The 72,089-nt window shown below is 38.8% G+C and overlaps 1 protein-coding gene and 1 pseudogene across 1 annotated transcript; one reads left to right on the top strand and one right to left on the bottom strand.

Annotated features, from left to right (window-relative positions):
- The first annotated feature begins 6,847 nt into the window (after positions 1 to 6,847).
- Positions 6,848 to 19,133, top strand: LOC149174596 (uncharacterized; annotated as a pseudogene).
- A 15,297-nt stretch (positions 19,134 to 34,430) lies between these two features.
- On the bottom strand, positions 34,431 to 40,685 carry LOC149174597 (small ribosomal subunit protein eS6). Its single transcript, XM_089419357.1, has 7 exons — positions 40,535 to 40,685; positions 40,374 to 40,438; positions 35,803 to 35,860; positions 35,574 to 35,682; positions 35,348 to 35,464; positions 35,096 to 35,251; positions 34,431 to 34,928 (listed from the first exon to the last, which is right to left on the bottom strand). The coding sequence occupies exons 1-7, from the start codon at positions 40,538 to 40,540 to the stop codon at positions 34,690 to 34,692; spliced, it is 750 nt and encodes a 249-aa protein (XP_089275483.1). The 5' UTR covers positions 40,541 to 40,685; the 3' UTR covers positions 34,431 to 34,689.
- Positions 40,686 to 72,089: the final 31,404 nt, after the last annotated feature.

Below are 72,089 nucleotides of genomic sequence, written 5' to 3' on the forward strand. Positions count from 1 at the left end.
CTTTTCCTATCTTGTGCTTCCTTTAAACTTTGTTGAATCTATCTTACCTATTCCTCCATCTTTGAAACAATCCTATTGTGACTATTACTATGTCTTCCATCCTTTCGTCGACTCAATGGTGTCCTACATGGCCTCCCATATAGAGCTTGATAAGGAGGCATCCTAATTGAATTGTGGTAATTGTTATTACAGGAAACTCTACCAATGGTAAGTATCTTTCCCATCGAGTCTAATTATCCATGACATAGATTATAGGCATATATTCTATAACCTGATTTACTCTTTCAGTCTTTCCATCTATTTACAGACGATATGCAATGCTAAGGCTTAACTAAGTCCCCAACACTAATTGTAAACTTGTCCAAAATGTATATGTAAAGCAAGAGTCCCTATCAAAATTATCTTTGTGGGTAACCCATGTAGCTAGATAACTTCACCTATAAATACGCAAGCCAAAATGGGAGCAGTCTCTTAGACAAAGTAGTTAGCCACCTAGAGATACCAATACATGGCCAAAATAGAATATGTTAAGGTTGTTTCTCCAAGAAGAGAGCAACTCATCCTTCAAGAGTAATCCATAAAAAAAATATTTGCAATTAATGGTCATGACCACCTTTACAAGTGGAGTGACTTCAAAGAATATGCCAAGGTAATTAGAGTCTTGTAGACAAACAACGTAACTCCTTCAAATGGAAATAGTATAAATATGTTAGGGAATTATCTCCCGGGATCAACCAAATTGGCCATAAATAGTAATCCCATAGAAACATGTGCCACAGTTGTCCATAAAGTTGTTATAACCTCCTCAAAGAGGTGGGTCATCCTCAACCAATGTGCCAAAGTGGTTAAATGCACATGTACCAACACCTCTCCTCCAAGGAATATGATAAACAGTTCACCCTAAGAGATTGTGTAATGAGGCTAGGACACTCTCCAATATAGTAATAAAGGATCTTCCAAACCAAGAGAAACTATATGATACAATGTGAAAATAACATACCAAGTGACCAAAACCATGGGTGTCAATGTAGAAGACCACCCAAGCAAGGTCTGAATGCCTCCAAATGCATGAGAAGATGCCAAATAAGGGGAGTGATTTCCTCTATCAAGAAAATAACTACTCACAACATGCCACATCATAGCCAAACTATAAATATCCATTGGCATTCTTCTAACAAACCACAACCACTTTTCCATGTCATCAAGACATCCACCAAAAGGGACATCAATTATGCAACAAAGGGTGGGTGTACTACTTCAAGGTTCACCAATCAAAATCATGAAACAATAATCCAAGTGAAACCCTATGAACACATGCAAACATGCCCAACAACTAATTCACTATGTCAAGGAGCAATAATTAACCAACAATATTTAAGGAAACTCTTAGTTGATGGATATCCCTCATCATAAATGTGCTAAGCGTAAATCAAATGTTTGAGCAATGTTATGCAAGGCCCTCAATCACATTTCAAACACCATATGTGCTAGATGCAAGCCTCCAAACAAGAAATGATGATGCCAACCAAGGACATAATGTGCATTATCTAACATGGGATATCAATAATAAATCATAGTAACAAACCCCCATGGTTATGTGATTTCGAGGGCAACGACACTAGGTAAGTGCGTATAAGAACAACTTTCCTTAAGACACCTCAACACTCACCAGAGGTGATCAATAATGTCATGAGGGAAGTGTCAAGGAGAATGTAAGCACAAACCATGACTTCCCTCAATAAAAGCATTAAGATCCATCAGATAATCCTACAATTGCAAGCTTAGTATAAAGAAGATGTTAATTGATAGTCACTTATATAAGCGCCTTTGGTAACAAGATATGCAAAAAAAAAAACATCAATACTCCATGTGCAACATGCTTGGTTAGGGTTAACAAACACCATCTAACACTCAACCTTGATTTAAAAATGAATAACTCTTTATTCAATATTGTGAAAAAAATGATATGGATTAGACTAATAAAGCAACTAATGTAATAACATGATCCCACAAGGCTAGGGAGATGAATTCCATTCACAAAGCTTTATATCTTTTTATATATAAATCCTTCATCAAGTGTGACTTATGGAACTCATGAATTTTTATTTATTTTTATATGTTCTAACATTGAAAGGGCTAGCTCAATTGATAGTTGCCAATGTTGGTAGTCGTTTGGTTACTTTTTTGCCAACAAATGATTAGTTTGACTCCCCTTGAGTGAGGCACACTAATTTACACCTATGGGTTTACAAGGGAAATTCCATGTAAGGGGCATGTATAATGGAGGGAAAGTTGGTTACGGATATTTTCATGTAAAACGTTAAACAATTCCCTCTCATGATTCTAGGGTTAGGGAGTTTTGAGGAGTCAATGAGTTAATGAGAATTTGAGTGGCTCTCTCTCACTAATACCATGCATAGGGGTTTTTGGGGACAGTGAACAGAGAGTTGAAGGTAGTGCAGCCTCCTTGCTGCCATGGCAGGGAAAACCTGTAGAATATGTAAATTCATGTTCATGTTTAATGGAATCCGGATTCTCATGTCCAGTTTGTGCTATGGATCTGTGTTTTTATGTGGATTTTATTTACAAATGTGGTGTTTCTCATGTATGAAGTATGTTTTATCTCTAGTTTCCATTTAGATGCAGCAACACATATTCCTATTTGCAGTAGTTTCTTTTAGCCGTATGGTTATTTCACTGTGAGTATGTTGCCAGGTACTGTGTTGAGGTTTACAATCTTGAATTTTATTTTTCTTTTGTTGGCCCTCCTGGCCAGAGGTGCCAACAAATTGCACCAGCAGGAAGCTTGGTTCCCCTCTCCAGCCCAGTGGCAGCAGCTGTGGAGAGAAGCCCAGGCGGTTGAACTTGTGGTCGAAAGGGAGTTTTGGGCCTGGCCAACCTGTAACTTCATGAGGAGCTCAAAATCTGTTGATTTCTGGCAAGAAACTTTCTGGGATCTATCAGTTTGGTGGCTCCTCATTAGTTTGGCCTGTGTTTTCGGAGGCCCTTCACGGTTGTAGGGCGCTCCGATTCCCTTTTTGTGCTCTAGCAAGCCCTCTATATGCGTTGTTAGCAACAATGAGAGCGGAGGTCGTTGGCTAGAGGAGTTCAAAATGCACCCTAACATGAGCATAGCTACGATGTTGACAAATGTGAGATAAAGCCTTTGAGGGAAGTACAAGTTGAAGAAGGTCGTGCCATTGCTAAGTCGAGAAGTTGTTGCTTCAATTTTTGATGGCTTTGTCGTATGCTTGCAAAGATGGAGCAAATGCTTATGGTCCTACCATCCACTCCAGAATGAGACCGGGACCTGGTCAAGGCAGGCGGAGGAAGAGTGCACAAAACAAGGTGGAGTTAAAATCTTCATGGCACATCGTCAGCCACGTAGTGGGAAGGCGATGCATGTAGCATGTTGTGGCTGCATCAAGGAGGATCTTGATAGATGCCACATATCAAAGTTAGTGGAGTGAACACCGTGGAGTGAGCATGATGGAGTGAAGGTCATGGGGATACCTGTGGCATCTACATCAAGGAAAAGTCTGGAGCGGTGTATGGTGACGGCGTTGTGGGAAAATGGGTGCAAGACAGTGCTTCCCAGGTGAATGTAAAGCAATAGAGATTGTGGCATGTCAATCGGTTCCTCCACTACACAGCAACTAAGTCTTGACGTTATATGAATTAATATGGTTGTAAGAACTGGGTTTAAGTTGTATATTTATGTATGGAATGGGCTTCTTTCGATGTATGTTAAATGCGGATGTATCGAAGATGCATGCAAAGTGGTTGACAAAATGTCTCGAAAAGACATCGTCTCCTGAAATACCATGATTACAGGTTATGCCCAGAATCGAGAGTGTGATCAGGCATTGAGGCTTTTCTGTCAAATGCAGGTAGCAGGAGTACCATACAATTCAGTTATAGTTGCGAGTGTTCTTCCTGTCTGTGCTTCTATAGCAGCTGTGAAACGGGATAAGGAACATTGTTGTGTAATTAGGAATGCATTTGAGTCAGATGTATATGTGGGTAGTGCCCTCTTTGACATGTATGCTAAATGTGAAAGTTTAGAGCATGTATTCCAAATCTTTGACAGAATGTCTAGGAGAAATGTGGTCTCATGGAATGCAATGATTTTTGGGTGTGCTCAAAATGGGCATGCAAAGGACACCTTAATTGTTTTTCCAAATGTAATTAGCAGGGGTGGAACCCAACTCGAGCACCATTGTAAGCATCCGATCTGCATGTCCCAACCTCACAGCTTTGCAACAAGGCAAGGAGATCTACCATTACCTAATAAAAGAGGATTCAAATTGGATGTGTTTGTGGGGGGTTCCCTTATAGATATGTATGCAAAGTCCAAGTGCCTAGAGTCTGCTTGCCAACTTTTGATAAATTGGCTGAAAAAGATGTTGTGTCATGGAATGCACTAGTGGCTAGCTATACCGAGAGAAAACATGTTGCTGAGGCTTTGAAACTCTTTTGTGAATTGCAACTGGAAGGGGTGGTACCTGACTTAGTCACCATTGTAATTGCTCTATCAGCGTGTGCCAAATTAGCTGTTGTACAACTAGGTAAACATATCCATGATTATATCATCAGAAATAGATTGGATTTTTCTATATTTATAATGAATTCCCTTATAGACATGTACACCAAAAGTGGGAGTATAGAGCTTGTAGGTCGTGTTTTTGACAAAATGCCTTAAAGAGATTTGGTTTCTTGGAATGCAATGATTGTGGGATATGGAAAATATGGCTATGGTAAGGAATCTCTTGCGCATTTCTATCAGATGCAACAGGCTAAAATTAAGCCAGACAATGTCACATTCACCAGTGTTTTGAATGCATGCAGTCATGTCAACCTAGTGGATGAAGGGTGGAAATATTTCCATTGCATGACTCAAGATTAACAAATCACACCCGTGATGGAGTACTGCTCATGCGTTGTTAACCTTCTTGGGTGTGTAGGTCACCTAGGCGATGCGTATTACTTCATTCAAATGATGTCACTAGAACCTAGTGTTGATGTGTGGGGTGCTTTGCTAGGTGCCTGTAGAAATTATTGCAATATAGAGCTAGGAGAATATGTGGCAGAACATCTTTTTGAGTTAGAGCCTAAAAATGTTAGTAACTATGCTCTCTCATCAAATAGGTATGTTGAGGCAAGTAGACGGGATGATGTAGCAAAGGTCAGAACAATGATGAAAGGCAGGGGCTTGATAAAAAGGACGAGATGTAGCTGGATTGAAGTCAATACTAGGAACCATGTGTTCTTTGGAGGACACTGATCACACCCACAGTCAGAAAATATCTGCCATGTTGAGAATCTCCATGTAGATGAAGAATTCAGGGTATGTTTCTAACGCTTTGCGATATTAAATGGGAAGAGGTTAAGGTCTATATTCGATTGCACATGAGCTTACAAACACATGCCCTATAGAAAATGTTTAAATCACCTACGTGAAGGGTGACATCCACCGTGCCACCACACTCATCTAATTGTTGGGTGAGAATTTTTGTGATGGATGCTCACAATTTTCAACATTTCAGGGCTACATTATGTCATTGTGGGGATAGTTTGTGAAGCTTCTTGAACAAACAACATAACAAAATACCAGAGTACTGGTGCAGCTTAATGCAAGGAAACAAAGATGACATTGGTTCTGCAAGGTAATTATGACCTGAGTTTGGAAAGGCATGTTTCACACATGGTGTTGTATGCATTTTGTTTTCATGTGTAATAGTTATTTCATATTTGACAAGAAGACTAAGGACCATTTTGCATAGGATGATTAACACAAGTACAAAGGATCATTCACATTGCAATCTATTAGAGCTTCTATTAAAGGATAAATTTGGACAAACTGCCATTATGCACAGACTGATCAATTAGCATAAGTACAAAAGATGTTTCACACTGTAGTCTGTTAAGAGTTTCTTTTAAATGATAAATTTGGACAAACTGCAGTAAATATTGTATTCGCTTCAAGTATTGTGTGTGATATTTTAAGAATCCTATGCAAACATACCTTATGAAATATATTTTATTATTGATTCTTTATGCAACTTCAAACTTGTGAGTAAAATCTTCTAAATACTGCACAATGTGATTTGACATCTATATGACTGTTTTTAGGTCGAAAGGAATTTTTGGAGTTTGATGGGTTATTAATAATATGGGTACATGAAATGCTTGAATATATTTTAGTGCATGAGTAATTCTGACTTTCATATCTTTCTGAATGGTTATTCAATAATCTATGCATGCAAGACTGTATTCTTATCCAATATGCCTATTCTACTTATTATTTTGTTGGAGAAGGGGGGTGTCTGCAAAATTATGGTCTTGCAACTTCAGCTTACAACTTGCAAATGCTTTGACAACTGAAGGGGATTTTCAAGGTGCAATACGTGCTTTAGAGACTAGACAGCAACATGCTAGTGAAATGAAGTATCCTGAACTTGAGATGGTCTTTGCAACATCGATATTGCACATTCATCTTATGCAGTGGGAAGATGCAAGTGCTCTAGAGAGAGTTGTGAACAAATGTGATGCCATTTGGAATTCAATTCCTGAGGATCAAAGACAATGTTGTCGTGGTCTGCACCTTTATAATGAATTGTTGCACACATTTTATCTTCTACGAATATGTGATTACAAGGAGGCTTCAAACCTTGTGAATATCTTAGATGTTGTCTTGGAAGATGATATGTAGCAAACAAAACAAGTTCAGAAGTTGAGTGCAGAACTTAACAAAGTAGAGAGCAGGTTATTGCAACCTGGTCTACAGCAACACAAAAACTCACAAAATTGTCCGAGAAAAGAAAATCCTCTTAATGGAGAGTGGTTACCAAAGAGTGTAGTATATGTCTTGGTTGACCTTATGGCAGTTATATGTGGTCAGCCTAAGGGGTTATTTAAAGATTGTGCAAACCGGATCTTACCAAAAATTGTCTCGCTGTATTGTTGGAAATGCGTCAACCGGGGTTCTCATGTTACAGCCACGACTTCACTCTGAATCCTCGTCTGTTCCAATTGTGAATTCCTCATCAATGGCTTCGTATTTTGAGCCAGTTCCCATGGAAAATGATAGCACAAATGCCAACGATTGGAAATCCAAGGTTACCCCTCAATTGCAGCGTTGGTCGAGGGTTTAGAGTATCTGCTCTGGTAGGCGGTTGGACTGCCCAGTCCAAGACAAGGTAGAAACATCATCTTCAAAGTCCACTACTACAACCACTAATAATAATTTCACCAGTAATGGCGTGCCCTCTATTCCTAATAGAATTTATGACTATGAAGGGAGCAACGACGAAGATGAAAGATACTCGCCCTATGGAAAGGCGATTTACATGGTCTCTGATGGCACTGGATGGACAACAGAGCACTCTGTCCATGCTGCATTGGGTCAATTTGAGACTTGTTTAGTTGACAAAGGTTGTGGTGTAAATACCCATTTATTCTCGGGGATTGATGAGGTTGATCGTCTTATGGAGATCATCAGACAAGCAGCAAAGGAGGGAGCGCTTCTACTATACACATTGGTAGATCTGAACATGGCAGGGGTGGCAAAGAATGCTTTCCAGTTGTGGGGAGTGCCTTATACTGATATTCTTGGGCTGACCACTGAAGCCATTGCAGCCCACCTAGGAGTTGCACCCTCAGGAGTTCCTCGAGGTAGTCCAGCCCGAAGCACACCCCTCTCAAAATGTTATTTCAAAAGAATTGAGGCAATAGAATTCACAATTAAACAGGACAATGGAGCCCTGCCTCACAATCTTCATAAATCAGACTTGGTATTAGTTGGTGTCTCACGTACAAGCAAGACTCCACTTTCAATTTACTTATCTCAAAAGGGGTACAAGGTTGCAAATGTGCCACTTGTTCTTGGAGTTGATCCTCCAAAAGAATTATTTGAAATTGATCAAGAAAAAATCTATGGTCTGATCATCAGTCCTGCCATTTTGCAATCAATACGGTTGGTGAGGGACAAAACTCTGGGTTTACACTATTCCAAGAGCAACTACTCAGAAATGGATCATATTCGTCGGGAACTAGATTATGGCAACAAGCTCTTTACCCAGAATCCACGATGGCTTGTTATTGTGGTTGGGGTAAGGTGCAGGTCCTAAGCACTTGGAAAAGTAGATACCCCCTACTCATGGCCACTTAGATGAAGGAGAGCCATTATTAGGCCTCAGGTTTTAAAACTTGGCTCTGATACCATATCTCAGGATCGCACCTAGGGTCCTCTAACTAAAAACTAAATTTATCTAATTTTAAATACAATAAGAAGGGAAATAATTTATTTATATCTAATCATTTATTTCATGACAATATACCATTAAAATTTATTTAACACAAATTAAATGAATAAGAATTTCATTGCAACCATTTACATAAGTAATCAATAAATGGAAGAATACATGTTCCAATAGTTTAGTTGAGATGCTCCCAAGGTCCTGACTCTGTTGGGATGCTCCTCTTGACTAGCCGACTAGATTTTCCTCCCGGCCAACTCTCCGAACCCAAGTCCAACCAGATGTAGTGTGTCCAAGTTTAACAAACACTCTTCAGATCCAAGTTTGTATTCCCTCATTTATCTCTCCATTCTCTCCCTTCTCTTTCTCCACATTCCTCCCCCAAAACACAATCCTCCAAAACAAATCAAGACCAAGGATCCCCCCTCTCCTCTCATCATCCTTCCCCTTTTATGTCTCTTCCTCCCATCCACCTCAACCACCTATCATTAATGTCATGACTACCCCCTCATCCTTTCATTTAGTATCCTTGACTTTTCTTACCATATCTTGTTCAAAGTAGATTTGAGAAGACATTTTGGGGATAAGATATGGATATTTAATTTGGAAATTAATTGGAGAAGACCATATCTTCTCCCAAGTAGATTTTGAGAAGACACCTTGGGATATGGATATTTAATTTGGAATAAATGGAAGGAGACCATATCCTATCCAAAATTAAATTTGAGAAGACAAGTTGGGAATTGAATAATAACAATAATAAAATTTATATCAGTAAATAAAATTACAGTTTCACAAATGTAGGTATATACCAATATTTCCTGATAATTATAAGTCAATATTTTCAGGTAATTAAACACTAATAAAATTTGCATGATAAGATTAAGTAGGGCATTACATTGACAGATACTGCAACATATTGTTTACCAGTTGCTACTAGACAGACGCTCCAACACCCTATGCAGGCTCTAACCTTCCCTAGCACCACCCTCCTGCCCTGAAGTGTTCTCAGGCTCCAACCTGAAGGTGACTCCAATCACTTGCATTGCACCACCCTGCCACCCTAATCAGCAAACGAACCATGTTTCACAATTTCCAGACAAGATCCCCCTTATGCTCTAAATCAATATAAAGAAATCATAATGAAGATTTTGCTTCTCTACTTTGTATGTATAACACTATCAAATCATGGCGGCCTCACTGCACAAAAATGTCCAATCTAACCATTGCATTGTCGTACTTCAAACATTGTTCACCAAACCTCCCTTTTCTTAATTCCAAACCAAACCACTGCTCAATTTGTACATCAAACTGAGAATTTTCTTCTACATCAGTTGTAAACCCTTGTTGTACCAAAACCATAATAAATACACTACTCTACAATAAGAAATCAATCTGATCTTTGTATCAGTTAGTCCTATACTCATGCAAATTGCACATCAAACCGTAACTGCCAATATACAGTCATTGTTGTTGCCATTGTACTACACTTCTCATGAATGAATATGTATTTAAAGGCTCATGAAGCAGTTTGTCTAAACCATTGTGCCAAGTTTCTAACTCTCTTGCGAGTATAGGGCACTAATGTGCGATGATGGCTCAATCCAAGATGCCTTAGATCATCCCTATGACCTTCTTGCAATTGTATCAAACTCGCCTAAGGAGGGATACTAGCATGCATCTTATTATCGTTGCTCAGATATAGATATAAAGCACCTTCTAGGTTGTTGCAATAAAATGAACCTCTCACTACTATTATTTTTAATCTAAAACTTATGCCATCAAGCTCACTCATTTGTGATACAATGTTGTCCCTATCTTACTACTTAGTCATGCATAGGATTCAAAGCATCATTCATCAAATCAAATCACTGAAACATGTATTCATCATGGTTATACAAAAGAGGCATGTCAATGTCCTTTACAATATCATTGTGTCAAGTCTATAGGTTAGGTCTATAGGTTAAGTCTATATGTCACTATTGTGTGGAACTTATGTGATGCAGGTATAAAAGTGTCTTAAGAACCTGGGTTGCATATGTCTCAATGATTGTTTCAAATATGAAGTACTACGAAAAAACCCTACTCAATTATGTCTTATGAGTCTTTGTTTATTGTACCAAAACACAACAAAATTTGAAATCAATGATTGGCTTAGTGCACTTAATATTTGAAATTGTTCACTGATACAATAAGATTACTGCCATTGTCCTATGGTGAGAATTAATATCATATATTGACAAGGGGACGTCAGACTTCGTTGATGTTTTGTGATACTATACAGGATGCCAAAAGAAATACTTGCAATTAAAATGACTTAAGTTAATCCCTAATCAATAGTCCAAAAAAAATTAACCCTAATCCAAGGAAAGACAGCACCAATCCGATGTCTCAATTTTGTGCCCTAGATCAAGGCCGAAAGTCTACAAGACAAAGGCCTATACTAATGCATACATATCCCATTTCAACCCACAAAAATTCAAAAATTACAATGCAACACCCTCATGTTTACACACTATACAGGTCAAAAAACTTAGGTAACCACATACCGAAGATAACAGGTAATGATAAGGCCTTGAACCATATGTCGAGTTATGAATTGAATTGTATAATGAGTGCTAAAAGTCTTCAACAAAAGTTTGTACCTGCAATGAGAATGTGTCTATACAAATCCCTATTACCAAAAAGAAACAACAATAGAATCTCTCTCTACCAGAATTTCGCTAGTCCTCTTGCAACAGTATAGAACCTCCAAACAATAACAAAGACAACATAGGAATGACCACAAGTCCAAAGAGATCTAAAATAAGAGTCTTTAGGTAGTCTAAATGCAAGAAGAAGGTCTACCCAACGAGATCACCCAATCCAAAAACAAAAACAAAATAACCAAATCCAAACCTAAAAACACAATGAAGTACTTATTTGTTATGTCTTCATTGTTTTCCTCAGGGAGTCCACAAATTTTAGAGGTAGTTCATCAGATGATAATTGTTTTGGATCATATATTTGGAGAAATAATTTAGGCTTCCTTTTATAGAGTGTAGAGGAGCTTCAAAAGTGAACGTTGGAGGAGACTAAGGATCCTAAACATATTTTAATAATGTTGACTTATTCAATTTACCACCATTGTTTGGTTATCTTAAGCCCTAGTCAAAGGAGGTTGTTGCCTTATGGGTGAGGCCTTTTATTCTTAAATGAATGTAGGATGTGTCTCATAGGTTTAAAATACTTGTGATACCTTCCTTAAGCAAATTTCTCCATAAAATACACTAAAGGATGCTCACGCTTGATGTCTAATGCGCAACAACCACTAAAAGTATGCCATGTCACCATCCCTTGGGATTTTATCCAGACACTGGGGTTTTCATCTTCAAACTTGAATATCTCTCAAACCAAGAGGCATCTCGTGGTGTACCACATACCATCGTAAACATATCTATGAGGATAATCCATTAGGAATGATCTCCAAACTTATTAATTTTCCACTTCAAAAACCTCTGACAAGTTCAGGGCAATGTCCATTAACAAGGGAACCCATACCTAGAGCTTAGGGTTTCCAACCATCCAACAGTGGAGCTTCCAAATTGATGTAATCCAAACAAATAAAATAGCGTTCAACAATCATTTGACATCAATCCCAGGTGTTTTAGTCAAATTCAAACGCCAAGGTTAACATCAATGACAACACCATTCAAAAAAGTCATCATTTTGAGGAACCCTTTGAAGGCAATTTTGAAGATCATTTAAAATTGTATTGTAGCAACACTTGAAGCACATGTGAAGACCCTTTTGGATAAATCCTATAGCAACACTCTTGAAGTTAGTCTGATGAATTTTGAAGCAGACTTTAAGCAGGTGTTGAAGGGTAGTATGGAGCAAATCAGAAGGCAGTTTGAAGCAAGTGTCTGTTGCAAACCTGAGGCAACTTTAAAGGTAAATTTGGAAGACATCTTGGAGAAATTTTTAATGCAATCTTGAAGCACATTTTGAGGATCCTCGAAGATATCTGTTGAAGCAATTTTGGAGACCCCTTGTTGTAGACTTGGAGCTGGTCTTGAGAATCTGTTGATCTTAAAGACTCTTTGGATACATCCTTGAAGTATTATTTGAACCTTGTTGAACACATCCTTCAAGACTTTTTAAAGAAGTGTTTGAAAGTCTTAAAGAAACATTGAAGTCACATTGAAGTGAATTGAGAGGATTGGGGTCCTCAGACAGGGTTAGAGCCTTGTGAAAAAACAAGTTGGAACCTAGATTGATATTTGAGGATTGGAGTCATCACGTAGACCAAGTTGGAGCTTGGATTTGTAGTGAGTATTGGAGTCCTCACCTAAGGTTGGAGCCTTGGAGAAGTTGAATAATTTATTGTACTAGTTGGAGCATGGTTGTTTGTAAGAGGATTGGAGTCTTCATCATTCTTATTAATAAATTTATTTTCTTATTGTACATCTTGTATTCTAATTTAATTAATGATTTTAATTGGCATAATATAACAATTGTAAAGAAATATTGATTCACTCCCCCCAATATTTCTAACAATTGTTATCAGAATCAGTACCTTCTAGTACAGCCTAACAATTGGAAGGTAGATCTTACGAACACAAATGGAGAATTCAATAAGGAAAAGCTCCAAAACTTTTGAGAATATCTCCTCCCCATTCATTAAAACAAATGTAAATCGGGTTGGAAAAACACAATTATTCAATGGAACGAATTATGTACTATGGAGCAAAAGAATGGAGTTCTATTTGATGGCCCCAGGATATGAGGTATGGGAATTAATTGTTAATGGAGACACAACTACCAAGGACTCAGAAGAATACAATACAAAAGCAATGGAAGCAATCTTGAGCAGTCTATCAAATTGTGTAAAAAGAAAAGTAGGTCAATGCTCTTCAGTGAAATGTAGAAATCACTCGAAACTTGCAGTTGCTAATGAATTCACACTGAAAACAATAGACAGAAGGGGCCCACAATATTCAATAGCATAACTGACATTGATCCTCCTGATCTCCTCTTGCATGATATCCGATCACAGTCGTTCCTAATCCGGCAGTTTCTCCCTTCCGTTCACAAAGTCCTGGTAGTTATTCCAGCTCTTTGGAAGGCAAAGGAGAGCGAGGCTCACCATATCATCATTGGCAATAGTTATTCCCACACTTCCAAGCTCATCCCTGCAAGTGGTGAGCTTGTTCGTTGTTCTCCATCTTGATTCTTCGAAGCTTATCCTTGAGCGCCAATTTCCTCTAGTCGCTAATGTTATGGTAGAGGTCCTTCAATGTCTTCCACATTGAATATGGAGTATCCTTCCCATGGAGACTCGAGACAATATGGTCTCGAAATCCCTCAAGGATGATCCGTCTCGCCCTCGCCACACACTTCTTTCACTCAGCCAACTCTTGTGCATTAGTTGAACCTAGCTTTGGGATTTCTTGATCAATGAAATCCTTCAAGTCATTGTCTTCTAATACAGCCTCCATGCGATATTTCCATGCTATGTAATTCGAGTTGCCTTCCAAGGCATACTCAAGTCTCAAGCCATAGAACGCCATTGGCCAGGTTTAAAGTATGATAGGAATTCAATTTTCACCTGCAACCCTGAACTTCAAACTTCGAATTCTCTTCTCTATATACTGTTCACAGCTTCGATAAACTTGGCTCCGATACCATGTAGAATTTCCTGCAAATTCTCTACAAATCTACCTCTGAGATCTATGTAGGATATTTGACTATAGATTAACTCGATAATGCAATATACCAAAGAAAAATACTATATTCTACTTCTACTATCAAACTTGTGGAAGCTTAAAGATCGAGCTGAAACAAAGTTGAACACATATAACCATAAGAAGAAGAATCAATACACATGAAACACAGAAAATACTCAGGGGAAAGCCTCAGCTAAAAACCCCACTATCTGTATTATCATACAAGGTGGAAATACATCAGAATTATACAAAGCCTTAGTTCTCACAGCTAGCCATCTCTTAGTACAATCCTCACAAATGCTCACAGACAAAATAGACTTCTCATAAACCTTCTCCTCTGCCCTCCAAGCTCCTATTTCCTTGCGCAGTTTCTCCTGGGTGATCCCTCTGTTACCAAATGGAACACTAATCACTCACACTGATCTCACACCCTGTAAAATTGCGCAATCCTCAAGAAATGATCTTCCTTCTGCATGCATGAGTTTTGTTTATAGGAAAACACATGCAACTGATAGTACATTGTCCATGTCTTTAATCTCAACTGGTTCTTTCTCAAAATAGACATGCATGAATTACTAATGAGAGAATCTTCAGTTATCTAGAGTACACTAGTTGAGTGCATGCATGCATCAACTGACTGATAACTCACAATTAGTTCCTCAAACAGTTTAGAACTAATTTAACTGGACTTAACTCAGTCAACTGAGCTGACTAATTACAACTCAAATATAACTTAATCTTATCTCCTTAATTAAGGGATAATTGTTGCATGACTTCAGAAAGACTTCTAACTTTAATTTCTCCAACTAATTAATTCATAATGAATTAATTAATTATTTCCAAGCAGCTGGTGAGACTAAATTCAAATTTAATTCACAATTTTAATTCAAGGACAAATTAAAATTGGATTATTCTTGTTGCCACATTTCAACACCAATTTGGGAGCTTGTCTCTACCATTAACTGAATCTTGATAGCTATGTCAGGACTTTGGAAGACCAAGGAGTGCTAAGCTCACAAGCTCAGATGGTGGCACAGTCTCTCCTACTCCTCCAAGTTCATCTCTGACCTGAGTGAATCTAGATAGGTACTGAACAATGGTTTCATTTTTCTGCATCTGAATGTTCCTAAGCTTATCTTTCAATGTCAATTTCCTGGCATCATTGTTGCTTTTGAATAACTCTGTGAGGGTTTTCCACATTGCATAAGCGGTTTGCTTGAAATGCAAACTCGAAACCAAATGGTCTCTGACTCCCTCCAGGATAATCCTCCTGCCTTTTGCAATATCTTTCTTCCACTGAGCCAATTGTTGTGCATCTGATGTTGCTAGTTTTGGAATATCAGTTTGTGTGTGCTCCAATACTCCATTTTCATTTAGCACAACTTCCATTATGTCTTTCCAACTATGAAATTTGAAGTGACCTCTAATGCATATTCAAGCCTCAAACCATTCAAATACATTGTTCTTGCACTAGAGAAATCCATGCACCACAAATTCCTCTTCAATTCACTCTAACATGGCTAACACGGTCTGAAGGGTATTATGGCAGCGTGCTAACACTTTTCCCAAAAAAGTAGGGTCACATTAGTGCTCAAACTATCCTGAGACACATTCAGTTCGCATGCATGTCACTGTGCATAAGTGTAATGCAAGTAACGCGGCTCACCACTGAGCTCATGTGCGTTACAATGCCCTGACTATCACTTGCAAGGTGCGTTATAGCTTTAATCTAGTGAAAATATATATATATATATATATATATATATATATATATATCTTTCTCTCTCAAGACTATTGCTAGTCCACTCTCCCTCAGTTCTATGTAACCAAGGCTTTGATATCAAGTAAAAATAAATTGAAATTTGTAGTTTCTGATAAATTCACACTGAAAACAATAGACACAGATTTCTTATACTCTATCTATGGAAATGAAAACATACAATAGAAACACATGCAATCATTCAATCACAATGAACACAGTATTTTTACTAGGGAACCCAAATGGGAAAAACCCCTCCTCTATTTGTATTATATCAGATGAGAAACAAGGATCTATTACAATGATAGCTTTTGTTGTAGCTTACTCTATCATTTTAGTTTTTAATATTACTCAAAATCCAAAAAAATGAAATATCATGTATAAGTTTTGAAAAAAAAAAGGAAATTTTACAAAATTTGGAATATTATTTAAATTGCACTATCGGCGGCATTTAAGGCATTATGAAAGTGGGCCCGCTTCATCTTCTACAGCCTGAGCGTTTATGTGAAGCACGATCAAATATCGACAAAGGAGGCAGGTAAAGTACTATGCGGGAGAACAAAGAGCGCAGGTTATAATTCACGGCTCAACCCCTGTAGTTGACCCTAACGTCAGCACGGTTGACGGAGATCGACGGCCCGTGATCATTGCGGGGGTTTGACTTTGATCAACATCCTGTACACCCCCTACCCCCGCAGCGGGCCACCCATCATCGTTTCACTCCACCTCACGTCCTCCACGCCATCCTCCGCTCCCATTCATTTCTATCCAGCTCACCCTCCGTACCCCATCACCTCATCTCTGCCACTCCATTAATTTGTTCCATGATTCTCTTTTTCCCTCTGTTTTACTTACCATTTATAAAAGAAAAAATGAAACCCCGTCATATTAGTCACTTGTTTTTGGTACGAGCAGCGCCAGCATATCAGCTCTCACCTCTAGTTCAGCATTCCAAGTCAGCAACATTCATTCACAGACATCATGGCCAAACAAGTAAGTTCATCTTCTGTCATCCATACCCCTCTAATGGACGTCGAGCATGATATTTCTAACACTTTCTGCACAATTAAGCATCTTCCTATGTATCAAGAAGTTATTCTAAACTATAAGAAGTCCCCTATATTCATGGCAATGGTCAGGGCAGGTGTTTTAGCAGCTTTTGTCCGAAAAACCCACTTGTTTCTAGAATTCATTCAGTGGTTAGCTTCTTCCATGTACCCTAAACAGTGTTTTGTGATGAATCAGTTAGGGGAAAGTGTTTTCCAGGTAACCTCTCAGTTAATTCACCAGGTTTTTAATTACCCTGTCTCTGGAACTTATGTCACTTTTACTGAAGAGTCTTTGGTCTCATATTATGACAACCTATCATCCCAAGAGTCCTCTTATGCTTTATCCTTCTTAGCTCCCAAACCTGGACAGTTCTCCCTAGATGAAAAATTGTTTTCTTTAGATATCTTTGCAGCAGATATAAGACCAATTTTGCAAGTGATTTCTAAAATTCTGGGAAGGGAAGACTCCAGACAAGTTGATAAAGTAGTTTTGGGATTTTTCACTATGATGATGAAGCCAAAAGTGATATTAGATATTCCAGCATTTTGGGTGGACACCATTAATACTCAATTCATGACTCTGTCACTTACTGGTTCATTTAAATTTCCTTCAGTTGTCACTTATTTGTTCTTGTACCAGAATGTTGAGCATTTCGTTGATTTGGGGCTAAACATAGTAGACATAAATAAAAAGAAATAGTCAGTGGTGTTCAGGATAGATCTGGTGAGGGGAGATCCAAAAGATAGCGGCCTGCTTGAGTTTACTTCTTTATTTCTTCCATTGGATTACAAGATTTTGAATGAGACCTTGCCACCAAAATTTCTTCCCAAACCTCAAGAATTTCTTCAATTGAGCAAAGATGTAAGATGTGGAGACTGTTTTATATTTGAAGAGCATGCAAAACTTAGGATTTATGGGGCCTCAGTCAAACCATATAGACTACCAAAATTTGTGCCAATGCGACTCTTTGCTCTTGAGTTTATTAGACAAAGCTTAAATGTGGATCAAATTCATTTTGTCCCAATGAACAAGGGTTATCTCTTTAAGCTGCCCATAATAGTGGGACCTTTCATTGTAAACACAAGACAGGCTGCCCAAGAGGTTGAGAAATTATTGGGTGATATGTGTCTTTTGTAGGTTGTTGAGTGGGCTTATGACCCTCATCAGATCATTTCTAAAAGAAGGATAGAGAATGGATATTCGGCTTTTGTACATGAAAATAGGCCAAAGGTTGAGAAAATGGAAAATGGAGGTCCACAGAACACCAAAGGAGCAGAGATTGAAACCCCAAGTATTTCAGAAAAGGGTTCAAAACGGGCCAGAGAGGAAATTGTTGATCTTGATGAAGAAGAGCCAGAAACAACAAAGAGGACTAAATTATTGGATGCAATGTCTTCAGCACAACCTGGTTTAGTAATCCAATTAGGAGAAACAGAGGGTGCACTAGCTTCTCCATCCTCTAGTGAGCTTGTTCATGAGCAAGTTCCTCTCATTCAGAGCATGTTTGCTCAGATAGCTGAAAGAAACCAAAAAATAAAGTTGAACATGAAGGCTCAGGCTAAGTCTCGAATCATTTCCGAGCAAACCAAGTTATTGTCTGCTATGGATTTAGAAAACGGACAACTTAAAATTGCACTCTCTCATCCCACAGAGATGTCAGTTGGATCCTCTAGTAACTTTAGAACTTTGAATTTGACAGTTGATACTCAAAAACTCCCCATGCTTGACAAAATCAATTTGCACATGCAAACTGGGAAATTGATTGTCAATGATTTACATAAAACAAATGCAGCTGCTATTAAAGCAGAGAAAATGTTACACAAAGTGATCAAGCAATTGAAGTTGGAAAAAGCTAATTCCAGAGCTCTAAATGCTCAGGTGGATGAATTAAAGAAGATTATTGTGAAAATAGGAGTCAATCCTGATGATCAACCTGCAATACAGAAATTATTGCAATCTTCTAAATCTGAGATTGGAATCTTGAGAAAGAAGTTGAATCTCCCTACATGTGAGCACCCTATTGTCGCAGGGATAACTAAAGTTGAAAATGAAAAGGAGAATCTTTTACATGATATATTGCAGAACACTGAAGAGGTTTCTGTGCTTAAGGAATCATTGGCCAAGCTACAGAAACAAGTAGACACTCATAACTTCACAGTAGTGATGCCAGCCAATACAGAGGATCCAATGGCACAGGTGATGCAGTTGGGTACAGAATTAAATATGGCTGAGCATGATTTGAAAAAAGCACAGAGGGATATGGAGACAGTTTGTAAACTATTAAACTTGAGTGAAGAGGAAGCTAGAATGGAGAAGGAAAATGCTAATAAATACAGGGGAAGACTTCCAAAGCGCTGAAGAGGAGATTAAAAAGTTAAAGGAGAGAATGAAAGGTAATATGTCTTTAATCTAGGCTAGGGAAATTATTTGGGATGAAATTAACTAAGTCGTCAGGAATATCTGGGAATTCCTTGTCATTGTGTCTATTGAGAAAACAATTGTTAGGGACATGGAAAGTTTGGTTATGCAAGATAAGCAAATATTGTTAGAGAGATCTAAGTTTGAAAAAAGAATGATATATTTTATCAACTCTAAGTCTGATGCAGAGCTAAAAGAACATGACCTTATGGACAGAACACTGTGTGCAATGGATTTCAATAAGATGTTTATCAAAAATGTCTACAGAGAAATTGTTGAAAAGAAGATGAATGAAATAAAAGAAGCAGTCTCTAGGTTCAATATCCTGTTTGATAAAAGAGTTAGAGCGGGGCTCCCCTCTTGCTGGGATTTACAAGGAAATTTGTTGCCATGGGAATCATATGAAACTTTGCTAGTGGAAGCAAAAAGTAAAATTGACGACACACATGAGAAGACAGCGATACTGAAAGGAGCAACTATTGTGAATTATCTGAATAAAGATTTTAAACTTTTGTGGATGGTAAAGAATTTGTTTACAGACAAGCCTACTTATAGTAGGATCACAACATTCAGAATCGCAATCAACAAACTGGAAGAAGCAGCAAAGCCAAAGGTACCATTGTGGAGAAGATGCAAAGAGTGGATGATAGAACAGACAAAAGATTCATCAGCAAGGCCATCTACTCAAACCAACAATCCAAACAGTGACTAGCAACAATCAATCATAATTTGATTTGATTTCATTTTATGTTATTTTATTTTCTAAGAAAAGTGAGGTTTCTTGTACCCTCCAATGTAATATTTTAAAATGACTTTTACTTAAGGCAATTAGAAAGTAGTTAAGTATTTCGACAGTTTTTTGGTAGTTATCAACTGTCTCATAATGTATAAAAGGAGGAAAATCAAAGAAAAAGGGTCGAGTCTTGGGAATCTTAAGACTACACAATTTTGTACTTGATGGATTGATGATTAATGAAAGAATCGGGAATTTTCCATACAGTGTTGAGTATGATTTGTAATCTCTTTGTTACGTGTCATTATCTCTTTCTTTCTTTGAATATGGTAATGAAGATGGCATCTTGAAATTTGTTTACAGACAAGCCTACTTATAGTAGGATCACAACGTTCAGAATCGCAATCAACAAACTGGAAGAAGCAGCAAAGCCAAAGGTACCATTGTGGAGAAGATGCAAAGAGTGGATGATAGAACAGACAAAAGATTCATCAGCAGGGCCATCTACTCAAACCAACAATCCAAACAGTGACTAGCAACAATCAATCATAATTTGATTTCATTTCATTTTATGTTATTTTATTTTCTAAGAAAAGTGAGGTGTCTTGTACCCTCCAATGTAATATTTTAAAATGACTTTTACTTAAGGCAATTAGAAAGTAGTTAAGTATTTTGACAGTTTCTTGGTAGTTATCAACTGTCTCATAATGTATAAAAGGAGGAAAATCAAAGAAAAAGGGTCCGAGTCTTGGGAATCTTAAGACTACACAATTTTGTACTTGATGGATTGATGATTAATGAAAGAATCGGGAATTTTCCATACAGTGTTGAGTATGATTTGTAATCTCTTTGTTACGTGTCATTATCTCTTTCTTTCTTTGAATATGGTAATGAAGCTGCTAGTCTTTGTTTACTTCTGTGAATATAGTTAAATTTCCTTAAAATAGCACTCCCATGTTTAAAGCTCATTTCTCTAAATTTCCTCTAAGTTAAAGATAACAGTGTCTGTTAAATACAGCATATCATCTCTAATCTTCCTAATTACTCTTCACACAGCATTTGTACTCAGCATCAAATGGCATCTTGAAACTTTCATGTCACCTATATGTCAAGGGTTTTAAAAATAATGCTCTTCATACTCCTCAAGATAAAGACATGTTATACTAATGAATGACATGCATAATCAAACTTTAATGTCTTAGGCACAATTTCTCCATAGCCAAGAAATTGATTTCCTAAGGGACAACAGCTTCAATGCTTGAAGCTCGACCTGCACTGCGAAACCGATCTCCTCCTAACTCACTGGCTCGCACAAACTTTGTACACTCGAAATAGTATCCAATGTTGAAATTGTAGCAAGAAAAAAGCTCAATTTTGACTTGTGCCTTAGTCAAATTGAGTAAATTGAATTTCCACATCAGCGAGACAACTTGTAGGGAGTTAACTTGTGTGACATGGCCTTGTATACTAGTTTACTCAGTAAATTTGAGTTATAAGCTAGAAGAAGAGTTGTGCATGTAGTGATTGCTAAGATTTAGCAATCTAGTTGAGTTATTGTTAGTTGAACTCAATTAAATGAGCTCAAGACTTTAGTTGAGTTAGTTGAAGGTCAGTTGAGTAGTAGAATTGTTGTTAACTCAGTGATATCTCAGTTAACTATTCTATTAGCTAAAAATAGACACAATCATGCACGGAATTCGAATTGCCTAGTTGAGGTGGAGGAAAAGGCATGTTTGTATTTATATTTGTTTAATGTTGAGTGTACAGTGCTTTTTCACTGAGCAGGTGATGAATTCCCCTTGGAATTACTCAAGGAAATAGAGACTTCCCTATTGTTTAGGAGCTCGAATTAGCCCAGAATTGTGCAAGGAAATAGGAGATTGGTTGAGACTTGAATTAGGTGTGTTTTGGCCAGAGCGGGTTAGGAAGCAGGAGAATGGGATTGCAGTGCGGGGTGTGCTTCAGAGTTGAAGCAAGTCATTGTTATTGTTTCTCTTTTCATCTTAATTAATGCAAAGCAGTGGAGGGATTTTTCCCAGTTAGGTTCCCCTGTAAATCATTGTACTCTTGTGGTTTTCATGGTTGCGTGTCATGCATGTGTTTCTAAATTATGATTTCCATTCCGCAATATTGTAGATGAAATTTCTAATCTTTTAATCTCAATTTGATTTCATTAGTAATAGAAAAATTCTATTAATTTCTACATGGTATCAAAGCTTGAAATCACAATAGAAACCAGTGAATAGATCTTCTCCTTCAGAAATTTCGACCAGCAAAGTCTTTTGGTGCAAATTTTGTTCAGTGTAGTAAAAATGTCTTTCAATGGATTAAGGCTTAAGTATGCATTGGAGGGAAGTTCGAATTGCTGAGATTAATCATTGAAGAACTAATGAGTTGTTAGGAGTTGAGTTATGGAGCCCTAGTTCAAGGCAAATCTAGAAGATCCTATGTGCAAATTTTTTAATGGAGTTAGAAGGTTGCAAATGGGCATATTAGTGAGTGAATGTTTAATGACACAAAAGGGAGTTATGGTCATTGATATTGGTAGATTAAGGAGAAGAGAGATTTCCCACAGGGAGATTGAGAGTTGGAGGGAAAAACCCTATGAAAGCTAGTACTTCTAGATCTGGAGAGATTAGACTCATTATTGTAGTAGTTGTAGCAGCAGTGTGAAAGCAACAACCAAATAGTAGCAACAGTGGTATGAGTAAATCAGATTTTTCCGTGCATGCAGTTATACCTCCAAGAGTGAGGTGGGGTGATGTAGAGCCTTAGTCTCAGAGTTGCAAAGATTGGGCAGGGTCCATAGTAGAGCAGTAGCAATTGCAATATACTTTCCTCATGGATCATTACCTTGCTACAGGGTCCCACAGTATTCAGTAACAGAAGGATCAGCGTCAATTGGTGCAATCAGATGTTGAGGAGCACAAAGCAGTGTTGATAGCAATGCATGAAGCACAATGCAGAATCAACAAGTGTAGTTTTCCTAGTAGACAGTTGCAGAGACACAGTGGATTCACTGTTTTGGATGCTTCTCAATTGCAATTGTTGCAATAGAAACAGCAACAGTGAGAGGTAGTGCTACAGTACATTCCACAAGCGCTGGATTGGGGTTGTGCAGAGCCCTTTTCTTACTAAGAGGGAGTACTGAAATTGTAGCAAGAAAAAGGCTCAATTTTCACTTTTGCCTTAGGCAAATTGAGTAAATTGAACTTCCACATCAGCAGGACAACTTGGAGGTAGTTAACTTGAGTGACATGGCCTTGTCTACTAGTTTACTCAGTAAATCCGAGTTATAGGCTAGAAGTAGAGTTATGCATGTAGTGATTGCTAAGATTTAGAAATCTAGTCGAGTTATTGTTAGTTGAACTCAGTTAACTGAGCCCAAGTCTTTAGTTGAGTCAGTTGAAGGTCAATTGAGTAGTAGAATTGTTGTTAACTCAGTGATCTCTCAGTTAATTATTCAATCAGCTAAATATAAACACACTCATTCATGGAATTCTAATTGTCTAGTTGGGATGGACGAAAAGGCATGTTTGTAATTATATTTGTATATTATTGAGTGTGAATTCTAATTGTCTAGTTGAGGTGGAAGAAAATGCATGTTTATATTTATATTTGTATATTGTTGAGTGTCCAATACTTTTGCACTGTGTAGGTGATCAATTCCCCTTGTAATTGTGCAAGGAAATAGGGACTTCCATATTATTTAGGAGGTCGTCGAATTGTCTCAGAATTGCGCAAGGAAATAGGAGGTTGGTTGAGGCTTGAATTGGCAAAGTGTTGGCCATAGCAAGTCGGAAAGCGGGAGAACAGGATTCCAATGCACGGTGTGCTTCAACGTTGAAACAAATCATTGCAATTGTTTCTCTTTTAATTTGAATTAATGCAAAGCGGAAAGGTCTTTCCCAACTGAATTCCCTTGTAAATCATTGCGCTCTTTTAGTTTTCATAGTTGCATGTCATTGCATGTGTTTTTAAATTGTGATTTCCATTTTGTAGTATTGCAGAGAAAATTTGTAATATCTTGATTTCAGTTCTTTCATCAGTAGTAGCAAATTTCTATTAATTTCTACATCCAATAATGATTACATTGATAGCTTTTTCTTCCACTCAACTTCGCAATTTGAATCCCATCCATGACTAGGGCCATTTTTAGTAAATTGACTAATTAATTGAGCGAACAGTGAGTTAACAACAATGACAACTACTCAATTGAACTCCTACTTACTCTATTTATGACTAACTGAATTTCACTAATTATAACTCCACTAGATTGATAGATCTTAGCAATCAACTCATGTACAACTCTACTTCTTACCCACAAACTCGAATTGACTAAACTTAACTAAGTGACTTGTCCATGTCACTCCTACTAAATGCAACTCAAATCATCATGTTGATGTGGAAAATCGAATTTCTCCATTTGACTAAGGGACAAGTCAAATGAAGTCTTTTCTTGCTACAATTTAACATGAAAAAACTTTGGGAAAAATTATAAAAACTCAATGAAGAGTCTAGCTATGTGCTTGTTGAACCAAAACAAAAGCACAAGGATGATCATGAATCAAAGGAAATAGATTAAAACATCAAAAACATAGAAGACAATGAAGATGAAAAAGACTTTATAAAAAAGGTTGAAGTAAATCGTGAAGCAGAACTAATGGTTGCTCTAGAAGAAATAAACAGATTGAGAAAAAAAAATAAAGAGCTTGAAGAGAAGAATCAAGACCTTGACCATATAAAGGAAGAAGTCATTCTCCTACGACTCTTAGCAGAAGACAGATCTAAGGACTTTAGCAAGATAGAAGCAAAATTTCATCAACAAGAAAAGAGACATGAAGAAGAATTTAACTCCATAAGAGTTCGTCTAGAAGAAGCAAAGAAAGCAAAAGAAATAATGAAGATACCACTGATAAAGAAAGAAGAAGATTGTGAGAGGTTTGAAGGAGACATTCTCTCTTTGAGAAATGAAGGCGACAAACTACACAAGGATCTGAAGCGTACACAAGTATTAGATAACATCCTCAGTGGCCAAAGGTCACCATTTGACAAATCAGGGCTTGGCTATACAAGTGAGACTTCATGCAAAAATGATGAATCCCCTAAATCAACTGAGAACCATATCCTTTAGAGCTCTAGTCCCAAGAAAGGAAATCAAGATGAGTATAAAATAACTACTTCTCCAAGAAACTATGTAAACACTCTCAAGGAAACTAGTAGCATGGATCAGTGAAGGCCCAAGCCTTCTCCAAGAAGGAACAACTTCAGTGGATCGTCAAAAGAATGCTAATCATCCAGGTATCAAAGCTTATTCTTGGTTATTGTTATTCTTGCACTAATTTCAGTCATAAAGCTAGAGATTGTAGAGCATACTACAAGAATGACTACAAATACTATCTTAGATCAATTAGCTACTTTGCCATTTAATTCAATGTAGAATGCTATCAATGCCACAATATTAGTCATATAGGATGGGCTGCATAAGCAACATGAAACGGGTTCCCAAACAAATCAAAGAACAAAATTTATCTCAAAAGCCCACCAAAGTTTGGAGAAGGAAACAAGAAAGTCAAAAATAGAACATGATGTGGTTGTGTGTGCTCAATCCACTAATTGTTAGAACATCTTCAATGTTGAGTACTCCAATACAAAGTTGACTCAGTTGCACCATTTCAAGAGTGAAAAACCCCTTTCAGATTCCAAGGGATAGACTTAAGAAGTTGGAACTCATTCCAACCTCAATTTGAAATATAGTTCAATGACACTCTACCAAGTTTTACTCAATAAAGAATCTTTTTTTACTTCAAACATTTCGTACCCCTTAGAGGCTTCATTGACATATCTTTCAGCCAAGGAACACCTATTGTGTCATCTATAAGCATTTCTGCTGAGTCCATTCATAGCTCTTGTTTTGGTAAAATGTAAGTTTTGAGAGGTCCACTAGATGCGTTATGCAACTTGATTTTCTAATGTACTAGAGGAAATGTTATGTGTTTCAAGCAATAAGAAGTTTTAGATGACATGGATATTGAGTTGGAATAACAAATGAATAAGAATGCCCTACATATTTTAGTTGTTTGGAAGACTTGTTTATTGCATCCATTATACTTCAGGAGAGGGTGTTCCATCCATGAAGATTTTCAATGCATCATAAACCCTACCAATTGGCAACAACATTTGAACTTCCTCAAAACTTGTACTGGATCCAAAAAACACATATACGGAAACAGGGCAAGCCTTGACATTACAACATTGGTGAAAATTCAATATTGGATTACAAGGAATTCGAGATGACAAAACAAAGATGTTTTTAGAATTCTTCAAAATGTTGGAAAGATAAGGATTCGCACCAAACACTATTACATACAACTCTCTCATTAGTGGAATTACACCGCAAGGTAGAATACAAAAAAAGAGAACAAGATTGAAATTGGTAAACTTCAGAGAAATTGTCTGCCTTGTATGAACAAGAAGGGCTTTTAGAAGATGACGAAGATACCAATGATGTGGACTGAGAACCTCCTGAAGATATGTTTGTACAGATAAAATTTTGTACCTAAGTCTCAACAACAGAAAAAGAAGGTTTGAAGACAGAGCTTCTAGTTTCCTCAAGTGACATCTATATTCCACTTTGAGTTCAAGGATGATGAATTCTAAGGGAGGAAAAAAGGAAGTCTCCTGAACCAAGTAAAATATGAATTAAGCCTGATATAACAAAGATATCAAGCTCAGCAAGGACCATTCTCTCAAAAGGACAAGGGCAGCTGAAAGACAAGCAAAATAAGATAATGCCAGCTCTGATGATACACCATTTTTAGGATTCATTATGGATGTCGTGGGCACATTTTTACAGCAGCCAAGTTGAACTATCCAATTCAATATAGTTTTCACACATGTTGATGCCATTGTTGAGATGTCCATTTGATTGTGCTAAATATACAAATGCACCAGACGACAACAATGTTTGTTAAGGCCTCCAAAACAGAGAGGAAGCAAAAAGAGATAATACAGACAGGGGGAGTAACTAACAGAACATCCCATTTGCCATTGATGTCAAAGGGGGAGATAAAGAGAAGAAGCATGAAGACAGGGGGAGTAATGGTAGATGTGTTCTCATCAATGAGAAAAGGGGGAGATTGTTGGATAGTATTTGGCATTGATGTCAAAGTATCCATTTGAGTATTGTCCTTGTTAGATCAGTGACTAAGTTTTAAATATTGGATATGATCTGTGCTCACTGAACATTCATAAGTTTTGTGGATTAAATCAAAATGACCACATCCTCTAGGTTGGAGGATCATTGAATTACATGATCTAAACTGTTGCATTGTAAAGGAAGTAAACCCTTCGCAGGACACCCAAAGCAGTTGAATACTTCAATTGAATATTTGGCTTTGATTTATTAATGCATTCAAGCATAATAAAACTCAGGTTTGAACACCACAAAACCTTGCATATTAGTGACATAAACACTTATATTTGTGGAGTATCAAGCTCCCTAGAAATTAAACATTACTTCCCAGAACAAGATAAAGGAGGAAACACTTCATTACTCTTACCTCATCGTAATTGATTTCCTCTGCCTAGGGCTCCATGGGCAATTCAATTGTATGAGCATATGCATTCAGGTGAAGCCACGGAAGCACCAAACCGTTAATTTGATTGCAATATATTACAGGTCGGCTTCCAAAACATGTCGGCCATGTCTATGACACTATGTCAAGTTAGCTCCCTCCTCCCAAAAGACACGACAGTGCAGAGGCGTAAACATATAAATAAGGACGACATTCATTCAATTCGGCTAGGAAGTGAAGATAGAACTTGGTTAAGAAGCAAGGTGATCAAAATCTTTAATGCACAGATCAAAGTATCTAAGGAGTAGATCTATTCTTCTCTGTGAAAGGAAACGAGATATCTATAATTATTTCTTGTGGAAAGGATCGAAATCTTTTGTTGCATAACTTTGTGAAAAAGATCCAACTTTCATGTGAAAAAGACCTGAAGCTTTCCTATGACATACATCCAAAGTTCTCTGTGAAGGCATTTGAATTCTTGTGGAAGAAAGCGAAGAGCAAGTCTTGTGGCATCCGAGTTGTGGGATAACTCATGATTCAAATATCGTGGTTTGATCTGTAGTAATTTTTCAGATTTCTTGTTTGTTCTGGTACAAGTGTCAGTATGTAAGGCCTGAGTGATGAGTTGATATCTACCTACAATCTAGGTCAAAATTGTGTGGTTCAAGTCTATCTTGAAGATTCTTTGGGGACATCCTTGAAGTATTATTGGAACCTTGTTGAAAACATTCCTTCAAGATTTGTTGAGTAGCTTCTACAAGTCTTGAAAAGCATTGAAGTCACTTGAAGTGAATTGAGAGAGTTGGAGCCCCAGAGGATCAGAGTCCTCACATAGGGTTGGAGCCTTCTGAAAGACCAAGTTTGGAGCCTAGATTGAGTTTTGAGTATTGGAGTCTTCCCCTAAACTTGGAGACTGGGAGAAGTTAAAAATTTTATTGTACAAATTGGAGTCTCGTAGTTCATAAGAGGATTGGAGGCCTCATCCTTCTTAGTAATAAAATTATTTTCTTCTTGTACATCTTGTATTCTGATTTAATTAATGATCTTCACTGGCATAATATAACAATGGTGAAGAAATACCGATTCACCCTGCCCCCCTCTCAGTGTTTCCAACAACTCTAATAACCATTTAAAGCCTCTTTGATATGCAACTTTTGGTTCATAAATGGATTGCCTTTTTTGATATTTTGGTTATATGTCGGCCATGTCTATGACACTATGTCAAATTAGCTCCCTCCTCCGAAATGACAGTCCAGAGGCGTCAACATATAAATAAGGACGACATTCATTCAATTCGGCTAGGAAGTGGAGATAGAACTCGGTTAAGAAGCAAGGAGATCGAAATCTTTAATGCGCAGATCAAAGTACCTAAGGAGTATATCTATTCTTTGTGAAAGCAGACGAGAGTCTGGTTGTTCATAAGAGGAGGATTGGAGGCCTCGTCCTTCTTAGTAATAAAATTATTTTCTTCTTGTACATCTTGTATTCTGATTTAATTAATGATCCTAACTGGCATAATATAGCAATGGTGAAGAAATACCGATTCACCCTACCCACCTCTCAGTATTTCCAACAACTCTAATAACCATTTAAACCCTCTTTGATGATGCAACTTTTGGTTCATAAATGGATTGCATTTTTTGATATTTTGGTTATATGTCGGCCATGTCTATGACACTATGTCAAATTAGTGTCCTCCTCCGAAAATACAGTCCAGAGGCGTCAACATATAAATAAGGACGACATTCATTCAATTCGGCTAGGAAGTGCAGATAGAACTCGGTTAAGAAGCAAGGAGATCGAAATATTTAATGCAACTTTTGGTTCATAAATGGATTGCATTTTTTGATATTTTGGTTATATGTCGGCCATGTCTATGACACTATGTCAAATTAGCGCCCTCCTCCGAAAAGACAGTCCAGAGGCGTCAACATATAAATAAGGACGACATTCATTCAATTCGGCTAGGAAGTGCAGATAGAACTCGTTTAAGAAGCAAGGAGATCGAAATATTTAATGCGCAGATCAAAGTACCTAGGGAGTATATCTATTCTTTGTGAAAGGAGACGAGATATCTATAATTATTTCTTGTGGAAAAGATCGAATTCTTTTGCGGCAAAACTTTGTGAAAAGATGCAAGTTTCATGTGAAAAAAACCTGAAGCTTTCCTATGACATACATCCAAAGTTCTTTGTGAAGGCATTTGAATTCTTGTGGAAGAAAGCGAAGAGTAAGTCTTGTGGCATCCGAGTTGTGGGATAACTCATGATTCAAATATCGTGGTTTTCCTATGACATACATCCAAAGTTCTCTGTGAAGGCATTTGAATTCTTGTGTTAGAAAGCGAAGAGCAAGTCTTGTGGCATCCGAGTTGTGGGATAACTCATGATTCAAATATCGTGGCTTTCCTATGATACATCCAAAGTTCTCTGTGAAGGCATTTGAATTCTTGTGGAAGAAAGCGAAGAGCAAGTCTTGTGTCATCCGAGTTGTGCGATAACTCATGATTCAAATATCGTGGTTTGATCTGTAGTAATTTTTCAGATTTCTTGTTTGTTCTGGTACAAGTGGCAGCATGTAAAGCCTGAGTGATGAGTTGATATCTACCTACAATCTAGTTCAAAATTGTGTGGTTCAAGTTTATCTTGAAGATTCTTTGGGGACATCCTTGAAGTATTATTGGAACCTTGTTGAAAACATATCCCTTCAAGATTTGTTGAAGTAGCTTCTACAAGTCTTGAAGAAGCATTGAATTCACCTTGAAGTGAATTGAGAGAGTTGGAGCCCTAGAGGATTAGAGTCCTCACACAGGGTTGGAGCCTTCTGAAAAACTAGGTTGGAGCCTAGATTGAGTTTTGAGGATTGGAGTCTTCACCCAAACTTGGAGACTGGGAGAAGTTGAAATTTTTATTGTACAAATTGGAGTCTGGTTGTTCATAAGAGGATTGGAGGCCTCGTCCTTCTTAGTAATAAAATTATTTTCTTCTTGTACATCTCATATTCTGATTTAATTAATGATCTTAACTGGCATAATATAACAATGGTGAAGAAATACCGATTCACCCCGACCCCCTCTCAGTATTTCAAACAACTCTAATGACCATTTAAAGCCTCTTTGATGATGCAATTTTTGGTTCATAAATGGATTGCATTTTTGATATTTTGGTTATATGCATCCTCTTATTATTTTTTGATATTTATTATTTTTTTCTTCTTCCTGACTTTGGTCCTGCAGTTGACCAGTTCAATGAGATCAGTTCTGTTTTGGTAACTATGTGACATATAATCACTCTTAAAATTCTCATGGGATCTAGGACACATGGCCAACCAACAACTAGGTAGAAATGCATGGTCTGCTGCAAGGATTGATTCTGGCCAAAACCATACAGGTAACAAATATTAATATCTTGGGGATTCTCTCATCACTATCCGAGAGACAACTATTTGAAGAGCCTTCTGAAGAGAATAAAAAGACTTCTGAACAAAATTCCACAGAAAAAATTCTTCCATATCCTGAGAAGTCAAAACTTAGAAGCTGATCAAAGTGCCAATCAAGTGTGCCAACTCCAGCCCGAGAAATTAGAAATTAGAAATCAATGGTGTGGTGGCCTCTACCTTAAACCCCAATGACCTCAACATGATTAAGGGATCCATGTTTGATCTCCAAAAGAAAATTCGTTACCAAAGGATTATTATTACATTAAGGAATCATAAGGAAAATTGGGATGCGGCCAGACTGCTATTGTGTCACCCCGAATTCATTTGAAGCATGCAAACGAGGTAATCTGGAAGCCAATGCAAGGGCAGCACATGCTTTGTCTGCCAACATACAGTCTCGGTGCAGGACCTCTGCATCAAGCATTGATTGCAGTCTATTAAGAACAATGCTGCTTTAACTTTGCTCACATGTAGGATTGGTGATCAAGTAAATAAAATTATGGAGAATCAGTGCCATAGGCTCAGAGGGCTTTCTATTTTAGGTCCTCCATTTGGGGAAAAATCAATGCAGGCTATGGCTAATTTTATGGAGAACAGATAGTGCCAAATTGGTGACACTCTGTTTGCAATAGTTAGCCCCAAATTCAATGTTAACTCAACCTCCTGTCATGAGCTAGCGATTGGCAAAACATCTAAATGCAACAGGCTTTGGTTGGAGGTCAACCAGTTCCTAACTATGTTGGCAATCCGTGGAGAGCTAATTCACAACAGTGACTTGGCTCAGCCTCTTAAGCAACATGCTGGAAAGAAATTTGCCACAAGTGAGCCTAGAAATGTACTTGTGCTGTGCTTGATAATTATTGGGGCAAATATAGGCTCTAGTTTGCAGGCTTGTACGACTCAATTGTGCAAGAATTTTGCAAAGAGGCACAAGACCAGAAGTCAATTTGGAAGGATTGTTTCCCTAGATTGAGGGTTGCTGAGCTTTGCACGCTGGTTTGGGGGGCAGGTAATTGTATCCGTTGGTTGGAATACAAACCCTGTCAAAACTCTCATTAGCCATGCAACAAAACGAATATGAGGCTCTTAGCAGTCAGATTGGGGCTGCAGGAGCAGTTCCAACTTCTGAACACCAAAATCAGTGACTATATTAACGAGAATTGGAGACAAAATGGTCAGTGTTTGGATCTTAGTCAGCCACGAACAGAGGAAGGAGACAAGTGTAGTTGAAGCATGTGCTGATCCAAATTTTGCTTTTTACTTGGCAGTTTCTGTAGAGTTTAAACCTACAAAAATGTACTGAATGTTGACATCATATGTAGCCCTTTAAGAGTGATGCAAGGAGATCACAATGTAAAAATTTCCTTCGTATTTGCCTTGTTCAGGCACAGACTTAATACAAGCTATACCCATTTCTGTTTAAAAAACCTCATAAATTTACACATAAAATATTGGGCTACCACTAGGTTACGGGTTTAATGTTATACTAACAAGCTTACAAACAAAATATTCGGTGACAATCGCATAAACCCTGGAACAGAAATTCAAAAGATAGTGGCTGATGATTATATCACAGCTTAATAAATCTAGCTTGGCACCATAAACTCTTTAACTCCAGCTCCATATATATATCTCCAATTATATTTGTAAGGTCCAGAGATGCATAAGCGTTAGAAATGGGGAATTTCACAAAACCATGGATGCATAGATGCTGATGATTACATCACAGCTTAATAAATCTAGCTTGGCACCTTAAACTCTTTAACTCCAGCTCCATATATATCTCCAATTATATTTGTAAGGTCCACAGATGCATATCTCCAATTATATTTGTAAGGTCCACAGATGCATAAGCGTTAGAAATGAGAAATTTCACAAAACCATGGATGCCCTTGCTTCAAAGGGATTAGACAAATATTAAAAGCAACTGCTCCTATTGTGAAACAAGTGCAACACAATTACAAAGATAAAGCAGACAAAAAACACTTTTACGAAAATAAAATTTAGTTGCCGTTGCCAATTTAAATGGTACAGATTAACAACCATTATAAATGAAAACCTTCACTAAATCTCAGTCTTCTATTAATCTCTGCATATGCTACAATAACCAATGAGACAAGCAAATATTGTGAATACACATAGAAGAAACAATCCAAATTTGAAAGATTACTGGGAGGTAACAAAATCCATAACGACCTATTTACGCAAATAGCAGAATACACTTCAATTTCTGCAGATGAAATGCTGCGATTTCATGGAAGCGAAAAAATTCTAGATATAAAAACCCATGTCATGAACTAATGTAAAAGAACCAATCAATCAAATACAGAAGCAAATATTTCCACCGTGGAAACAAGAAAGATGTATTTACCAACATAAGAAGATGGATTACTAGGAATACATAACAAAGATTTGTTTGCATGGAGGTAGCAAATTCTAGAACGACCTATTTCAGCAAATGGCAGATTGAAATCTCAAAAACAAAAATACTACCCACTAGAAGATACAAAATAATAAGCCAAACCCTTTATCATCATGACAGTGATAGAACAAACCTCTAGTAATGTTGGCTTCTCTAGCGGTGATTATTCTACCAGAATTTGTTATGGGGTTTAAGGTGTCCAACATCATTATCGCCCATTGCTCTTCACAAGACCAACTGAAAAGAAAATTAGCATATCCAATTGATCAAGAATTTAAGATCATCTAATGGCTCAACAAGGTGAGCTAACACTAATATGCATTCAAAATCCTATTCCCATTTGGAATGAATGAATAAATGGTGTCTGAGCAAACATCACCGTGTGACAAAAACTAGTTAACTAAAACAATCAAGTATAATATTCATACTCTAATCTATAATGCATTCAAAATCCTGTTCCTAGCTTTTGGAATGAATGAATACATGGTGTCTGAGCAAAAACCACTATGAGACAACCATACAATTAACTAAACCCATAATCATAATTTCTATCATAATTTGCAACACCTTAATAATAAGGCATAAGGAAACCCATCATCATAATTCCTATCATAATTTGCAACACCTTAATAATAGGGCATAAGGTACCCGCTAAAACCAAAAATCCTTACAATTAAGGGTGTTTTAAGTTCAGAGTTGTGCTTTCAAAGTACAAGCCAAGATGTATTCTTCTTAAGTACTCCTTGCTTTCTGCAATTAAACCAGGTATATAAGAAAAGATTTTGGGGAACATTACCACTACCTGAGTTTCACCTCAGATCAAAGGGTACCAAAAATAATAAACTCGGCCAAATTACCAATATAGCTTTGTGCTGGACTCAATTTATAATAAAAACATCACACGATGCCAAACTATAGAAAATAATTATCATGATGTATTTAGAGGAGCATAAAGGCAGGGGGATGCACCATGCATATCATAAGGGCTGCAATCCAAAAGTAACATCAAGGAAAAGATACAAGATATATAACCCTACCTGTTCCAGCCATAGCAAGAACTAGAATCGTTAAATAAACACACTTGAATTTTAAAAAAAAAGTACTTTACTTTTGTCCAAAGCTGCAAAAAATGCTTTTGAATTACAGTTTCTACCATATATTTAAAATCCTGCAGTCTGAGCCTTCATCAAAATATACCAAGACTATATATTCTCAAACAATACTCAATAAGCAAATCGTTGCTTGCCGATTTTAAAATTGTACTCAGTACAATGCCATGCAAAGCAAGGGAGTTCACCTCACATAAATAGATAAAAACACATAATACTAAGCAACTGATGGTTTTGATCCAGTTGAAACACGGGATGCTCTCTTTTTTGCCAAACTCTCACTCCTGCGATCACGCTGCTCCTTCAACCTTGAAGCAAGGAGCTTTTGATATTCAGCTGCCTCGCTCTTGGCCTTAGCAATTCTCTTTTTCTTTTCTGCAATTCTAGCACGCTTCCTTTGCAGAGTCAATGGTGTTACAAGCCTCTGAATCTTTGGAGCTTTGCTCCGTGTCTTACCTGAAAATGGAAAAATAAGAAAAATGAATTCTTAGATGACATCATACTTACTGCTATTAAGATGCACTTATTCAATATAGGTGATGTTCCCAAGAGAAAAAAGAAAAACTGTACAAAACAAATCAAATTGGGAGAAATTAACGCTAACATAAGGTAAGATTGTAGACCTGATTTAGACTGAAAAGTCCGACGGTATGTGTTGACATATTTCCTAACATCATCCTCTTTGGAAAGATTGAACAATTTTCTGATTTTGGATGCCCTTTTAGGTCCCCGCATCCTTGGTTTTTCAGTGTCCGTCAGACCCGGAAGATCATTTTCTCCTACAGTTAGAAGGTCCACAAATTCATGCAAGTAATATCGGGGATCAAGAATTGCAGCATATCCACATCATTGAAATAAACAGATTCAGTAGTTACCCTTCTTAACAATGACCAGGTTCAAGACAGAAAGATCAGGGCTAACAATGCATCCCCTAACAGACTTTCGTCTCCTCTCACCATTACGCCTTCCATACCCACGAAAGCAGGGGGTGCCTGGAGAAAGAGAATAAATATTGATCTAAATAATCTACAAAATTGCTGGTATGAAACTATACGATAAAATATCATACAAGAAAAAAAATTCTGAAGTTTAATATTTTACCTCTGTGCAATAACAGGCGTACACGACCTGGAGTAAGAACTCCTTGTTTCATGGGAAAACCCTGCTTATCACATCCTCCCATAATTTTGAAGACATATCCCTTGAACTCCTGGAAGGTGACGGCAAAACATATTACAGCTAGTTACAAACTTACCCAAACATGAGAAAGTTACAGAAGGATAAAGATATATTAATCATAATAATAACGAAATGACAAATCAACCCATACCTCTCCAAGGGCATCACCATTAACCTCCTGTGCAAGCCTCTTATCATAAAATGCACGCCTGTTGAGATACAAACAAAGGTAACAATAGTAAGCTCAGATTCGAACAGTTGATAGATAATCCAGACCTCACTGGACACACATTCTGATATTGTTCAGGCCTATGTTACACCTGCAAGTGATCTACTCTTTGCAACTGTCACTGGTAAACCAATAGAACAAAACATTATTGAGAACTTGTAGAACTTAGGCAGAGACTGCCTAAGTATGAATAAATCCTATACAGTCACCATGATTTAATTTCGGACACCTCAAAATCAATCTCAAACTAGAAAATAACCTAGCTACAATAACTCAACTGTGATCAGTACCATTTGACTTGTAAGCAACGCCTATTACATCTTTCAAACCTTCCCCACCCACTGCTTGACATGAGAATAACTATTGCACTGATGGAACTTACATTGCCTTTGAGGCTAAATGACTTCAGTTCAGGTCTAGAATGATAATCAGTGTTACATATCTCTTCAGAATTCCAATTTCTAACTCCATCAAAAATGGATAAGAGTGGACTAAATTGAAATTTCTTCAACAAATTCTATTTGTCATTTATACAACACTCGCAATCCATCAGCCCAAGTTTCAGACTATATTTGAAAATGGGCATGATGGAACTAAATGAATGCAAGGATAAGTGCAGTAACTTGGATGCTGGCCCACAAGGATTTCATAGAAAATGTTTTCTTGAGATCATCATTGTCCACACTGCACACCAGTTCCCTATTTGTTCTGCAGCTGAAAATGGTGATTTATAGATCTTATGGGCTTTTATTTGTGTAAAAATAGCACTAGAATGCCAATCCAGTAAGTGTTTGAACTTTGACCTCAACTCTTTAGTCAACATTCTAAATCAATGCAAGAGACAAATGAGTGACCTTTTGTTTTCCATGGTTTAGAATGGGCTCAAGGCTTGGCTCCAAGACTCCAGATACCTTCCTATAATGAATTTCATTAAATGAAATCTGGCAATAGAAAATGCCCATTCCCCCCAAAATGCTGTTTTCATTGCCTGGTGCAAATAAAACAACTGGCAGAAATAAGATCTAGGTCTAAAATCTGGTGGGGATTAAATTTCCTGTGAAAATAGCATTTGCCAGTGTCACTTCCTAGTCGGACATGCTAAGGCAGCAACACTATTTCCATGGTAATGCAAATAGGTTGTCGAACACAATCCCCATGCTAATGTAGCCTTCCTATGGTATGCAGGGCCAAGTGTGACCCTTTGCATCTTTGATGGATAGAGACCACGTACAAGTACTGGAAGACTTTCAAGGAATAGAAATAAGGCAAAGGGTCCAAGGCATTTTGATGGATAGACACTAGGTGCAAGTAATGGGAAACTTGAGGAAGAGACCCATTTATCACACAAACAAACAAGTCAAATTATCATATGGGCGTTAAAACTATCACGCACGTGAATAGGTATCTCTATGGGAATAGACCACATCCATTCATTGCCTGATTTTATTGCAAACCATATGACCAACCCCACATGTTTATACTGGAACATGGATGGAGTTTGACGACCATCTGAAACCCTCAATTCTAGTAATGGACTATTAAGACTTTTAAGCAAAAGCTGGCTCAATACAACACTATCTCATGCAGATTGCATCAGCTTCCATGTCTAAAGAAAAACATGTGATTGGAATTTTATGCAAATGATCCATAGATCCCTACTCTTCATGTTTTTCTTTGGCCCACCGTGCCACTCTCATAAGCAAATCATATTGGTGTTGTATGATTAAAAAGAAAAAGAACTCTTACCTCCAACAAAATATTGTGACTAGCCAATAATAATAACACACTCAATCTTAAGAAAGTTTTGGCCAATTATGCTGCCCTACTTTATTGCACTGTATATAATGTAGCTTCCAGTCTAGTCAATTATTTGGTCAATTGAGTACATTAACATAATTTTAGTTTATATTTTACAAAATAGTGCTACAACCATCATTAAGTAAACCAAAATGCAAGCCAAACCATAAGCATAATCCTTATGAATAAAATCAAAGGCCTAGATTTAGTGTCTAGGACTCTGGGGCTTATGTTATCAACAAGAATCCATTGCGCTAATTTAAAGCACTCTGATTATAGACTTCTAAAGAAAGTAGCGGATGTGATCAATCCATATTGTCTTCACTAAACACTTTTTAGATAAGAAACAACTTAGGCCAAGTTTCCCAATGATCCATATACATATCTGTGGGCATTTAATGAAGTTTCTGCCTGACGTAACCATGTGGGCTGGGCCACATGGGCCAACAAATCATCAGAAGCAATTTTGGGGACTTAACTGGTTTGAAATTGAGTTAATAAGTGAACATACTCAACCTTTTTAGTGAGTCTATTTTTTTCCAGCAAGGCGAAGTACCACATTGATCCACCATTTTTTAGTTTTCAGCAACCTAGGTTATTTTGAAATGGGCCAAAACCCTTCCATGCAAAGTTCCACGTTCAAAGTTCCAATCAATCATGTGGAACTATAACTTCCAGCAAAATCCTACCAGGTTTGGGGAAGAATATGAACCAGATATGAGTTAAACTTACTCCTTTTGAAATTACCATTTTAGTTAGTTTCTCCTCTTTTGGTTTGGGTATTTGGTTATCCTCTGGAGAAAGGAGAGGAAATACAGGGAAGAAGGCTGGTCTCTGTCATCACAGGATGCAAACAAGTGCACAGCTAGTAATCTTGCAAGTATCAGGGCACAAGAGGAACTTTACACTTCTGTACCTGCAGACAAGTGCACAGCTAGTAATCTTGCAAGTATCAGAGAACAAGAGGAACTGTACACTTCCGTACCTTAAAACCATGTATGGTACTCATACATTGAACTGTGGCTGTTTGCTATGTTGCATCTATCTTACTGTGTATACACCCCATAAGAATTATTTGCATATATATTAATAATTTTCCCCTCTGATTGATTGACAAGCTAGTTTACTGTTACAAACCCCTGTGTTAACAGATATTCTCAGAACAGGTCATTGAATTTTATTGGAACAGGGGCTTGAATGTTATTGGAACAGGGGCTTGAATGTTATTGGAACAGGGGCCATTCTGTCCAGAACATATCATTGAATCATGGCAGGCACATACCTTCAATAGCTCCAAGTGAACAGACCTTGTGACCATATGCTGCCTGGCCATGAGCCAGGTACCCCGAGATTAAACTTGAATGTAAGGTGAGGAGATAAGCATACACATTTCTTCAACTCCATAGGAATAGACCTGATCCTTGTGCACTGCCTGACCTTGTTGCCACCATGGTGATTGACAAGCTAGTTTCCTGTTACAAACCCCTGCGTTAACAGGTATTCTCAGAACAGGTCATTGAATGTTATTGGAACAGGGGCTTAAATATTATTGGAACAGGGGCCATTCTGTTCAGAACATATCATTGAATCATGGCAGGCACATACATTCAATAGCTCCAAGTGAACAGACCTTGTGACCATATGCTGCCTGGCCATGAGCCCTGTACCAGGAGATTAAACTTGAATGTAAGGTGAGGAGACCTTACATAGGAATAGACATTATCCTTGTGCACTGCCTGGCCTTGCTGCCACCATGGAGCCAAACCCAACTGTTCTTACTGAAAGATGAATAGATTGTCACGCCTATATGATCAATAACTCCATGAGGCCAAACAAAATTGTTTTACTGGCCGATGAGCAGACGTCTATTTAATAGGTCCATGGAACTGTCATATTGACTTGATGTTAACCACGATACCAAGCCCACTTGTTTATAAAAGGGATGATAGGTTTACATGCCCATCCATTTAATAACTCCATTTGAACAAATCCTTCTTTCTAACTATGAGAACAAATATGCTTGTTTATACATACCGATATACCATTCCCATCTGTTTAATAACCACATGCGAATACTGCTTTATTTTATTGCTAACCATGAGAAAGGAACCACTTCTTTATACTTAAGACGATTAGATTTGTATGTCCATCTTTTTAATAACTCCGTAAGAATACTTACCTGATCGTATTGCTAACTATGAAACCAGACCAGCTTATTTATACTTGTGGATTAATATGTTTCATGCCTATTTATTTAATAACTCTAAAGAGACGAGAAAGAGTTTTTATACTTAAGGGTGAGCATATGTCATAACTCCATGGGAATAATGGCTGACCTTATCGGTAACCATGATACGAGACGAACTTCTTTCTACTTACTGATAAACAGATGTTCGTGCCCACCTATTTATGAGTATATAGAAACACCGCCTGACCTTATTGTTAGCAATGAGACTAGACATACTTGTATATACTTACAGAGGACTGGATTTACATGACCAGGCATAGAAAATGCGGCTCAGAAGATTCATTGTTCCAGATGAACTTAAACCATTCATTCTGGGGCCGTGCTCGCTCAATCAAATCAACTGGTTAGAAAACCTTTGTACTTTGTTCGATACAGGGTTTCCAAAAACGACACAGTTTTTCAAGCGATTTTTAAAACATGGAGTACAAAGAAAAAAGTGGGTACTCACAGTTTCTGATCATCATCGATCTCCAGCTTCTTCTGGCATCCCGTGGTGGGATTCGCAATATTGAACTGCAAGAAAAAAACACAATAGTCACAACAAATCAGAAAACACAGATCTAAAAACGGTGAGAATGTCAAATTTGTCATGAGGGCCATTGATCCAACCTTCATTGCGGCTCGAAGAGGGTCACTGACAATGGGGATGCTGCCAGCACTCGCTTCGCTCAAACGCTCCTCACGCCAAATGGAAACACAATATGCTGAGGTATAACTCTTAAAAAGCGTTAGGGTTTCGTTGATATTTACATTGAAGGCTAGGGTTTGAAGGCGGGGTTAGCGATCAAGTGAAATCATGGGTTTGCCTTTAGACACGAGGGTTTAACGGATGACCAAACGAGGGGAGGGGTAAACACTTTGCATCAAAAAAATAGTTTGTGCAAATCTTGTGGCACTATACAAAACATTATTTTAACATTCTAATAGTCTTTTTGTCCTTAATTCGTTATGGCATGCATAGAGTATTTTTTTATTTTTAATTTCTCTTTAATACATGTGTTGTATAGCTATAGGAAATAATACAAAATGGAGTAATAAAATAGAATATTACATAATTGAATATGTTATATTTGATGTTTTGGAAACTTCATAAATCTCTTTCGTGGTTTGTATTTGTGTTATTTTAGGGTAGTTTGAAGGTATAGCTTTTATTAAGCTAGAAATTGCAAAGGTATGTCGATAAAATTGTTAAATGGGAGGAATGGTGTTTTGATTTTAAATAATAATTGTTTTCTTTTTCTTTTTCTATAGAAAATAATTGAGTTGATCAATTCCGAAGGGGATCAAGCCCTGCGGTACAATTGTTGTATTGAATATAGGTTTTAGGTTGTCATGTGAATATATTAGTGATATTGTTAAAAGGATAGAGAATTGCTTCAACCGTATTGAACATGCCAATTGCAATATGTTACGCAGAGTACCAAAAAACAACAAACTTCTATTGCAATAGAAGATGAACATTTAGATAAAGAAGTCTTCTTATGCAATGAACAAAAAGTTATACTCATCAACAATTTATGGGTCAATGCAGGCCTTGTTAATGATGCACTCAACAAAGTCATTTCAATTTTTTATACATCTGATTCAAAGTCTCCAGCGTTGTCATGTTTCGTGGTTGTTGACTTCCACTAATATAGAGGGACACCATGGGACCGTTCACATCCAACATATGTACCCATTTCCCCCATTACTAGAGGTTCACATCGACAATTGCCTCTTCGAATGGAATGGGCTTTAACAATACTTAAATCACATGGTATGACACTAGACAAAGAAACTATAGACATTGGCAACAAAGAACGACAAGGATTAACATTTATTGCTATATCAAGAGTCAGATCATTGTTGGACCTCCGAATCAGACCAACATTTCCATTCTCACGCTTCTCACGTATGCAAAATAATCCATATCTCAAGCGTCGACAAAAAGAAGAATCACTTATCGCGTCAAAATCCCCATAAAAAAAATATACTTCAATCACCCATATACCCTATCCTCTAAAATTACCCATGGTAATCGTCTCTTGTTACTTAACCACCTTTAACATACATTTACTTATTATTGCATGTATCCACATATTGTTCTATTACTTTTCAGGAAAAAAAAAAAAGAAAGAGATTTCATATTTGCATATTTTATTTTAAAAATATTAAAAAAAAAATATTACTCTTTATATACATTTCCACTAACAATTATTTTTTCTCTTTGTGTTCATGACAAAGGGATATGGATACAAGCTAATTGTCCACACTATATGAATATTGCCAAGAAATTTAACAACGAGAGCTTACTTTACAAGATATACAAAGCAGGATGATGCCACCACAATCCCTGCCTCTCTACCGTCTACGACCAACTATTATCTTACTTCAGAAGATAAGAAGACTCCTGAAAAAAATATTCACATCCATGAAAGAGACACACACAAGAAAATACAAGCTGACTAGCAAGGAAGCCTTTTACATCTTAACATCACAATAGATATCAATTGGTGTTGTTGATGCCATGCATCATTTTGTATATATGAATAGTTCCTCACTACCAACTACATATGTATATATATCATCTTGTATATATAACATTACATGGTTAGTTCTGGCACCAGTTTAGCATTTTGCAAACACTTGCAATGATTTTGGAGTCATCATGTTCATGTGCTGAAAATTGTTAATGTGTTTTGTTGTTATACAAAATTAAATAAATAAAATTGCTTTCAAAATAGAGATAATTACCACCACACAAATTAGCACTATTCCGACTATATTTGATTATTCATGGCATCTATTTCTATTGCGAGTTTTTATTTGTTGTGCTTTTAGATGTAATGGAAAATCACTTAAATAACAATTCCACTTGGCCAAATATAGTTAACCTCCAGTTAAGTAAGGATGAGGGTCATATCATGTTTAACTTATCTATGCTTCCTTTATTTGCATTTTTGGGTTTTGGTAGGGCAGTGCATAACTTTTGGTGGGAATTTTGTTGCCGGTTACATCATATTTTAAAAGGAATCCAAAGCAATTTTGTCTATATAATCCTCCCAAATAATATCAGCGAATTATAAATATTATCACAGCCAACGGATAAGGTTTGTCTAATTTCATTTTAGCTTGACATTTGTAATGATAACAACCCTCAACTATAAAATTTTACTTACGACAAACATAAATTTTCAGCCATGAATAGGTAAACGGTTAGAGTTTAGGTGCCACTAGATAACTTCGCCCTGAAGGTCGACTGTATACTTCTACTCCATGAATCTTGGTTGTAAGCTTTTAATGACTTTTTGTAAAGACTCCAAATTTTGTGAAGCAATTCTCTATCCTTTTAACAATATGGATTATTTTGCATGCGTGAGAAGCGTGAGAATGGAAATGTTTGTCTAATTCGGAGGTCCAACAATGATCTAACTCTTGATATAGCAGTAAATGTTAATCCTTGTTGTGCTTTATTGCCAATGTCTATAGTTTCTTTGTCTAATGTCATACCATGTGATTTAAGTATTGTTAAAGCCCATGCCATTCTGAGTGGCAATTGTCGATGTGAACCTCTTGTAATGGGGGAAATGGGTACATATGTTGGATGTGAAAGGTCCCATGGTGTCCCTCTATATTGGTGGAAGTCAACCACCACGAAACATGGCAACGCTGGAGGCTTTGAATCAAATGTATAAAAAATCGAAATGACTCTGGCGAGTGCACCATTAACAAGGCCTTCATTGACCCATAAATTGTTGGTAAGTATAGCTTTTTGTTCATTGCATAAGAGGACTTCTTTATCTAAATGTTCGTCTTCTATTGCAATAGAAGTTTGTTGTTTTTGGTGCTCTGTGTAGCATATTGCAATTGGCATGTTCAATTTTTTTAACATTATTTTATTATGCAAAGCAACTGAATGGTTCGTTGCATATAGATGCATGGAACCTTTGAACACTTGATGCTCTTCATGCATGAGATATGAGTTTGTCCTTGACATTAGAAGATTCCAGTCTTCTTGAGTAGGTGTTCCATTTCTGAGATTCGTGAGGATTTGACAGAAAGCAACTTGTGAACTACTTTCACCTTGTTGATGAAAAATAGTTGAAAGTGTAATGAATGTATTGAAACTGCGCCAAAGTGCATTGCCATGTGATTTTCCAACATAGGGAGGAATGTCTTTCACAAGTGGCAGTTGACCTAAATCTCCAACAAGGATAATGGAGTGATTGTCAAATGGTGTATTTCGCTCAGAAGGGAATGCTTCTCTTAGGTGTTCATAAATACGCGAAAGCATTTTTTGTCCAATGAAACACATTTCATCAATTAGAATGTACTTTATATGGCGAAGCTATTCTTGGAAGTTTAGGAGTGATTGTCCTTCAAGAGGATGCATTGTTTAGGCAGGGATGTGAAGTGCATAATGGAATGTAAGGGCATTTATGTTGAAATTTGCAACTCTAGTAGGTGCAAGTAGTGGCAAGGGTTTTTTGTCTAATGGAGAGTTTACCAAGAATGCTCTTTTTAGATTGTTAATTAAATGATATTTCCTTATCCCAGTTGTTTCGTTGATGATCATTCTGAGTGGAGAGTCTGGTGCAGTGTTTTTGAAGTGAGTAAAACCATGTCAAAAGTTGAACTTTAGCTAGGAGAGGAGTAATTTTGGTGTGGGCCTGAAAAGTGATGGTGTTGGATTTGGGTAGCTGAGCGATTGAGTTCAATAAAATGTATGGAAGATTCTTGCAAGTGGAGAGGAATAGTAGTATGTGACCAATTATGGCTAGTATCAAAGTCGCGATGGCCAAGCATTTCAAGCTCATCAACTTCAATGTTGTATCCTAGGTGGAGTTGAGCAAGGATTTTCCATTCATCGATGTCAATGGATTTGGGAAGGGGGAACCAGAGGAGTGAATGGATCTTCGAGACTTACAGATTGTGGGGTTTCAAGTTCTCAATGAACATGCCATGGTGTATATGTCCCCTTTTTTTGTTCCCAGTGTGTAATTATTTCTTCATTAGTGGAACCAATGTCAGTAGGGAGTGTGTGGAAAGGAAAATATAGCATTAATTCACTCCAACATAAAGCAACATAAGAAGAATCACTAGGAGAAGGAATGGTTGTGTATCATGGTAAGGCATGAACAATGAATGGAGGGAACACATGTTTCCATTGGTTTTTCTTTCGACAAGAAGAAAATGACCAAGAACGTGCAACTTCAAGGAGAGTTAATGATTCTAATGAAACAGGTCTATTCATGTATGCGAGAATGAAATTTGATGTTGAGAGGGAGTTTTTGGAATCAAGGGAAACACATCTAAAAATAGTTTGGTTAACATTCAAAGAAATGAATGTGCGGCTATAGAGTGAAAGTGGTAGTTTTTGTAGCATATGGAATATTTCTTGTGCCCCAATATCTTTGTCTGCAATAGTTTTTGTAAGGAATTTTCGGATGACATTAATGACAATTGCTTCTAGAGGCATAGTTTGTGAGAGGCGTGATAATATTTGATGATAGCTTTCTGATCTTGTTTCTTCTTTTGTTGCATATTTTGAAATGTACTTTAACACGGCATGGTGTGATAGAACAAGTTGGCAATCAACATTTGCTATCCAAATGGACAACAAATCAGCATTGTGGATGTTCAATCTATCATCATTGCAAGCGAGGATGTATTTTTTTTGCCCTTTATCATTAATGAACATTGAAGATGTGGAGTATAATTCCCATGGTACTCCATATCGAAAGATCAAGACGTTGTCCTTTTAACGAAGTCAGGAAGATTCATGACACTTTGTGTGTCGTTGAACACAGTCAACAAGCTCCTTGTAATCTTTAGATGGAGATGATGCAAAGATTGATGTTGTGTCGAGAAGACATGGATCATGGATTGTCGATTGATGACGCATAGGATTGTGATGTTGGAGATGACGCGGATTCCAAGTTTTTACAAACTTATCAAAATAAATCTTAGCATCAGCAACTTCTATTTCATTGTTCCAATCCAAAGTGTCCATATTTGGTGCATCTTGTAGCCAAATGAAGCCATGTATGTGTGTGGATCCTCTATGTTGCCATTCATATCTATAAAATAATAAAAAAGAAACAATTGTAAAATAAGGATATTAACAACGTAGAAAATGATGGAGGAGAAAATGGTTAGATGAAAACTTGCACCAATAGTCAAATGTGTGGAAGCCTTTTTGTAGAACCTCTTCAAGGAAAACTGTAAATCTGCAATGCATATATTGGGCTATAATATGTGGGTTTTTTATTACGTTTTCAATTCTCCATTTGTAGAGATTGCTCGAATTTGAAGGAACATTGCCAGGCATGAGCATGTGTAAGTTAGGCCACTTGGTATCAGTTGCACTGAGGGTGAAGAAAAATGTTAGGCTTCCTATTTATGTGATCAGATCAATCAGTTCACACTGTCATTTGTTCCAGTAAGAGCGTTTTCCTCGAAGACCTGTGCCAAAACACATAACTTGTTATGGGAACTTGGAATCAGGAAAATCACAAAGACATTGTTGAAGATCTGAAACAATTGTTGATAAGTTGTTTTCAATGCGTTTTTTTACAAATACGACCACTGTTGCTTAGCTACGATAGCGCATTAGAATGTTATATAAGTAGTAACGAAATCTTGGATGTTAGCCAAATCGGTTATCATGGTAGCGCATTAAATGCAAAGCATATTCATGCATCTCAACTTTTGTGATTCTTGGTTATGTAGAAATTTTGAATAATATGACACTTATTCACAGAGATTATCCCAATTATACACTATTGCGGAATACATGCATAATACATAACCTCCTCTACGTTGATCATCAATTTTTCAATATTAAAAACAATGAAACATCAATCGCAGGCGCACATTAACACAGTATGTAACCCGAGGAAAGCATACAGCTGAAAACTCCACACTATCTGTATATTATAATGATTGAGAACATGTAACAATACATAGTACAATACTCCTCACAAGTACTCAGTACTATCTCCACCTGTTACACTCAAACTAGCTCAGATCTGATGCCTCAAATATCCTCCACTGTTTGCCTGCCTCCACTGCGCAATCCTATAAGAGAATAATGATGAATGGCTGAAGCAAACTCGTATTTCCTTGGCTGAACCACGCAATCCTCATTGGCATTACTCAATCCCATTGATTGTGCAAGATCTCATGCACAACTATAGTCACAACTGATAGCAATCTCAACCTCTAACACTTGTCTCCACTGAACTGTCCATGCACTGAATTAACTGATGTATTCTTTAGTTGCTTTATGAGTTAATAATTAGTGAATTAATTTAACAATTAATTCACATCACTCATCACTAGTGTATTTGCAGTTAAACTAAATACAACTAGTTCAACCAAGTCAAACTGAACACAACTCCATCAACTCCTCAATCAACTCCACCAAAACTCAACCACATGAGTTCTAACTGAAGTCCACCATGCAATAGCTCAACTGACTCACAAGAAAAGCGTATTTCCTTCTGACAGCTGCATGTTCCACATCTGTAGCTCAAACTGAAGTGCTCCAAGAGGATAAGATAATGTTTATAGTCCAAATATTATTATGAGCTAATAATATTCGACTGTTCTATTTTTAGCCTGGCAGTCTAAAAATAGAAACCGCCCATATGTTTAAAAATAGAAGTCCATCTATTTTTACCAACATGACCAATCATCCACAAATAGCATCCTGCAACTCATAGACCATGATACATATGTCTAAAAATAGACATAGTCTAAAAATAGACTTTGCGCCAAAAATAGCCTGCGGGCCCACTTAGTGAAGGCGACTTCTTTCCACTAAGCTCCATCATCTTGTTGCATTCTCAACACTCCCTCTCAACAAGATATGGATTATCAGCAACCCCTATCCTGCCTCGGTGGTATTCGAATTTGCTCATGGTGAGCGCCTTCGTCAAGATATCAGCATCCTGATCCTCCGTTGGAATGTATGAAATTAACATGATTCTCTGCTGCACACAATCTCTGATGTGATGGTACCTGGTGTCAATGTGCTTAGATCTATCATGAAATACTGGATTAGCCGAGAGTTTAATGCAACTCTGGTTATCACAATAAATCACAGTAGGCTCCAAGTATGAGCCGAACAACCCGACCAGGATCTTCCTCATCCATATAGCCTCGCATGCAGCCAAACTTGCTGCCATATACTCGGCCTTTGCTGAACTGAGTGCCACAGGTCTCTGCTTCCTGCTGTACCAAGAAACTTTTGTCGACCCGATACTGAAGACACCTCCAGATGTGCTCTTTCTGTCCATTGGGCTCCCTGCCCAATCTGCATCCGTGAAGCCACATAGCTTCACCTCATCCTCCTGTCTATACCACAATCCATATCCCGATGTGCCTCTGAGATAACGCAATACATGCTTGCCTGCCTTCCAGAAGAGCTTGGTTGGCTTAACCATAGCTTGTGAAAGCTGGTTAACAGCATAGCATATATCAGGTCGTGTGTTGACCAGATACATAAGCGACCCCACCAACTGTCGATAAACAGTGGCATCCACTACTTCCGCTGAAGTATCATCCTCCTTCCTCTAACCTCCAGGAAGAGGAGTATCAACAGGCTTGCAGCCATGTATGTTGAACTTCTCCAGTATCTCCCGAGCATACTTACCCTGAGAAACAAATAGTCCATCATTACGCTGCCAAATTTCCAATCCCAAGAAATAATGAAGGAGGCCCAAGTCCTTCATCTCAAACTCCTTAGCAAGATCATCCTTGCATGAAAGTATCAACAGCTCATCACCTGTTAGAATCAAATCATCTACATAAAGTACAATGATAAGCAACTTACCCTCCACCACAATCTAGTATAGGTTAAGATCCGCCTCACTCTTGGAGAATCCAAGTCCGGTGAAATAACTGTCTATCCGTGTGTACCAAGCACGTGGTGCTTGTTTCAACCCATACAACGCTCTCTTGAGCCTGCACACATGCGACTCGCTGCTGAAGATCTCGAAACCTTCGGGTTGTTCTATGTACACCTCCTCCTCAATGACTCCGTTGAGGAACACAGTCTTCATATCCATCTGATGAATGTGCCACCCCATCTGCGCTAAGAGAGCAAGAATCATCCGTATGGAAGAATACCTTGTGACAGGTGCAAAGGTCTCCTCATAATCGATCCCCTCTATCTGTGAAAAGCCTCGGGCAACAAATCTTGCCTTGTACTTCTCCACACTCCCGTCAGCTGCCTGCTTAACTTTGTAGATCCATCTCGAACCCACCACTGATTTCCCTTCCGGTCTTGGGACAATCTCCCATGCACTGTTTCTGACAATCGAATCATACTCTTCCACCATGGCATCTACCCATGCGGGATCCTCCACAGCTTCCTCGAAAGAGGATGGCTCAGTCACAACACATTTGCTCACAAGAGCCATGTATCCAGTGTACCGATCAGGTGACTATCTCTATCTACGTTGAGCTGTAGGTGGTCCTACAACCTTCTCTGCATCTTGAGCCAGTCGCTCAGCTTCTGTCAAGCGCTTTCGCCCTCTGATGGTTGGCGCTGCATGAGTGGTCTCTTCCACTCCATGAACTTCGTCCTGTGGCTGATCCACGTCCTGAAGCTCATCCTTAGGAACTAATAGCTCCTCATCTGCATGCAAGTGTGGCTCCCTCTCAAGTGAACACTTCATGGCTTTCTCCTCCTGAAATTTTATATCTCGTCGCACAACGGTCTTACCACTGTCTGGCAAATACACACGATAGTTGTGGGGCGTATCAGTGTACCCCACAAATATCCCAACCTCTGTGGTCAGCTCCAGCTTCTTCCTGGCATCCTTCGTCACATGCATGTAAACGTTAGAACCAAAAATCCTCAAATAAGAAATATCAGGCCTCTTACTAGAATAAGCCTCCTCAGGTGTACTCATGCCAAGTATCCTGCGAGGACAACTGTTCTGCACATATACTGCAGTATTGCATGCTTTCGCCCACGAGTGAAGGGGTAGGCTCTGATCATGCAACATCGCCCGTGCAGCACCCACGATCGTTCTGTTCTTCTGCTTAGCAACCCCGTTTTGTTGTGGGTTATGGGGAGCTATGAGCTCTCTTCGAATCCATTCTGTTTTGCAAAAATCCTTGAACTCGCCAGAGATGTATTCACCACCATTGTCACTCCTAAGAGCCTTCACCTTCTTCCCCGACTCCTTCTCGACCAGTGCTTTGAACTCACAGAACTTTGAGTATGTCTCGCTCTTCTTCTGCATGAAGAAGATCCAGCACTTTCGAGAGAAATCATCAACAAAGATTACATAATACCTGTGCTTTGCTGTCGAAGCTACTGAGAAAGGTCCACACACGTCTGTGTGAATTCTCTCAAGGATCGTCGTGGTGCGACTATCCTTCTCGTGAAAGGTGGCTTTCACAAATTTTCCCAAAGTACACCCCTTGCACTGATCTGACTGTGCAAGAGTGCCTTTAGGAAGCCCTGTAGTAATCTGCTGCAGTATCTTCAAGGCTCCATGGTGAAGGTGACCCAATCTCCTGTGCCACAGCTCGCCATCATCCCGGTTCACCAATCCTTCTGCCTTGCATGCCATTGCTGCGCAGCCATCTACATGCAACTGATAAAGGTTCCTGACTCGAACCCCTATCTTCCGGGTTTCTCCAGTTGTCTTACTGCGCAGGAAAGCCTTTCCCTCGCTGAAAACAACATCATATCCCTTATCTTCTAACATCGCCACAGAGATAAGATTCTTCTTCAATCCTGGAACATGCATCACTTCCTTCAATACGAAGGGTTTACCAGACTCCCTCTCAAAGGAAATGGTACCGATACTGGTCGCACTGTATCTACCATCATCGCCCATCTTGATGTGCACTCCAAGATCTTTCTCCTCCAGATCAGAAAACAAATCTCGATCTCCTGTCATGTGAAAAGACGCACCACTGTCCAAGAACCATACCGATCCCATCACACTTGATACCAAGCATGCGATCAATGAAAAATCAAGCTCAAACTGCGAGGCTAAGGCCTCTCCTGCTGTAGATCCAGCAGCTTGCTTATTTTTCTTCTTCTGCGGACAATTTGTGGCATAGTGTCCGTGTTGGTGATAGTGAAAGCACTTCACCTTGGACATGTCCTGCTTCTTGCCTTTCGCACCGGAATGAGAAGCTTTCTTGTTCTTCCCCTTCTTTGCTTTGGCAGCCAAAGCGCAATTTTCTTCATCAGGTGCCTTTGATGAAGATCTGTCCCTGGTATTCCGCCTGATCTCCTCCTGCACAAGATCTGACCAAAGTCTCTCCCATCCTGGCAATTTCTCCCGACCATTGACAGAGTCCTGATAGGAATGCCAACTCTTCGAAAGACCAAGGAGAGCCAAGCTCACCAAGTCCTCATCATCGACAGTCACCCCCACACTTCCCAGCTCATCCCTGCACTGAGTGAACTTCGTGAGATACTTGGGCATACTGTCTCCCTTCTCGCACTTAATGTTTCTGAGTTTATCCTTGAGCGCTAGCTTCCTCTGATCGCTCTTGCTTTGGAATAGATCTGTCAATGCTTTCCACATCAAGTATGGAGAAGCCTTTCCATGCAGGATGAACACAATGTGATCCTTCACGCCCTCCAACAGAATCCTTCGACACTTTGTTGTCTTCTTTTGCCAAGCCTCAACTTGCGCAGTATCAGTAGGCTTTGGGACCTCAGGCTCTATGAACTCCTTCAGCCCATTATCATCTAACACCGCCTCCATCCTATCTTTCCAAGCAATATAATTTGCGCTGCCCTCAAGAGCATACTCCAATCGCAATCCGTTGAAAGACATTGCAACTTTGACACCAAGAAAACACTGCTGCAAATTCAAATTCCACCAGCTCAAAACTCGACCGCTTCTGATCTAAAATTCGTGAGAACAAAGTATTTCTCGTACAGAGATTGACTGTATGGGCTTTTACCGGATATCTCACCTTCCAAAGGAAGGATGAATCCAGAGGCTACCTGGCCCGATTACAGACTCTGCCTGAAGAAATAAAATGTAAACACTTTCTGAATAATAGATCTGATGATCAACAGCTCTGATACCATGTAGAAATCTTGAATAATATGACACTTATTCACAGAGATTATCCCGATTATACACTATTACGGAATACATGCATAATACATAACCTCCTCTACGTTGATCATCAATTTTGCAGTATTAAAAATAATGAAACATCAATCGCATGCGCACATTAACACAGTATGTAACCCGGGGAAAGCATACAGCTAAAAACCCCACACTATCTGTATATTATAATGATTGAGAACATGTAACAATACATAGTACAATACTCCTCACAAGTACTCAGTACTATCTCCACCTGTTACACTCAAACTAGCTCAGATCTGATGCCTCAAATCTCCTCCACTGTTTGCTTGCCTCCACTGCGCAATCCTATAAGAGAATAATGATGAATGGTTGAAGCAAACTCGTATTTCCTTGGCTGAACCACGCAATCCTCATTGGCATTACTCAATCCCATTGATTGTGCAAGATCTCATGCACAACTATAGTCACAACTGATAGCAATCTCAACCTCTAACACCTATCTCCACTGAACTGTCCATGCACTGAGTTAACTGATGTATTCTTTAGTTGCTTTATGAGTTAATAATTAGTGAATTAATTTAACAATTAATTCACATCACTCATCACTAGTGTATTTGCAGTTAAACTAAATACAACTAGTTCAACCAAGTCAAACTGAACACAACTCCATCAACTCCTCAATCAACTCCACCAAAACTCAACCACATGAGTTCTAACTGAAGTCCACCATGCAATAGCTCAACTGACTCACAAGAAAAGCGTATTTCCTTCTGACAGCTGCATGTGCCACATATGTAGCTCAAACTGAAGTGCTCCAAGAGGATAAGATAATGTTTATAGTCCAAATATTATTGTGAGCTAATAATATTCGACTGTTCTATTTTTAGCCTGGCAGTCTAAAAATAGAAACCGCCCATATGTCTAAAAATAGAAGTCCATCTATTTTTACCAACATGACCAATCATCCACAAATAGCATCCTGCAACTCATAGACCATGATCCATATCTCTAAAAATAGACGTAGTCTAGAAATAGACTTTGCGCCAAAAATAGCCTGCGGGCCCACTTAGTGAAGGCGACTTCTTTCCACTAAGCTCCATCATCTTGTTGCATTCTCAACAGGTTATGCAATCATGGAAATGCCCGTAGGGAAGAGTGTGGGGAATGACGTGGCAAAAAGCCCTTCGGTGGTGTATTCATTTACAGGGGATAGGGATATTGTAGGCCAATCAAGCGAGTTTGTTGAATTTGAGTTACTCAAGTGTAAATAAGCACATATGTGTTCAAGTTCAATCTATGAATTTGGGAGAATTGGATCGAAAGATGAAGGTTGGATATCTAATGGGGTGAGGATGAGATAAGGGTCATAATGAGAATTAATTACAGGTTCATCGGGTTGAAGAGGTGGTTACACTACAAAGGAGAGAAGATATATTTGTAGGTTGATCTGGAAAAGTGTTAATTGCAGACGGGTTGAGTTGAACATCCTTGTAATAGGGATCATTTATTAGTTTGTATTCAAGTGCCGCCATTACTCGTGATTTACAAACAAGGAATTCATAAGCCTTTTCAGAAGTATTGTGTCTTTTGACAATGAGGATGTCTAATTCAGAAACCATATGAGGTAAGTAGTTGGCAATATTAGTGATGTCTTGGGGGAAGCTGATTATATGGCCATTGTATTTGTATTGCCCACCACGAGCATGAGTAACTTGTAGAATGGGGTTGACACATGCAATGAAAATTTCCTCAACTTGTGTTAAATTAGAAAGGACAAGTGGTTGTGTGTTGGGGTCCATGTTCAAATGAGAAAAATGATATGGAGACCTAGATGAGGCACAACGACAATAAGAAAGGTTGCCATGCAAAAGTCGTATTTTCATGCCTAGGTATGATTCTTTGCATATTGTGCAAACATGCATGGGAGAAAGTTTATCTATCCTTTATCGAAATCGACAATGCTCATCATTGAGGCTGCAGTTGTTTTAGGTTTGAGAAAGGCCAGGTGAGTTGGCTTGCACGTTTTGGGAAGCACACAAGGTGGGAGGGGAAGTAGGTGGGGCAGAAGAGTTTTTGCATTTTTTATAAAGTAGTCGTCGCCGTGCATTTATTGTGTCTCTATTCTATGCATAAAGGAGGCGTCTTCGTGCATTTTTATCTGCATTTTCACTATTGGATGGCATATCTAAGCAAGTACAAATAATTTATTGTTAGAATGGAGGTATAAGTAAATTATAGAGAAGTATAAATGAAGTGTACATGCATAGAAAATAAATCATGAATCTTTATGTTTTAAAAATAGTTTATATATTAAAGGAAAAGAGCTAGCATTACTAGGAAAAGAGTGTGTCGATGACATGCTTGAAAGTTTAGAAAGATACATGATAGATTTGTGTGAAAATTCGTTATGGTACCCTTGAATGTCGCAATAAATACACTGAGATATTGAAATTTTGTTTTCTTTTAATTGAACATGTTTGACAGATAACATGAATAGTTATAAAAACAAATATTCAATGTATAGACATGTAGACATTATACAAATCTTGTTATGTACTTTTTATTAAATCGAAGAACCATTGTATTACAAAATCATGGATGAGTCTCCATGTACAAAATGACAGTGGTCCCTGGTGGCATGAAGAGATCTCAAAGGTGACATATAGTAGATCATTGAGCATCAGACATTTCTTGTATGTCTTGGAGGATCTCTTTGCATGCAGATTCATAATGAAGTTCTTTTGAGTTAACCAAAACTGTTTGTAAACGCTCAACACCATTGAAAAAGTTTGTTTTGATGGAAAGTGTTAGGAGGAAAAGACGACTTGAAATTCTTCCACAAATTTCTTGGAGATCAGAGGGTTCAAGGGAAAGAAGAAACAAACCTTTTGTTGTAACACCCATGAGCTCATTTTCGGCATCATTGAAAACTATCACATTGTTTAAGTGCCCAGTGTGGTCATGTAATTCAATTATGAGTTTGTAATGGTAGTCACATTCTGGGAAGTCACCGTTACATTTTGTGTAGTGCCACATATTATTAGAATGGTGTATCAATTTTTCATGCATTACTTGCCATTGAAACTTAATGGGCATGCAAGAAATTATAAATCATCCATGTGAAGAGCAGTTATAGTTGCACAAACAAAAACCCATACTGCTTTCTCATAAATTTCCATGCAAGAAATGTCGTGAATCGTCTTCCGTTCTCAGGCTCGCCTAGTAGTAGTGTTGTAGTTTCTACTCAAATATGGAGAGGAAGAATTGAGATGTTTCATGGAACCATGTATCAATTTCTTGAGTTTCTTCAATGTCTAGTTTTATGATAGTATTTTTGTTGGAGATAGTCCCTGTTGTAATTCCGTTGAATTCAGAAACACAACCTCTTTTGATTGCAAGGACTGGTGGGTTGTCAAAGGAGCACAACTCAGCAAGTTTCTTCCCATCAGAGTCACAATGATCTCCCCATAACGTTACATCAATGTTAAATCCTAACACGTTTTTTGATGTGAGGGTTTTCCTAAGTGTTTCAAGTCCATCCCTTCGTCAGATTGTCGAGGCAAGTGAGGTGGAACTGACAATACCAATAACATCAACATTCATAGTCAAGCTTATGGACTTGATTTCATTGATAGTTTTGAAATCGAAGCATTGATCAGGAAAAGTTGGATTATCCCACATACATGGCTTGATAGTGGATGAAACAGACACAAAAATCTCCCATTTGTTCTTTAGATGGTTGTAGTTTGGGTTTGTTTCTTTATTGTGCCATTCGAAACAATGTATAGTCGCCTAACTTGGATTATATTATAAAAGGATTCAACCAACTCAACAAATGCAGAAAGGTGGATTTCATCTCTATCCCGATCAATGAGGTCAAAGCCAGAGACTTTTCCTGAGCCACGATGTTTTTGAAAGTCCTCAATGTTGTCTTCGCATTTACTCTACCCTGTATTGACCAATATCTCTGATATGGGTTCAACATCTTGAATGAGATAATTGTAGGTGTGGACGTATTCATTGGAGTTACTGTAGAGGGAAGACCTTCTTGTGATGATGAAGAGCTAGTTTGGGATGTGCTTGCCTTTGCATGTAGTAGTGTTGATGGGTTTTTAGTCAGTGTTGCTCTACGTCTTACAACCTCAAGCTCAAGAACTCTTATGGACCTTGTGCAAATGGAAGAAGAAGAAGTTAATTTTGTATTCATTAGTTTTTTTGGGTGATGCAGGAAGAGAAAAAAGAGACAGAAGTATGAAGGAAACTGAAGACATATTTTAGGCCTTACGAAGAGTATTGAAATATAGTGCAAGCTATTTTTTTAAGCAGAACGATTGAGCCGACTTGGATGTCTTCAAATGCAACTTTTCCAGTATATGCAGCTGGTAACAAAGTCTGGTATTGATGCGTTCCATCAAAGAGGGTAATGCGGAAGCATGGAGATGTAGTTCTTAATGAGGTAATAGAGTCGATGTCAATTATTTGGAGTAGTGGTTGAATTTTTGTAGAGCCATTCAATAACATAGAAATGGCATTCCTAGTCAAGGCCAACTCCATTATTTCAACAAGTTACAATCTTTGTTTGTGAAGATAAGCATGTAATTCTATTTAATGTAGTGGAAGAGATATTAAAACATAGAACTATAAGTTATACAAGCTAAGCATGAAATACAGTGCAAATTAAAGCTTTTATAATTGAAAATTAGAATTCCTTCAACAAGGATATTAAGAATAGTGGCATAACGCAAGTTCCAACATTTTTTGTTTTTGTTTTTCTTTTGGATGGGATATAAACCACCCAATTTTCCATCCAGAGTGTGTGATTGAAACTCTGGGATGTGTTGCATTTCGTACTCCTAGAAGGGTATGTTGATAATTAAACATTGACCAATTGCCTTGAAACTCCCTCTGATCTATACACTGACAATGGTCCGAAGCACTCCAACCACCCCAATGTATTCTATATATTATAGAACCATCTTTGCTTTTAGAATATTTCTATTTCCTTTTGGTTTGTAGATAGAACAAGAGGCATCCTTGCCATGCCCCCAACCATATTCAATGTGTAATTTTTGTTCTATGGTTGGGCATGCATGCAGGACTATAAATATTTGTTTCTTAGTACTTTTATCGATTGTGATTTTGGCGACTTGGGTTATGTAGCACCAGAATACATGAGCACCTTGGTTGTTGCATTGAAAGGGGATGTCTATAGTTTTGGATTAATACTTCTAGAGTTGGTTACCAGATAGAAACCTATTGAAGTTACAAATGTACAGGAAAGCTTTAAAGGTAATTTAGTTGAGTGGATCAGTCATCTTTCAAAAAATGGTTTTGTTCAAGAAGCCATTCACAAATCTTTAATTGGGTTGTGTTCTATCTCTTCATAAGGAGAGACCTTCCATGTACGAGGTTTACCACCTGCTAAGAGCATTGGTGAAAGGTACAACTTTTCTGATCAAAATGAAGACATCCTTATGGTATTAGGCATGGTTGATGCTAATTATTCAAACGATCTTATACTATCAATAGAACCATGAAGTTCAAACTTGGATGTAACTATGAATATTTCTTGAGAAAATCTTTTGCTGGTAATGACTGACAACAAGAATTTACAATCACACCATTGTTGCAAAAGCAAGTCAGATGAGGCTTAATGTAATGACAACTTTGTAGTTTGTTAGGCCTCTTTGCAAAGTATCTTTTATTGAGATTAAGTTTGACAGTTTTATTGTGTACTATAATTTCCATATCAATATGGTGACCACAATGTTTTCAATTTTTACCATATTTATTTTATGAGATTCTATTTGTATCTCTGGCTCAAGTGAATTAATTTCATGAAAAACTTTCAACAATGGCGTATATCTGACCTTAAAACATTGTAGGCTTCGCTAACTCGAAATATTCACTATTAGATGAGTTGAGAAAATAGGTTGAGATACCAAAATTATTTGCATAATAGAAAGGGCATTGCCAAGCAATTATGGTTAGCAATTATGATGACTTCTCTGTCAACTAGGAGTTGTGTTCTAGGTTGTCAGCAGAAGTATAAAACCATTAAAGATGGTAGCAATCAAGTAAGTGTTATGTGAGTATTTGCTTGATGATTTATATTAGTTGGAACCATCATGTAAGAACAATGGTAGACTTGTGATGAAAGGTGGAATTATGGTTTGTCTTCTAGAAAAACCAACTATCTCAAAAATGTTCATTCTATGAAGCACTCTAGATTCTAGACTCTCCTCTATTATATGTTAAACTGGTATGTTTGGGGAATTCCTTTGGGAACATTCTTGTCCATGGTATTTCCAATAATATGCATCAAAGAAGTCAATGGATGCATAATATAAATTAGTCTTTGGATTAAAACACTAAAGATTGAAGGACCTATTCTGAGCTTGTACCTTATATCAAAAGGAGGTAGTGCTTTCTGTTAGAAAATTATATATTACAGAGCAATGGAACACATAAAATATATTGTAGAAGTATAAACACAGAAAACACATAAAACAAGAGAGACACAGATATACGTGGTTCACCTAATTTGGGCTACATCCATGGAGAAACAACAGTCTTTCCTTTTATATTATCTAGCAAACTGAAGAGATACAACCTACAACAGGTCCGTTGTAATTCTCTCTTCACTCTCACACAATCTCCTCTCTATTTCTTACTCAGAATATAGATCTACATAGACACAATACAATTCCCTCATATATAGCGAGGGGTTGCCTTCTAAGGCAAAAATCCCTAAATTAAACATAACTTCTACTGTCAGATCTCCGCCTAATAAATGGCCCAGATTGACTACGAAATTACAACATTTTACAAGGCAATTTTACATCTATTTTTAGCTTCGGGGGCGTTGCCCCCAATCCCCTGCCGGGGGGGCTCCAAATAATCATCGTCGCCCACCCTGGTGGTGCACATTTTACGGGCGGCATTGCCACCACATTACGAACTGGGGTCCAATGCGGCAATACCTTTGAATAAAGAAGATAATCAGGCTCCACACCCAACAATATCCCACTTGGAGACTGATTATAACAACTCCACCACTGCTTCATTTGCTAGACAATGACTTCACTTTGGACCTGGTTGTTTCTCATCTTCATCATCATACTTGAAGACCAATTGAAACCGAGCAGAAACTCAGTTTCTCCCTAGTTACAACTTTTGTTAACATATCTGCAAGATTCTGGCTAGTGTGTATCTTTTCCAGCTTCAATTGTCCATCTTCCAACACTGACCGTATGAAATGGTACTTGAGTTATATATGTTTAGTCTTGGAATGAAATGCAGAGTTCTTTACAAGATGTATGGCACTCTGGCTATCACTGTATAACATGCCCAACTCCTGCTTCTTACCCAATTCATCTAGAGACCATTGTAACCAAATCATTTCTTTACTAGCCTCTGTAGCAGCATGATCCAAGATGTTTTGCTTATAGATGTGTTAAAGAATTACATGCATAAATTGTAGCTTAACATAGAAAACTTAACGTGCACATGAGAGAAGAGGAGAAACACATAAAGCATGAAAGAAGACAACAAGGCTTGATAACGAAGTTCGTACGACTTGGACTACGTCTCCGGGCCCTGCTCGATCAACAAGGAGGCTTCATTCATTAAGTGGCATGAGAAAGAAGAGTACAAGCATCAGTTACATAAAAGGATTTTTATACCTCCATACTGAAAAATGGTTGAAAAATGTAGAACTCTAATGGAGAAATGGACAGTGCCATTGCGTTCGTGGTGTCGAGAAATATTGAAACTATACAAAATTTGTCAAAATCTGACAAAGTGAAATTTCGGCCCTCCTGCAAAATTATGCCTCGAACTGCGTGCATTGCCTCCTCCCCCTGGGCGCACTGATAAACTGCGTTTAAATATAAATTCGCCGGCAGATTTTCCAAAGTTGACAGTTGGCTGAGTTGGTTAAGGATCCGGTAATGAGGGAGGAGGCCGGGAGGTCAAACCCTGCCTCCTCCTTTTTTTTATACATCTCAAACGAATCCTTTTTAAAATTAACTTATTGGTTGGGTCGAGCCTACCTTGGGTGGTCCACCCACCATACTCACCTCTCCCTGGCTGGTTCCGTGCATGGCGGTGGTTGGTTGCTTGCTAATGTGGTTTGGGTCCATGCCCCAAGGGCCGGCCCACCCAACTCTCGTGCCTTTTACTTTATGGTGGTTTCGTTTGTTATGAGAGTTGTGGGGTGGCAGGGTCATGGCCGCCCACCCCGTTACATTGGTTGTTGTAACTATTCCATGGGAGGGGCTGGGGGTCATGGCCCGCCCCTCCATTAATATAAATATTATGTTATGGTACGGGTAAGAGTTGAGGTGGTGGGATTGGTGGCCCACCACCCTTTTTGTTTATATTTTTTTTTGTTATTTAAAACAAAGTGTTTATTTTTGGAAATTCGGTTTTTGACCAAAGGAGTCATTTTAACTAGGAAACAATTTTGCTCGGAATCTAGCCGGAGTTGGCCGGATTCTGTCTATCGGAAAAACCAAATTGTGCCTTCATTAATCCTGCCCAGTCATCAAAAAGTCAACCCAACTTTGTCTGCCTTTATCTCCTTCATCCGGACTCGAATTGGAGTGTCGCTCGCACCGTTGGAATCAAGGTGACGAGCACTTTGATTTGATGTCAAGTTCATCATCTTTCTACCACATTGAATTTTGAGCCTTTTCCATGCCAGTGGTGTCTTAAGATCCACCTGGATCAATCCTCCCCACTGAGGAGCTTTTGGACCCCAAAAGCATTTTCACTTAGCACACTGTTTGTGTCCTTTCAACCCACACTTTCGATCACCTGCATGCAAAACTAGTACATTTTTTTGCAATCATGCACACCACACATGACTTAACAACCCTTCCTTGCCAAGAGTTTATAGCACACACTCCTTGGCCAAGGATTACACAAAAAGTAATCAATACCTCAACTACTAGTAAAGGAAGGCCAAAATATCATCGTTGCGTTTTGAAGTGATAGAAACACACCATCACTTTTACATTTACTTGCAACGTATGATTTACAATGGTGGCCATAACAAGCTGCTACCTGAGAAAAACCAACTTAACAAAGTAGAGCACCGTGAATGGGGTGGTTTCATTTGCTGAACATGTTCACCTTTCAGCTCCTCCAGTGATGTTTCCAAAGCATGGAGCATTGGACATGCGGTTTGTTGGTGTCCCTCTTTGTTGCATTGGCTACAACGATTCTTTTTCCTCCAAACTTTTGGGGTTGCCTTGGGGCACTTTCCCTTGGTGTTCCTCCAATAAGTGTTTATGGGGCCCCCACTATCACTGGACTATGAGGAGGGAATTTCATCGTCGATCGTTGGCTGGCTACTAGTTGTATTGGAGCTTTCTCCCATTTCCTTTCTGGTGTATCCGGGTCCTGCGCGACGCGGAAATTCCTCAACTTCGATGGGGCTTACGATGCCTTGGCCTTTGATGCCGAGGCCCTTTCCCTGATACCTCATCTTCTTCAATAGTTTTGATCTAATCCCTGTAGTATGTTTTTCAAAAGCAGCGAATTCATCATCATGAAAATCATATGAAATCGAGGAATCTCTTTTTACCTCCGGATAGTGATGTGACAACTTTTCCAAGGCCTCATCCTTGGCTTGAAACTGGCGTAGTAATCTTTGTTTTTCTTCCCTTGCCTCCTGTAGAAGCCTACTTAGCTCAACATTCTCTGCTTGGATGTGGTGGTTGATTTCCTCAAGTTATGTCTGTTGAAATCCTTGATTCATGGCTAGAATCAGAACCCAAATCTATGGGTCCTCCTGCCATGATCCCAAGGGCTGCAAACTTCGTTTCATCGCCGGAATCAGACCCCAAGTCAATGGGCCTACCTCATGCAAATCCTGCAGTTGTGACCTTCTCATCTTCCTTTGACTCAGAATCTTGGTTTTGTTGCACGATGGTGATGACCTTCTGCTTCCCCTTTTTGTCATTCCTTTCAGGTCTCAGCTCAGGGTGCAACTTCCAACAATTTTCTTCATCATGCCCCTCTTTCTCACAATGTGTACAAGAGGGCTTTGCTCCCCTTCTCTTGGTTGCTGCGGCTCTCTTCGGGTGGTCATCCCGTTCAGGTGTTCCTCTGTTTTCTAGATAAATGCCCTTTACACTAGCCGAGTCAATGGTAGCAGGTTCAAACAATAATAATGAATGTCTAATGTAACTATGTAATGATCCAATATACTTAGTTACTACTTCAGGTGAATCAAGTGCAATGCCCAAATTAAGTGCTTGTTTTCTAAACTCCTCGGTAAAGCTTTGAACATCCTGACCTCTACCTTGCCTTAAGTATTTCCAATCCATTAAGGCTTTTTGCTTATAACCAAGGGATAAAATTGTTCCTTTAATGCAAAAATGAAACTAGGCCATGAGGAAAGAAGATTACCCACACTTTTACTGCTTCGCAATTTTCTCTCCCACCAGACGAGCGCGGTGCCACTCAGTCGAAGAGAGGCCAACTGAATCTTTGCTTCATCCTCTTCGATCTGCTGAATCCTGCAGTAGATCTCAATCTGCCTAATCTAGTTATTAAGCTTTTCTACATTACTTTCACCGTTATACATGGGAAGATCAAATTTGACATCTAATTTAAAGAAAGGTTTCTTAGATGCACCCCTTGAATTTCTATGATGATGATGATGAGAGGAAGAAGAGCTTTCACTCGTGGAAGGAGAAGGAGGGGGTTCTTCTTCACCATTTCCATGCACTGAACCTTGTTCTTCTGCCTTTTTCCCTTCTGCTTTCTCCAGTCTTGAAAGCAACTGACCTACATTTTCTGCCATTGCATAGAAGGTTTTGCGGAAATTGAGCTCCTCTTCATGACGAGCCTCTTCATCTGCCATGTTTCTCCTTCGATGTGCACGCCCCGCTTCGGGATCGAAAGACTTTAGTTTCCCTTCGCCTCTTCGGAGCCTATTTCTTGTTAGCATACAAACATGCAATTCACATCTAAAAAGACCTGCTCTGATACCACTTGATCCAAGATGTTTTGCTTATAGATGTGTTAAAGAATTACATGCATAAATTGTAGCTTAACATAGAAAACTTAATGTGCACATGAGAGAAGAGGAGAAACACATAAAGCATGAAAGAAGACAACAAGACTTGATAACGGAGTTCGTCTGACTTGGACTATGTCTTCGGGCCCTGCTCGATCAATGGGGAGGCCTTCATTCATTAAGTGGCATGAGAAAGAAGAGTACAAGCATCAGTTACAAAAAAGGAGTTTTATACCTCCATACTGAAAAATGGCCGAAAAATGCAGAACTATGATGGAGAAACGGACAACGCCATTGCGTTCGTGGCGTTGAGAAATGCTGAAACCATATAAAATTTGTCAAAATATGACAAAGTGAAATTTCAGCCCTCCTGCAAAATTCTGCCTCGAACTGCGTGCACTACCTCCTCCCCTTGGGCGCACTGATAAACTGCGTTTAAATATAAATTCGTTGACAAATTTTACAAATTTGACGGTTGGTTGAGTTGGTTAAGGATCCAGTTATGAGGGAGGAGGTCGGGAGGTCAAACCCCGCCTCCTTTTTTTATACATCTCAAATGAATCCTTTTTTAAATTAAATTATTGGTTGGGTCGGGCTGTTACACTAAAAAATGTCACCATGACTATTTACAGTTAGTATGGCTCTATCAACAGTCATGCTATCCTCCTGGGTAAGTCTTATGCCTCTGCTCTCCATGTCAAACTCCAAAAAGAGAGAAAGTCTTTGTAAATGTGTTTATCTCTGGGTACGCAGATTCTCTCGGCCTTACCTGCGTATACGCACCTAATGTTCACAAAAACTGCGTACTTGTACGCTCTGTGTGTAAAGGGACAGGTGCGTACCCCTGTAAAGGTCAAAAGGCGCGAGTTTCATCTTTAAAAAGTTACTTGTGGTCATTTCTAGAGCATTCTAGAAGGTTGTTTGACGTGTATTGAGCACCTCCAGATGGTTCATGTACCCCTATGAAAGAGGAACTTATCCCATCAAGAAAGGAGCTATCCCATCCAAAGAGGAGATTATCCCAGTGATGGTGGACCTGATTAACTTCCTCTTGAGCACTATAAATACAAGCATTGGGCCAGAAGGAGGGGAGGTTGAAAGCTAAACATTTCTAAGGGTAGATGCTGCTGGAATTAGGACTCCCATTTAGAAGCTTGTAAGGAGAGATTACCATCTTTGCTTGTTCTATTTGGAGGTGGGTGAGCTTTGTCAAAGTAAAGGAGAACTCTTGATGGACCCTGGGAGGGACTTGCACAACACCAAGGCTCAGGTTGTAATTGTTCCTTTTGTTTCCTATTAATGCAAATGAGTCCATTCTTCTCAATAACTTGTTATCTATGAGTTGTTTCATGTACTCCTTGGTCTATATGTTAAATATGTTTTATTTTATGAGATTATCAAGTGCTATTTAATCGTTTGATTGTTAGTGAATGCAGGTTTCGAAGTGAAGGAGGAGCTCATCCGGATCGGCGAGGCTGGACTACTACAACAGCGCTGGACTACAGGTAGGATCTAAACACTTGATTTCTCGTATGGTAAATGCATGTTTAGAAAGGATTGCTCTTGTTTGTCTTGTTTGTCACTAGAGAGTCTTAGGCTCCTAGGGAGGTTGGTTGTGTCCGCACTATCGACTCTTTCCGCCTGACAAATTGGCAACTCCGCTGGGGAATCCATTGATGTGAAAGTTTTTTCCTTTGTATGCAACTTTGATCTGAGAAAAGTCATTTATTTTCTGGTTTTTGGCTCTGTGACTTTGTATTTGGGTGGGCTAGCTTAGGGTTAGATTGAATTTAGTTTTTCTTGGTTTTTCCAGTAGTACGCACCCTCTGAGTATTGCACAGTGCGTACCTGTACGCACTGTTGCTGTGTGCACAGAGCGGGCCCGCACCTGTCTTAACAGGTTGCCTGCGTACCCTGCTAAAAATTAAGAAATTTCCATTTTTTACATTTTTCCTCTTAGATTTTGCTTTTTCTTAGTTTTTACTGCCCAGATCCATTAGTCTCCTGTCAAAGATCTTCACCTAAACTTGTTTCGATAGCATTGAGTGTTTTAGTGGATTTCATAGAAGTTTAAGCCCTAGGGTTTGATTTTTGAGTAGGTCCTGTAGTGACTTTGGCGGTAGAAGTTGTCAAGCCTTAGATCTCTCTGGTTTTGTCAGTCTTCTTAGGAGTCGGACCTATCATAAAGTCTACCTTGAGAGCAACTTACCTTTGAGTTGTCTCTTTGGCGAATTTCAAAGTGCTTGTTGATTGAGTATTGAATTCCATTTTACAAAAAGAACAAAAAGATTTGAGTTTTGTTTTGACTGGTTTTTGATTCTGCATTAACTGGTCCTTGGCTTGATTGTGGTCAAGTAAAACAACCTAGAATCATCCTTGTAGGCTTTTGCCTCATTAGGTTTGCTTTAGAGTAAATTTCCTTTTGATTTTCTTGTGAGTCAATTTTTCATAGATTTTATAGATTTTTGACATTGATTTTCGATAAAATAGATTTATATGCTTTGTTAAACAAAAAATACAAAAACATCTCCCTTGAAAAGTTTTGTTTCAAGTAGCTTTGGGTATTTTGAAAGAAAAAGGACTTTTCGTGCACGTAAGGAGTGGTCATGTTTGTATGCTTGGAAAGATAAAGAGAATTGTTTCTTTGATTGTCTTTACTAAGAAAGTTGTTTTCTATGAAATTTGCATTTTCCAACTCTCTTAGTTAGGAGTTTCATTGAAAGAGAAAAGTAGCGTAAATCATCTTAGGTGCATCTTTGTAGTGGTTTGAGTCGAGTCTACACACCATTGGTTTCATTTCCGCTACCTTTTGTCTTTAAGAAAAACCATAAAATTAACGCTTAAAGTAAAATCAACGTAGTAACTTTTATTTACTAGGGCTCTGAAACTCCAATTTAGATCAGGCTAGTGTCTTGGAGTAGGAGAGTAATTAACTCTCCAAGACAACAAAACCAAACAAGTAGCTTATCTTGTGATAGAATAAATCCAATTGTCTCATTTGTACTCTGGGAAAGCTCCTCTTAAAGGAGAAGCACGAGCTCGTGTCCGAACCAGTGAGGGGATCAATCCTCCCTCGTTGGGAACGACGCCAGACACGCACGTATTACAAACGGTAAACCTCGGATTAACCATTGTCGAGGAGCCAGGGGTCACTTGTCGGTAAACCTTGGATTATTGTCAAGGAATCGGCAAGGGGATTGAGCTTGATACTCTGCCCTTGCGTGCTGTCGGAGTGTAGACTGTTCCCCCAGGTGCATTTGTTGCGGTTGGTAACCTTAGTGACCATTATCTTTAGGATTCTACCGAGGTGACGGTGGAGGGAAGATCCCACTGTACCTGGAGTAGACGTCGGCTAGACTCACTTGGATTTTCCGGGGGGTTCACTTCACTCGAGACGGTTAAAGTGGAGGAACTTGTGCCGGTCTATTCATTAAGCAGGTTGCCGGGGTAACTGTTCCACCCGCCACTTCTGTACTGAATCCGACGATGTTGGGTTTCATCTCCAACTAGCGTTTTCGGTCTGGAAGGCTACTGTTTGTGCTTGGTTTGACGCCCTAGATTCTTTAGGCGTGTGATTCAAATTTGTTTGGTTCTTTAGCGACTTTAGGTGGTTTGATTTGAGATTTTACTTTGTTTTCGTGTGTAGTAGTTAAAAGTTTTTAGCTGTGGCGGAATTACCGAGACAGTCCTGTAGACTTCGGGGCAAGTCACCTAAGATTGTTACCGGAACCGATTTGTTGAGAAAACTCCGTAGATCGCGGGGTGGATCTCCTGAAGACGTCCCGGGTCAGTACGAAGGATTGAAGGTCCTTGTAACTCCTCCTAGTGGCAGTAGAGTAGGTTCACCTGAAGAAGGAGAGTCTTCCTTGGTAGTCCATCCAGATTACCAAAGTCTAGAAACAGGTTATAATCCTGAAGCTGTTACAGTTTCTGAGCTTGCTGGTAGTTTTTCATCTACTAGTGATATAGGCGAAGAACCTGAAATATCTGAACCTGTTACTCCAACTTCTAGTGTACCAGATTCACCCAAGGTAGAAAGAGTCATCACCGAAAATCTTCCTACTGGTTTGATAGCTATTGAAGAACTTGCTCCAGAGGAAGAATTAGGCGTATCTACCCTTGAAGATCAACCTACTCTTGATCTAAGAGAGCGTGAATCTATCTTTTACAGTCCTCCTAGAAGTACTACTTGGTACCTTTCGTTAACCAATTACTTAGACAACTCAGGGGTAGGTTTTTCTCCACCTCGTATTCCTTTTCCACCTGGAGGTATTTATACTCCTGTAAATATGTTTGGTCAGTCGTCCGTGTTCACTCAATCTCCTGAAGCTTTCTTACACGGCGGTCCTTCTGTTCCCACCGGGTATCAGTCACTTTCTGGTACCTTTGCGGGGGCATCTCCTCAACCCATTGATCATGGGTTATTAGCTGGAAACAATGGTAATAAACCGTTGGGTGTAGGGGACATTTATATGATGTCAGGATCAGTTCCCGTTTCTCAACCTCAGGGTGGCCAATTACCATCTGGGGGGCAGCCTCAATTAACGCCTGGGGGGCAACCTCAAGGTACACAAATTGTGTCTGGGGGGCAGCCTCAAGGTCAGTATGTACCTATGGTGCAATACATGCCTCAAGGTCAACCCCAGCCTCAATATGTACCCAAGGTCAACCTCAGTATCAGTATTTACCCCAAGGGTATCAACCTCAAGGTCAAGGTCAACCCCAGTATCAGTATTTACCCCAAGGTTATCAACCTCAAGGTCAATACTCGAGTCAAGGTTATCAACCACCTCAAGGTCAGTCATATGTTCAAGGTATGGGAACTGTACCTTTCAGTTATCAATCCTATCCTCAATCCGGTTATGGATCTCAATATCCTCAACCTGTTACGGGTCAATACCCCGGAATGATAGTGTGGGATCCATCACAGGGTCAACAGGTGTTGCAGCCAAGTATACAGTTGGTACCTCAAACTGGACAACCCGTGGTTTCTAGTTCACCACAGCAACCGCAACTTGTCCAGTCAAATGTTCAAACTTCTGTAACTTCGATAGTTACTCAGCTGCCAATTGCACCTAGTACTCCATCTCAAACGGCTACAGCAACTACCGCAACATCTGCCGCACTTACTTCTGGAGTATCGACAGCTCCTGTTTCTACTGTCTCTGTGACCACTCCTCAGACATCTTTACCCTTATCTGGATCTACGATTCAAACTATGGTTCAGATGCCTGTAGGTCAGCCTGGTATAAGTACGGTTGTCACTACTCAACCGCAATTTGTTCATCAACCGTACCAGGGACAGTACCAATATGGGCAAGCTGTCCAGCAGCCGGTTTACCAGTATCAACCGTATCCTGGGTATACTTATCAACAACCCCAGTACGGTCCGGTTAATCCTGGTTTTCCAGGAGGATATAATATCCCGAATGCGATTCCTGTTCCAAGTTATCCTGGATATCCTCCTCCTGGGGCTGGTCTTGTGACCCAGAGTTTCAGAGATCCTAACCGGCAGTTACCATTTATCGCAACTTTGGATTTACCAGACTTGACGCGCCTAACGAACGATCCAATTCAATATCTTCCGTTCTGGCCGCCAATGCCAAATAAGTTGCCCAGTGATATACCCAAGTTCGAAGGTAAGTCTGGAGAGGATCCGTCCAATCACGTGATGACTTACCACCTCTGGTGTGCTTCAAATTCTATCTCGGATGATTCGATCCGCTTACGTCTTTTCCAGCGTACACACATTGGTATCGCGGCCAAGTGGTACATCGAGTTACCACGGGCCTCTTTTTACAATTTTAGCCAGTTAGCTACCTCGTTCTTAACTCACTTTCAGTTGCCGGTCAGATACGATAATGGCACGGAGTTATTAACTTCACTAAAACAATCAACGTCCACGTATATTTCTGATCACATTCATGAGTGGAGACGTCGAAGGAGGTTGGTGAAAGTTTTTATTCCGGACCAGATCTTAGCTGAATGGTTTGTTAAATCATTATTACCGAAGATTACTGAAGATGTAGCTAAGGCCGGAGTAGTTACTGAGGAGCAAGTCATTGCTCAGGCGCAGTACCTTGACTTAGTTTATACTCAGTCGGGTACGTTACACGAGAAGATCCCAGATCTTCCAAAATTGAATCAAATCGCTGCTGCTCCTTCGGGATCTCATGCCGCTGATGGTATGATTGGTACGGTGAACACAAAGAGCAAGAAGAAGTCTTCCAAGAATTCAACTACTCCTATAATCACCTTGCCTGATTCCCCGACGGGAGAGTCTTCTCCTGAACTTTCCGCCGATATTCACGCTGTAGAGTCATCTACGGCCAAATCAAAAAACGAGGGAAAGAAGAAAGGAAAGAAGAAGGCTAAAGCAGACAAGGCTCCGAAGGAGAAATCAGAAAAGTCAGAAACCAATGACGAAAAGCGCAAACCTCGATATCCTTGTCTTATTTGTGAAGATGATCATTTTACAAGAGATTTCCCTCATCGGGTCGAGGTTATGAAAATAGTCAAAGGTTCTCCCACCCCTGCTGTGTTGAAAGATCCGTTTCCGAAGCAAGAGAGTAAGATGATAGGTTCTTCCTCGACTGCCAGTGAAGAACCCATTTTGATGATGTCTCATGTGAGGATTGCGACTCGGTCGCAAGATTATGGTAGTAAGAATCCTGTTGATGGTAAGGAAGCAGAATCTTCTCATTCTAATCCATCAACCTCAGCTCCTGGTTCCGATCCACTACAGATCGAAAAACCTAACCCGGACTTAGTAATTAAACCGCCCGCCAAGGGTGTTCTTCGAAGGTCTGCTTTCAATCCACATGCGAGAGCGGCCCAGAATTACAACATTGTTGAGGATTTAGCTGTTTCACCCTCAGCAATGTCGGCTTTAGAAGTGCTGCAATCATGCCCAGCACGACGAAAATTACTTTTGTCGGCTATCGGAGCTGTTGATGTTCAGGACTCGAATCTGATAATCTTTGATCTAGAAAATAGTACACCGCGCCTTCCCCATCAAATGGCTTTCCAGATTCCAGTGATAGTCAAGAACAGGCCTATTCATCGGACTGTAATTGATGAGGGAGCTTCCACGTGTATTATGTCGATTCAGTGTTGGAGATCGCTTGGTTCTCCTTCGCTGAACCAATCCCCGACCATCCTTAAGGCCTTTGATGGCCGTGGGTTCCGTCCGTTTGGTATTCTACAGGAATTACCTATAGGGGTAGAAGGTAAAACGGTTAGTCTGGATGTGGAGGTGGTTGATGCCCCTCTAGACTACAACCTTCTTTTGGGTCGAAGTTGGTCATATGCTATGACAGCGGTCGTTTCATCGGTCTTCAGAGTAATAAAGTTTCCACATAACGGCAAGATCGTGACAATTGATCAGCTGACATACTTTTCATCCGACCCAGCCTCTTCAGAAAGTATCCAGCATGTCGGTAAGACGATAATCCCTTATAGGGACGTTGGCGTAGGTTTAGTTAAAGATTCCGGTTTGCTGGGAACTTTTCCTTTCCCTCCAATCAACGCATACCCTTCATTTGCATCGATTCATATGATTACATCAGACACCATTATTTACGACGATCCTTGGATTGTCCCATCTGAATCTGAGATAGACTCATTAGGTGATGTTATGCCTTTGAGTCCATATGAAATTGCTTATGAAGCCGTCGTGTCTTTTACCAACTCGCGTTCAACCCATCTCGACCAAATGAATGTGGTCAGTGAAGAATCACTTTTCACATCAACCTCAGAACAGATAGCATTTCCCGAAGTCGTGTCATCTGACGAGCAACTTCGCGAAATCCTAAGTGTAGACGATCTACCATGGGAAGATCTCCATCATCGATCTTTGTTTTTACCTGAGGGTGATGTTTTTGAAAATGATTTTTCATCTATTTTTACCGCTGAATATGTCAAAGACGCTCAGAATCCAACGAAACATTCTGATTCAGAGTTGAATTTAGGGAATATTTCTCGCACTATTCCCATTGATATTTCAGTGAAGTCCGGAATTGAGGAAAACATTCATATAGGTGCCTCATGTACAGAAGATGAAATTCAAGCTTACAAGGCCATATTCCAAGAATTCCGCGATGTGTTCGCCTGGTCTTACGAGGAAATGCCGGGAATCGATCCTGCCATTGTTGTTCATGAAATAAAGACCTACCCGGACGCTAAACCCGTTCGGCAACGGTTGCGTCAGATTCACCCTAGAAAAGCGGGCTGCGATTAAAGCAGAAGTCGAGAAGCTGTTGAAAGCAGGTTTCATTTATCCAATCCCGTTAACAGATTGGGTATCGAATATTGTTCCAGTTAACAAGAAACAAGGAACAATAAGAATCTGTATCGACTATAGGGATATAAATCGAGCTTGTCCAAAAGACAACTATCCTACGCCCTATATCGATCAAATAATTGATGATTGTGCCGGAAGTGAAATGTTTTCCTTTATGGATGGTTTTTCGGGCTATAATCAAATCAATATTCTACCTACCGATCAACCAAAAACGGCATTCATTTGTCCGTGGGGGACATTTGCTTACTGCAAATTACCTTTTGGGCTTAAGAATGCCGGAGCCACTTTTCAACGGGCGATGTCTTATGCATTTCATGACATCAAGCACATTGTGCAACCGTACCTCGATGATTTGCCTGCTCATTCTTTACACCGAGCTGATCACCTTGTCCACTTACGAGCAATCTTTATGCGGTGTAGGCATTATCGTATTCGGTTGAATCCGCACAAGTGCGTTTTCTGTATAGAAACGGGTCGATTGCTGGGATTTGTTGTTTCAAAAGCCGGCATTCGCGTCGATCCCTCAAAGGTCGAAGCCATCATCAAATTGCCTCCTCCTTCGAGTTTGCGCCAACTCCAAAGTTTGCAAGGGAAAGCAAACTTTTTACGCCGATTCATTCCAAACTACGTCGAGGTCACTAAAGGTTTTACACGGTTGTTGAAACAGAACGCTCAATTCTTTTGGGACGAGATTGCCCAACAATCTTTTGATGCACTTAAGCACGCGTTGACCCATGCACCGTTGTTGCATCCTCCCAACTACAA

Source organism: Pinus tabuliformis, chromosome 4_1 (genome assembly GCF_031772625.1).
Source record: "Pinus tabuliformis cultivar Carrire ecotype Pingquan chromosome 4_1, CPIR1, whole genome shotgun sequence".
Lineage (NCBI taxonomy): Eukaryota > Viridiplantae > Streptophyta > Pinopsida > Pinales > Pinaceae > Pinus > Pinus tabuliformis.

What these genes read in the sequence shown, in the direction of transcription:
- LOC149174597 (XM_089419357.1), bottom strand. An exon ending in ACGCCTGTTATTGCACAGAG is followed by an intron (nt 35,465 to 35,573) that starts GTAAAATATTAA and finishes CTCTTTCTCCAG; the next exon opens with GCACCCCCTGCTTTCGTGGG. An exon ending in CCTGGTCATTGTTAAGAAGG is followed by an intron (nt 35,252 to 35,347) that starts GTAACTACTGAA and finishes TTCTAACTGTAG; the next exon opens with GAGAAAATGATCTTCCGGGT.